Here is a 65,908-nt window from a genome sequence, read left to right on the forward strand (position 1 = left end):
TGTTTCATTTTTACAGTCTGAAAAATGCATTCCTTCCACATGCAAAATTGTTCTTGATGACATTTTGGCATATTAAAGTATCCTACGAAGTATCCTACGAGCAATAACTGAAAAGTAATGACTGCCATCAGCCCGAAGAATAAGTAAACAAACCAGCGTTCGTAAGGCAGCCTTTCAACAAATCCAAGTTTCCAAGTTCCTTGCCATTTTTTTAATGTTTACACATCTGTCAACACTTATATATTGTCGGTTACAATCCTGAAATAAGTTTTTTTTCTTTTCAAAAGGTGTATGACTAACAAATCCAAATGATGTCCCTCTGAATCAAACACAATTATTTTCCTCCCGTGAAATATACAACTTTTAAAAATGGCGGCCGCTTACATTAAACAGAGACAGGTCAAATATAAATTCGCAGTAAGTAAAAGAAATATGGATGGATGGTTGGACTTTTTCTCCTTCTAGAATTGTTTGTTTTTATTATTAAAACAAGCGATCATTCATATTTTTTTAATAAAATGAACAATATCACCGGCATTTAACGTTGATTACGTCAACTTATTTTTTAGCCCAAGACTTCTTGTATTTATGAGAAATTCGACTAATACATTTACATAATAGAATTCTCTCGAGAACTTTAAAAACGGTATTCTCACTCGTGGCTACGCCACTGGTGAGAATAATGTTTTTAAAGCTCACTCGATAAAATAAAATTTCATCTTACACACAAACAAAAAAATATCCTCTATATCATCTGTATGTCAGTTCTTTCAGTGCTTTGATTATCTTTGAGTGTCAGATAGTTTTATACAAAAAAGTACTTTATAATTGGAGACTGTTTTCCGACCATAAAAAGAACGAAAGTCAACATCTACTTGAGTTTATGCTGACACGCAAAAGTTTCTTGTGTGAACCTTAAACTGTCTCAAGTACTTGTACTTCATTTAAGGATTAATGAAAAAATGTTCTTGTGTGATTACTCCAAAATACAAAAAAAACTTTCAGTGATATAATATATTTCATTATGTACCTACGAATATAGAAATCTTCACTTTATATCTGTTTATGCATTGAATACTACATTGTATGATTTATATGATGCATTATGAAACCATCCAATTGGTGACTTGTATTATAATTGTACACATATATGATTGTTATTTGTCACAATAATAAGCAATACACTTACTTACTTACTTTCCTTACTTGTTTGCTTACTGACGTACTTACTTACTAGTTTGCTTGCTTGCATGCGTACGTACATACAAACCTAGATACTTACTTGCTCTTACTTGCTTACTTACTTACTTGCTTGCTTACCTACTTACTTACTTACTTACTTACTTACTTACTTACTTACTTACTTTTACTTACTTTTACTTACTGACTGACTGACTTACTGACTGACCGACCGATCGACCGACCGGTCGACCTACCTACCTACCTACCTACCTACTTACTTACCTACTTACTTATTACTTACTTACTTACTTACTTACTTACTTACTTACTTACTAACTTACTGGCTTACTGACTTACTTACTTACTTACTTCCTTACTTCTTACTTACTTACTTGTATTAAATTACCTATATAATACTCTTTTCCTCAAATCAGGTCAAAATCTTGTTTCACGAGTTACCTAGCACTTTGGTTTTTGTAATACGTTGAAAGGAGATTGCTCTCTGTTGTTAAATCTGCAAAATTGCGCACTTAACACGATTTATGTTTACAATGATATCACAAGGAAACTTTTAATCAACAATCAGAGATACAAGTGTTCATAGAAAAGTGCTATGCGGAAAATAAAAGATGACGCTTAGGCAATAGTTGAAATATGTCTTATTCATTATTTAAGTTACTTAAAACAAGAGGAAAGTTGTGAGAGGCTCCTAGGCAATACTTGAAGTAGGTCATACTGATCATCTGAACCACTAATATTTTTTTCTTGTACAGCAGTAATCAACTATAATATAAATATGTCTGTTGAAAACAATTAAGGAAAATGCATGCCAACGACTTTTTTAAAACTCAATATTTTTCTTTTTTTACCACGCGTACAATACAACTTCAGATTATGCATGATTTCTATCTAACACAAACCGGCAGTCATTGAAATGACCGTTATAATATCTGTGTCACGAATGTGTGGCTTATCAGTTAATCAACTTACCATTTTCCTCATCATCATCATCATCGTCATCATCATCATCATTAGTTATTAAGTTATTTATCTATTGTTATTCTTATTCTTATTATTATTATTATTATTATTATTAATTTTTATTATTATTATCATTATTATTATTATTATCAACATTATCATCATCCCCACCACCATCATCATTATCGTCGTCATCATCATCAGTAGTAGTAGGAGGAGTAGGAGTAAGAGTTTGAATAGTGGTAGTAGTGGTAGTGGTAGTGTTGTAGTGGTACTGGTACTAGTACTGGTAGTGGTAGTGTGGTAGTAGTAGTGGTAGTGTGGGTGGTAGTGGTAGTAGAGGTAGTGGTAGTTGTGGTAGTAGTGGTAGTGGTGGTGATGGTAGTGGTGGTAGTAGTAGTTGTGGTGGTAGTGGTGGTAGCGGTAGTAGTGGTAGTAGTAGTAGTAGTAGTTACTGTAGTATTTGTTTCAAGCATTTTGATGTCGTTAGTTAATTTTTTACATGCCAACGACCATTATTTGCGTGACGTGTAAAAATAAAGTTTACCAGTTTAGTTCATTGGAACAGAACAATTTCTTGAATTTCTTAGAAGTCATCACTTTTGGCTTAATATTATGTAATTTAATTTTTAAAAAGAGTAATTTTGCATGTCATTTCACATAAATTGAAATGATATAAATTCTGCCGTGTAGAATGATAAGATATTCCTTAGAAACTCGACACTAAAGCAAATCACTTGATGGTTAATATTAACCTTAATCGTTTTTTATTGAACACCGCCAATAATATTTAATCGTACAAGGTGAAATCTGACAATCTGACAAGAGGAAGATGCAAATGCATCGCTTAAGATCCTTTTACTGTGGTGTACAAATATTAGGTCAATCAAAGTTCATGTTTACTTCACTTATGTAAATATGTTTTTAAAAAAACAATGCCAGAACATTTTTGGCCTGAACAACAGTCTGGTGCAGTTATAATTAAGAAATATATTTAAGAATCGTTTTCATTTTAATATTATCTAGAATGTAGGGAAAATGTTGTATTTGTCCAATTGCCTTAAATTACAAGCGCGGGTTTAGAGGGGGGAGGGGTTTATGTTTTTAAGTGAAAATCGCGCACAGATTGTAGTCGTGATCTCTCTGGAAAACAAGTCATATGCCAACGCGTCTGCAATATTCCTTACTTCTTGGAGACATTTTGTGTAAAAAGTAAAAAAAAACTCTGGATCCGGGCCTTATCGTTAAACCATTAACGCATTTTACAGTTTAGTATTATTCATATCTGGATGTAATACCTTAAAGATTGGCATACGGTGTTTGTGCTCTCAATTATTAATATCCGTTGTTTTTTGCTCACATCAAAAGTATACAGTCTACACTCGGAAAGTAACAGAAGGAATCGAAAGTTAAATGTACGAGTGAGAGAAACATTCGAAATGATAATCTGTAAAGACAGAGCAATTTTATTATTTTTGTTATTAATAATTTATTTGGACGAAACAAGGGCAGAACAAAATTGGAAGACCAGTGAAACAGGTAGGCTTATGCATATCTTTTAAATTTTGTTAAGCAACAATATCCTCTTTCAATTGTGCTGCTAATATTTTTATTAATATCTTTTGTTACCATCCACATTCTCTCATTGTCAGTTCTTGCAAGCATAATGTTTATGAAGCAATATGATAGTAAGCTAGTACTACTGAAATCTTAAAGCATGTAAACAGGATAATTTGTTGCATAGTTCATATTCGGAATTGAGAAAGCTTTAATGCAAACAAATAAAATCAGTTTTTAGCTCGACTATTTGAAGATTATAAAGAGTTATCCTAATCCCCGAGCGTCGGATGCTGCGTCGGTATAACCGCTTATCTTAAAGTTTGCGTATTACCTCAAATATGTTTAAAGTCCATTTACAAATGGCTTTGAAACTTTGCACACTTGTTCATCATGTCCCAAACTTGTAAACAGGAGGAGGTAACTCTATCAAACGTTTTGACAGATTTATTCCCCATTTCCGACTTAGAATTTATATTTAAGTTTGTACCACATCAAATATTTTCAAAGTCATTTGAAATATGGCTTTAAAACTTTGCACACTTGTTTACGATTATACATCTAGCCTGTACATAGGAAGAAAAAACTCATTTCGACCAAATTATGCCCTTTTTCTAACTAACAATCTATGTAAAAATCTGGTTTCCACATTAAAATATTTTCCAATTCCATTGACATCTGGATTTAAAGCTTTGCACATTTGTTTACCGTCATGCCCAAAATAAGTACACAGGAAGAGGTCATTGTATCAAACCATTTAATATAAATATGCCCAATTTTCGACTGAGTATTTACGTTAAAGTCAACTCCAATATGTTCAAATTCCATTATCATCTGTCTTTGTAACTTTGTACACTTTTATCTTATTTAGCGATGAAGACGCTGTCAGGGATATTTTTTTTTACATTTCTATGTTACACTTACATTCTTGCGTTTCTTGATATACACGGTGGTATAATTTACTAAATCTTTGAGCACAAATAATTGACATATGGAAAATATAAGCGGCAAAAAGAAACAACCATGTCATGATCATTTTTTATTTTTACGTATTGTACACATATTATTTTATCCTTTACATAACAAAGATAAATTGCTATATCTATAGAGATATATGGGGCTTCCTCGGCTGAGTTGTGAATGTGGGTGTATTTCATCCATTTGTCATTTACCACTGTTTGGGCATAACAGGAAGATAACTCGCGATTTTGTTACTACTTAGAAAATGCATGCTCGTACTTGACAAATTATATAAAGAGGAAACTTACAATTAACTTACAGTAGCTTACTATTGTTGGAGCAACTTTGAAGACATCACGGACATCTCATGAATTTTAAATTTGTGAGTACATCGTTTCCTGTTAATTGGTATAACAGCTGATGGGTCCAATCTAAGAGAGACAACTCTTCAATTTTATTTTACAATACTTGATTTGTAGGAGAATCAATTATGTTTTCTCCCTCGTTTATTTAAAGGGAAAGACAAGGTTAGAATAAAAACTTGATTTCAGAAAAAGAATACTATAAATAATAAGTCTGCAAATTTTCTGCCGCCAAATAATAATATTAAACGAATGATAACAAAATTTAAATCGCTAAATCACCGATTTCTACAAATCAGTAAGCGCGGCCATGTTTGTGTATTGGCCGTATAAAAACAGGTGCGCGTGATGTCATTTCCCCACATCTTTAGATTCATGATAAATCTAGTTGAATCGTAAGGAAATATTAATGACCAGACAATTTAATTTTCACAGGAGGTGTAGAGGAGATTTTTTTATGGTTCAAAATACGTAACAATATCAAAAAAATAAATAAAAAATAAAGAAACGTACGGCTAGCCAAAAGTTCTAGCTGTACGTGAGTCACGAACGACTAGCCAGGACGCACTGTACGTATTGTCTAGCCGTACGGCACTTTTCAAAATTATATGGAAGTCGAACGTTATAAAATTGTTGATTTTCATGCTTATCATTTGTTGTTTTATTTGTATAAATTATTAAATCATTTTTGTTAATTTTAAGCACATGGATCGAATAAAAAATGATCGGAGTGGAATAAATAAATAAAAAGAACATTGAATGAAAAAAAAAAAAAAACGGTGAAATGCAAAAATAATTATATAATTTTCAAAACAGTAGATAAATATCGAACATAAAAGCACAGTCAATCAATTAATCAGCCTTAATTAAAACCTATCCAGGGACTGACAATAGAATTTTAGAATGCCTTTCACGGAACATGCAAACTTTCCTTGATGGACAAACTTCTATACAGTACCGTCGGTAATTATCGCAATTATCAAGAGCCTAACAACAATCATTTTCAGTGTTTGTTGTGTTTTTTTTTCATATAAAAGGTGTCGAAAATTAAACTTAATGAAACAAAAAAGGATTATTATCAAAATTTTGTAAACTATTTCAATTGGTGTAAATGCAAGCAAAGGATATTTTTTTTTCTCGACATCTTGCGATGACAAAGATCGATATATATATAGCGATCAAGGCGATTAATCTCTAAAAAGTTAACATCCAAAGACAATTAATGCTGTTTCTTGGTTAAAATCCTCGCTTAAAGTCATAAAATAACATATGCATTTTCGACTTCCATAAAATTTTGAAAAGTGCCGTACGGCTAGCCAATACAGCGTGTCCTTGCTAGTCGTATGTAACTCACGTACGGCTAAAACTTTTGGCTAGCCGTACGGGCCCGTACGCTAGCGACTTCCATTATAAACACCCTACTAAAACGTGTTCTTAATAGTACATATAATTAAATTTTTGCAGTTTGATTCTGACTTTCAAATTTAAAGGTGTGAACATATGTTATAATTGATGTACACATTTCAAAAATATAAGCAACTCTTTTGAAAAGTAAATTGTTAACATGTCTGTCAACGTATGATGCTGCGCATCGTAATCGTAGCCTAATATTAAATGCAGGCAAATCATTTTTATTGGCTGCTCAAAAGTCTAATTTGCATAATTTATTCACACAATTGCTGGTTTTTACTACTTATGTCTAATTCTGCGCATTGTCCATTTTAATTGTTCCTAATTTGCACCAAATGCTCCTGTCACACTGTGTACTGACGATTTTTATTGCTCCTTGTATGCCTCTGTGCCGATAGACCTTTTGATCATGCACAATGTTGCCCTGATTGGTTAATCACCCTTGTCAAATATTCTAATGACGAAATAGACATCTATTTTTTTTACGCTTCATCAGTGAACTGAATGACCTTAGGGGGAATTAGGTTCCACACCTGTCAAATTATACTGTAGTAAATTACAGCACGTCATAAAATAGCAACACATTTTTTTCAGTTACCAATAATCATTTTAAATATTAAGTAGATTTATGATTTTTTTGTTTTATTGGATTAAATTTACGGTAGTAGAAATGCGTATCTGTCGGGGAAAGGAATTTGGTAAGTAGATATATATTGGATTTAGTTGATATTTTACCTGAAAAAAAGATACATGACCGGCGATGCACCCTATTTGGACAGCTTGCCTAGCGAAAATTAAGTACAAAATAAAAGGATATATCGTCAATTTGAAGAAGTTTCTCATAGTACCCAAATTAAATTTATGGTTTATCTTTGAAAATTAAGCAGTCATTGCTTAAATCATGTGGTGGGATCATCAGCAAGCTTGAATATCGGAGAAATAATAAGTAATGTCGCGGCGTCTTCAATTAATTAATTAAAGCAATTCAGTTCCATATGATGTTTTCATAAATAATATATAATGTACGCAATAAAATTAATAAGTTCTTCATCAAGATATATTTCAGTTGTACCAGCGTGTACATCTATACCGGAAGTGGGTATTACACGTCACAATCTCGGTCTCGTCTGTCTAGCGAGAATGACAGAACGCCAAAATGGCGGCGCCCATGAACTTATTTCTCAAGTAAAAAATAGTGTCTTAAAACACGATTTTCTCTCTTATAGGGTTGATGTCAATAGGAAAACTGTCATGGTTCCTCTTTTTAAATGATGAATATTTATATTAGACATACATCAATCCATCCATTCCTATTCCTTTAATGATATGCATCAAGATTTATTCTAATTTTAGTTAACTTATGAATTGTTTAAATGAGTAAATGTATTTTCATGTTCTCTATGTTTTTCCCTATTTTGTTAGCTAATGGTAGTACTTTAGTGATTCTAAGTAGTGATTTCTGTAAACTCTTATATTATACATTCAATACTTGAACATAATTATTCTGATAAGCTATATAAATCAGTTTAAAGTTTGTCGTCAGAATTTGTAGTCCATTACAGATAACAGAAATTACATATTACAATTCAAAATTTGCAGAAATGGCTCTCATTTTTTTGGCAACAGGGTAATATTTTGGTGATTAAATTGTAAATTCTGCTGTATTGCACATACATGTTGATTTTTGTTACCTTTTGTGAAAATTATCTTTGTTATCTTCAGTTTGTATCTTTTTTCGAAATCTATTTTATTCGTAATTTGGGGCGCTTTTAAAGAAAATAGATGTATGATTATTTAGTAAATGTATTAACAGATACATTCAAATTAAAGATTGTCATACTATACTATTTATTCATAACTCAGCTTTATGAATAAATTTTAATCAAATTTCAGCTCTATAAATAAACTAATATTTATGAATAAATTATTATCAAATTTCAGCTCTATAAATAAACTATTATTTAGACTATAATTTAAAGCTCACGGGGTACAGGTTCAAGATAAAATAATTCTGATTTATGTTTGTTTTGGTGTAAGAAATCGTACATGAACGATGGAACTTTTCTGACATTTCTTACCGGGTTCCTTAAACGCGTCAAGTGTTCGAAGCGCAGGCGAAGGGGTAATACGACAGTTTAAAGGTTGACAATATCCACTATCACCCAGACAGTCACGTGCTATTTATTTTTATCTTACTGAAAATCTTATAGCTACAAATAAAGTGCTTATACAGTTAAAGAAAACATTGCAAAGAAATTGCTGTTCTTTTCACACATATTTGGTCCATAAACGTGTAACTAAAATTTCACAATTTCAGCTTCACGAAATCAACTTCGTGAATTCACGTTTTCAACTTCACGAATTAATTCACAATTTCAGGTACATTCATTAAATTGTGAATTGGTGAAGTTAAAATCGCGAACTCATGAAGTTGAAATCGTAAATTCGTGAGGCTGAATTAGTGAAGTTAAATTGGTGAATTCACAACCTTGAATTTGTGAAGTTGATATCGTGAATTCATTAAGTTGAAATCGTAAATTCATGAAGTTTAGATGTTCCCATCGGTTTCTTAGTATACGTTGACAAAGTGTCGAAAGGCGTTAATTTCATTAGTCCATACAGTTTCATCATTTGTAATACCACAGAAAAAACAGGAAAGGAATGCTATGAAACACTATCGATTAAACCCATTCAGTTTTGTTTTGATGCTCTAATACAACGAATTATTTTGTGTAGTGTCCAACTTTAACTTTCAATGTGTCATCACCCGCCAGTCCTTCAGATACACTTTAATAATATGTTGATTTATTTACTAGTTGTTTGTTTAATTCATTGAGTGGTTGATTTGTTGATTACTTTAAATATTGATGTCGAAAATTGTTCACATCTTTTACTTTTCTTTTTTAGCAATTCTATGTCCACCTCTGCCTCAGATACAGCATGGTAGTATATTTCAAGACACAAGTGATGGCCTTGCAAATAACTATGATAGCGTAGCTGAGTACACTTGTGAATTTGGTAAGGACCTTTGCATTTTTTGTCTGTGATTCCTATTAAAAATGATTATAATAATACTTGTGTGAATAATGAAAAATCATTTTTCTCCATTTAATAAAAATGTTGTTAAATATGGTTATGTAACTCATGTTCTCGTTGTTAGCAAATGACGAAAATAATGCGACATACAAAAGTCTGGACAAGTGATATAAGATACGCTACGGATTTTATCATTAATTTGTGAAAATTGTTGTTTTAACAAAACCCTACACATAAATAAGAAATATATGTTGACCCAACTATTTTTATGAAAAACTCCTTTATTGCTTTTATCTAAAATCAAATAAAAATGTAAAGGTTATTCAATTAAAGTGTATAATATCTTATGATAATGTCCGGGAAATCACTTGAAATTTTGTAGGTTGATAGATCTGAATAATTAGAAGTACAGTGCATAAGAACCGTAACCATCCCTTTCCATAATTTTGAAGTTACTGCCCTTTGTTCATTATTTCACTTACAATTTTGTCCGGGACAAAGTAAAAGGTAACTGTAAAGATAACTGTTAAAGGTATCAATTTAAAACTTTGTATGTAGATAGATCTCATTTTGTAGAAGTGCGGTGCAAAAGAACCGTTACAGTGTTTAACCTATTTTTGAAAAAATTGCCATTTGATCATTTTTACACTTTGAACTATGACCGGGACATAAATTAAAAACTATAAAGGGTATCAACTTAAAACATTTTAGGTAAATATATTTTACTGAGTAGAAGTGCAGGGAGTAAAACCGTTACCCTTCCATCCCGACTTATGGAGTTATTGCCCTTTGTTCATTTTTACACTTAGAATTTTGTCCGGGACATTACTTCAGAACCATCAAATGTATAAACTTAAAACTCTGTAGGCAGACAAATCGCACTAAGTAGAAGTGCAATGCATAAGAAGTATAACCTTCCGTTTCCTAATTTTGGAGTTATTGCTCTTTGTTTATTCTTACACTTTGAACATGATCCGGGACATGAAATGAGAACTATAAAAGGTATCAAGTTTAAACATTGTAGGTAGACAGTTATCACTGAGTAGAAGTACAGTGCATAAGAACTATGACCTTCCGTTTCCTAATTTTGGAATTATTGCTCTTTGTTCATTTTACACTATAAATTTTTCACGGGACAAAACACGAGAACCATAGAGGGTGTCAAAATGAATTTTGTAGGTGAATACATCTGGATGAGAAGTGCAGTGCAAAAGAACCGTAACCGTCCCTTCCCTAATTTTGAAGTTATTGCCCTTATTTCATTTTTACACTTTGAACTTTGAGGACAAAACTTGATAACAATAAACGGTAACACTTTGAAACTTTGTAGGTAATAAGATCTCACGGAGTATAAAAGCCATATCCCTCCCTTGAGAGTTATTGCCCTTTGTTCACTTTTACACTTCGAACTTTGTCCGGACATACGGTAACATGAAAATTGTAAAGTGTAACAACTTAAAACTTTGGTAGATAATCTCACTGAGTAGAAGTGCACAAATCTCAAGGAGAAGGAATGCAGTGCTTTTGAAGTGACATGTTATTTTGATAACCTATTTAAATTGAGTCTGCAAGCCATGATACAGTTCTGGAACGGGTAAAATGTGGGACTTCATTAAATTGCATAAACAAACAAAAATAAAATTAAAAAAAAAACAACAACAAAAGTCAATAATAAAAACGCAGAGACAAATGATTTCTTGTTTCATCTTCAAAGGCTATATCCTGAATGGCGATGCACAAATTCGGATAGTTGAAAGAACGTGTCAGTCAGACGGAACATGGAGTGGCCATGAACCAACTTGTCAAGGTAAATGTCCTTTGTTTTAGATAATGATATCATGATACCAATGTATTTATTAGAGCGGTGTTCTGTTTATAAGCTTGATAAGATAAAAAAATATCAGAAGGGATTAACATGAACAAGTTAACTTTATGTTTAAGATTCTTGTGATACTCAACCGGAAGTAATTGCTTCCATTTCCGCCCTTGACTGGAGACCATGGTGTACTAGGTCCAGTTGTACTCAACGTCTGGCTGGTAACTAGCACAAACATTTGTTTAAATTGAAGTAACAATTGTTTTATTGAGTAATGGCTCATTTTGCCCGCAGTATCTATAAACCATTGTAAACAAACATTACTGCTTTATGTTATTATTTGAAAATATATCAGAAAATCTCCATGGAAGAAATTTACATTAGATTTAAATTCATTAAGAATTCATTGACGGTAAATCAAATTCAGTTTTAAAGACAAAACTATACAATTCGTACATGTGGTCTAGTGTTTGGAAAAAAAGCATAAAGTGAATTGAATTTGAGCTTAACAGCTAAAACTGGTGAAAATAACTGGCGAAAATAACTTTTTTCAATCACGGAGGCGTCTTTACTTTACAGTTTATTCATTTTTAAACCTAAAACGAGAAAAAAATAGTGCTAATTATCACGACTAAACCCGTTCCGTTGGATTTAATTGCTCTAAAACAACTAATTTAAAATTTCTGTATCCAAATTCAACTTTTAATGAACCATTATTCGCATTCCTTCTGATGCAATTAAAAATATTAATTGATTGACTAGAAATGTTGTTTGTAATTTAGTCATTCTACATTTTTTTTTTCATTCAGAATTTTTCAAACTCAACTTTCCATTTTAGCAACCCCATGTCCAACATTTTCTCGGACACAACATGGCAGTCTATCCCAAGACACTTATAAGGATCGCTTTGCCAATAACTATGAAAATATAGCTGCGAACACCTACTATAAGGGTAGGTAGATATTTGACTCCGCTTATGAAGGTAAATGCATTTAAGTCTTCTTTTGTGAAAGTACATTACAAGAGCTATGACATTTGACAGGTTACAGACCTAAGTAACTTAGGGGTAAGTTAGTTTATATAACCGTATATTCGAAAATAAATTCATGTCTTCTTCTGTGAATCTACAAAGACCATATCTTTGATATTTTGTACTTGGTCTTGATTTAATTTAGTAGACGTCCACCAAAGGTATGTAATTAATGCTCAAGGGGTAAAAAAGAACCCGCCCTTGATGTCTTGTATTTTACATAGGCTTATCATAATTAATATTTTTATTAAAATATCCTTCTCTTCTTCTTAGATATTTGGTATTAAGCATCGCTTTGTGGTCCTCTTCATCAGTTGAAAAAATCTTGTCCCTGGATAAAATTTGTCATTAAGTTTGTTTAGATCTATATACAAAAATACTCTTTAAGTTTTTCTTCCCCAAAACTACAATGACAAGGGTTTAGATATGTTGTATTATGCTTTTTGCTGTCAATAACTGTTACCTGTTCAACCTCAGGTGAGCGATCCAGGTTCATCGTGTCCCTTTTTTTAAAAATAATGTTAGTCAAACCAATGTTAAGTATTATATTTTTCGTAGGTATGTGTGTTAAACAAGTTGAAAGAGAAATTGTACTGTTAGCAAAGAGTGGAAAGCGTCCTGTGTTTGAATTGCTACACTACGCATGTAACTTAAACAAAGCAAACTATGGTAAGTTATAGGTCAATTAGATTCCAAATGACGCTAATAAATTGCGGTAAAATTGACTCAAAGTACAAGAAACTGAAAGAGCATTAAATGTTTGTATTTCATCAACAGAGAAAGAGTCTTTGATGATAGATTTAAAGATTGTAAAGGTGAATTGTTATGATATTGCTCTAAATGAGTATTTTGTTGTTATATTTTCAAATAGCATAAGGATTAAGCATAAACATGTTTTATCTAACTTGCAAAAATGTCGAACACAATACAGGTTATTTTGCTCTTTTTAGTCACTACCGTTTATATTGGTATGTAAAATGTTTCATATACATGTATAAGATAATTTCAACAATTGATTGGCATGTTTTTCAAATAGTATGAGACGGATATTCGGAGTACTTTGAGGCGAGAAAAAAATATTTAATCCAATGCGTTAGTTCTCATATGTTAATTCCGTTTTTTTTAAAATTTATTTCAACATAAATACAAGTTACTTAGTCATTTTTTATATAAACTACATTTATATTTCATCTGTACGCGTTAGAATATACAATGTATCAAATGATTTCGATGCAAACGTGAAACTTGCAAGAGGCACTGTTATGGCCAGTTTAAATCAAGGTAAGAATAGTCATCATCATCATCATCATTACTATATCACTATAAAAGCAACAACTATCATGACGTTCATCTTCATCAACAACATTTTTTATTTAGTATAATTATAATATTAGGCAAATGAATGACAAGAATATTAAATTGATCTTATTTAAAATGACATTATGCTCATATTTTCATAGTCAAGTTGAGCTGAACTGACTATATATTTCAAAATATTGACTGTTAAAATGTTGGAAACAGTTCATGTTGGAAAATGTGAAGGATCAAATTTAAATCTGCCTAAAATGTAAAAAGACTGCCCCACTCTTTTTATGGACTGACAGTTACAGGTAAATTTTAATGAATATTTACGAAACAATCATTTGGATTCATGCGTTGATTATTGTTTATGTGAAATAATGTTTACATTAAAAGTAATAATGGCAAAATGAAAACCTATATTGACTTTCACCTGTTCACTCATTTATACCCTTGAATGTGCATAATGTCACTTTAATCAAATCATGCTAAAATGACAAAAGTCCTAGCATAAATTTCTGTAAAAATACTTTATATTTTGGGCTTAAGGTAGAACCCGACACTTTGAGAACTTTCGATTTGCCTCTTAAAAATTGAAATGCATAAAGTTGACCATATTGCTGATTAGATTCCATTCATTTTATTCAAATAATTTCAGTCAATTTTTGACCAAACGACGTCAAAAGTGACCATCAAAGCCCGTTTTTTAACATGGCGTCGTTGCGTATCCTTGGCAACTGTTATGGGTATCACAAAGCCATTGGCGGACAAAATATCTTAAATTCTACAGCATTCAACGGAAATTATTTTTTCCTTAAAGCTGTGTAAAATTAGACGGTCAGTTTAGCCGCAATTTTCGACTTTAAAGCGGCTTACTTAAAAATATTGAACGAAATAAGACGCCGATAGAGTCACAGAGTAGTTTTAAACAAGTCATGTAACTAGTAAAAACTCTGTAGCAGACAACACTAAAATTTTAGTACAATTTTTGATAACTTTTAAAGAAATAGTTTTTCATGGCTGCACACATACTTTTCTATTTTGCAAAGATAGTTAGATACAATATGTTAACAAAGTGTTTTAAATTTTACTGTGTTTTGACGGTCGTAAATACCTATTTGATTAAGATACCTATTTGTGTTGCCTATATACAGTTTTGCATGAAAGTCAAATATATATTAACAAACTGAAGGATTTTAAAACATTCATAATCATTTGATAATACACTTATTGTTCTGACCTCTGTTCTCCGATGTCCTTCAAATAGTAGTATGATGTTTTGAATGTGTTATTGAAAAGAATTAAATTTTTATCTAGTCTTGTTAAAAATAGTCATGGACAAACTTCAATTGTTTCGTTTTGATAATTTTTTAAAAGTATAGTATGTTAATACATTACCTAAAGCTAGACTAGATGCAAGAGAGGCTAGGTGCTCCTGTTCCATTTATTTTCATGTAAATATTAAGTAAAATTCAATAAATGAAAGTACATATCATAATTTGTTTTAACTTATAAAAATCCTCTTCTTTTGATTTTAGCCTTTGTTCCTCATGCAGGCCTTATTAATGATCAATAATCACTTGATTGTGATAGACACCCTCATGCTTATTGCATTCGTATTGAGTGGTATTTTTTTTTTGTCTCAATGTTTAAATCCAATACTAACTTTTCTTGTTAAATGGATTTGTGTGATAACAAATTGAACAGCGTTTTGATTTTATACGGCTCTAATCATTAATTAAACGAATTCAACAAACGCTTGATGGCATCAAATAATTACTTACGGTCTTGTTACTGCAAATACTCGTATGTAACGCGGATGCAAAATCGACCAACAATTAATGTAGATTTCTAAGCAAGTGTCGACGATATTTTGAGTGTACCGTCTGCATTACTTTTTTAAAACATAATTCGGAATAGCATCTGCCCATATTTTTACAGCATTGTACTTGTAATGCCATCTTTCAGGGCAAGAGCGTCTTACACAAGGCGACGATATGCGTTTTTTCTCAAAATTTCAAGAATTGGAAGAAGGAAAAACGTACATAATTATAGGCAAAGATGGCTACAGAACCTTTGATGACAGACATTCGTAACTAAAAGATTCTTTAATATACTTTGTTTTGAATGGTTTTGTTTTGAAAGAATAAGGATCATGCCATACTAATAATTTGCGAATTTAAAATATTGTTAAAAGGCAAGATGAATTATGTTATGTATATCAAACAGTATGTCCGTTTAATGTAGAAATCAAATTATATTTGTTTCTTTACTGACGCTGTAATTATCTTTTTTAACAATGTATGGAATTGCGTTCGTACTCTATTTAGTAACAAGAACATTACACTGTATTATGAAATGTTTTACATAATCAAAATTGAATGTTTGAAGGTTGCAAAACACGTACTTAGTGATTATGTTGCAAGCTTGGTTTGATTTAGTCTTTTTATGGACGGCAGTAGAAACCTAGCTACCGTTCATCTCCCGGGCACCGGATAAAGTACACCAAATTGTATAAACAAAGAAACACTATATCATTTAGACCAAATAAAACTCTGAGAAACCATAAAAACATCTTTAAACCAGCAATACGTTAGGAAAACATGTGGTTAAAATTCAGTTAACAATGTTCTTTATTTTCAGGCTCCTGTATCCAATAATGGGAACAACATTAGTCATGGAGTATATAAGTCCTTAGCAGTTTAGGATAAATAGAAGAAAATATAGAACACTTTATACGATCCAGTCCAATTTCGAACGCCTGATGTTAACCCGTGGTTGTCAAAACAAGTAATAATTTTGTCGAATGTTTAATTTAAACTCAAGGGTTTTCGACTAAAGATATAAAAGAAAGACATTCATTTTTGTTGTTTTTCTTCAACTATTTCGCTAAGACATGGTTTTTATTCACGTATGGTGTCTATGATTTTGGTATGAGAAATATTGTTAACGTAAATGTTTTTTCGAGGGAAACATTTTCGTGGGTAAGGCTTTATAACAATGAAACATAATTATCAAGTCGACAGTGCAAGGAGGGGTATGAATTTAAGCTTGTGTTGATCAAACCCACCAATGAAAATAAATCGTAAACAAAAAAGACTAAGTCTGTGACACGTTCTTTCCTGCTTTAATGGACAAGTTTTAAGTGTTCCTCATTCGCTATGATATAATGGTATATACATGTATTTTTTATCAAGAAAAAGAAAAATATAAATTGAATGAGCTTTTCTTTCTGTTTTTCTTCTTTTCTTATCTTCCACGTCTAAGGTATTATTTTAATTGATTATGTAAGCCCTTTAATTAGATGACATGTAAACAAAACAACACAAGGAGGCAATCGTATAAAGTTAGCCATTTATGTCCTCTGATGATGGATAATTTCAAACTACTTCCCCTTAAGTGCTGTCAATTCAAGGTAAACAACAGGGCTACCTCTTTCGTCGAAGGTATACGATAAATCGCTATTTTGCTACTTCCGGCACTAAAATCCGATATTATGCACTAGCTAAAATGGAGCGATAGAGCGTTTTATCGTATACCTCCGAAAGACAAAGTTCTGTTGTCTATTAGTAATCGACAGCATTTTGGGGAGTTTACTTGAATATTGACATTTTTCCAAACTCATCACTTAACTTGTAGACATATACAATGTAATAACCAGTAAAGTAATACCAGGGCAACCTGTACACCAGTTCAGTCTGATCAAAATAGGTGCTGTTGGTAGCTTTATTTTAATATTTAGAAAACTGAGCTAATCTTTAAGCCAGTTTGAGTAAAATACACCAAAGAGTGAAAATAATCCAGCAAAATTGAATATTTTCATTTACATGTACATGTATTTACAAACATATCTGGCAAAATAAAACACATAAAATATAATAAACGGCATGAATAAGTTTAAGACACTCACATATTCACTTTATTTGAAGTGTCAATGATTTAGCTTCTCTACATCAAATTTTGTAGATTTATTAAAACACAAGCCGTCTCGGAACTTTTCTGCAGTCATAAACATTCTTTTACTCTGCACAATGAATACTTTAAAACCCATTTATCAGAGATCATAAACTGTGTGTTTCAATGTATTTGTTAACCTTGATTATCTTCGTTGTCTATCGTGTAATGTATCCAGTCTAGAAGTTCTTCTGTGAGCTTCGTGTAGAATCCATATATGCCCTCTTCCTTGCATGTGAACCCAAATGAAACTATCCCTAAATTGCAGATTGTTTTTTATGTTTACATTTTCAAACAAACAAAAATTGTTTTAGTTGCATAGAAATTTCACTTACATTAGCTACTGTGTTCACTTAATATATTTTACAGGTATATAGACTTTTAAAGTTTTCCTTCTTCCTTTCTCATCAAAAATGAATCAAAATATAAATGTTACCAAGTCATATTTGCTAACCATTTAACACATTAAGATTATCATTGTCGCTAGAATTCGTAAATATGAATGCCTTTATTGATTATTGAAGTAGAAATTTGAATTATGCAAATGAAATAATAAAATACTTACCGATCTGAAGGAATTTGTTTTCATTCAGGGGATGACGAACAACAAAAGGACCACCACTATCTCCTGCGCATGCGTGAATGTATTGGATTTCATCACCGACTTTTTCTAAAACGATTTCGTTCATGCAAATGATTAGTGACAGTAACAAATACAATCTATACTTACATTTACAATGCATGCAGCAAGTTAATCAACGAACTTAGTGACTAACACTAGGAAAGTGCATATATAAACAATTGACGGATATTCGCTTAATTGGATCTTGAGTACATTATCTTTTAACATAATGTAACAACTGGTTGAATTCCTTCCGAATTATAGAAATACTTTGAATAATGTAACTGAGAAACCTTCTCCACCGGCGCAAAACATAAGCTCAGTGTTGACTTCAGCCTTCTCTACGGTCGTCAAGTTTTCCAGACATTCCTTGGATGATTTCACTTCCATTTGCATTTGTTTCAGCGTTCTTGCATAGTTAAAAGATCTCATGTTTCTTTTACCCCAACCAGTGACGACACCGTATGTTTTAGTAAAAAGTTTTTCATAGGTAACATTAGTTTTGCCTGAAATATGTATCACATGCACAGCTTTAATTTAAGTATTTATCACCTTGTCACATATATTTTAGACTTTAAGAATCTGAAAAATCAACACATTTTCTTGAAAAAAATAAATGTTACTTTAAGCAATGTTTCACCCATACATGATGACATAACGACAAAAGATAACATGGAATATCCTCTTTAAACAATATCGTAACATAATAGCCTAAAGGAGCGATATCGTAACTAATAATAGCATAAGAGAAAAAAATCGTTATATATATTAATCTAAAAGAGTGATATTGTTACATATCAAAATTGAAAAGATTGATATCGTCATTTATCAGATCTAATGCGTCGTAATTGTTACATATTTCATCATAAGGGGGCGATATTACAAACAAATATTGACATAACAGAGCGGTTTATTAAGATATTATTACCTTAAAATTCAAACTCGTGGTATATTATAACCGAATAGATCAATATCGTACAATATATTAACAGAGTAATATCATAACATATAACCCATAATCGTAACCTTTAATAACCTATATGAGTGATTTCGTAGGATAATTTAACCTGAAAAGCAACAATGTTAAACATAATCACATAATGAAGCATTAAAGTAACATATAATAAGATAATAGAACGATACCGGTAGACATGATCAAATAATGAAGCGATAACGTAAAATATAACACACTACAAGGGATATATCGTAACACATAATAAGTAGGCTTTACCGTCACTTATTATTTAGTGCCAGGAACATAACCCGACACGTAGAAATTATTAAGCATTTTATATTAAGCACACTTATCCGCGTTCTGTAAACGAAAAGCATTAGTGTTGCAACCATAACGCATGAGTGAAATCTTATTTCGTTTTATTTGAAAACCTTTTTATTTCATGAAAACGAAACATTTTATTTCTTCAAATCTTATTAATTGTTAGCGAAAGAAAATACATTAAAAGCTTGGATGATATTGCATCGTACACGAGCTATGCTAATTTCTGAGTGCACGTTAAAATATTATAATTTTTGTTAAAGATATCTATTATAACTTTGAAATTCTTAACCCAAATTCAACAAAGCCAAACTAACTAAGCCACACTAATCCATATCTGTCTTATCTTTAAAATAAAGATGTGCACAAGCCATTGCTTGTTAGCTAGACATATGTGTTCAGTAAACTAGATTTCATTTATTTAAAAGTTCAAAATTAAGATATACTTTAAATGGTTTTGTCCCATAAGCAAACTGGCAGCAACTCGGGTTTCCGTTCTATCCTTTCATCTAGTTTAACTAATGCAATGTTATACAGTCTTTTAGGTTTGTTCTTTTCGTCGTATCCTGGGTGTACATATATATTCTCCTGTGAGATCTCTTGCTCTTCGATTCCTATTTCTTCATACAATTCAAGTTTTCCTAAAACATTAAATTACATAAATCTACAGCATTACTTTGTACACAATTTATAAGATTTATTTTTTCACGAAACGAAATATAGCAACTACGAGGGGTGTTCGGGAAGTTTAAGGACTTTTGCTGTAGTTTGATAGATAATAGGAATTGAAAAACAAGAAAAACACCATATTTTACAGCCAGCTGTAAAAGTTACATTGAAATACATTAAACAATTAGTAAATTACAAATAAAACAAAACATACACCGAAGCATACCCGAAGCACGCTAACGTCACGTCACGTCAGTGCTTAACATGTTGACGTCAAATTTGCCCGATCGTCATATCGACTCACTTCTCGACGTAATCTCCATTCACAGCGATATATTTTCTATGCCTCTTGACCCATTTGTCGTACGTGTCCTCGTACCAGATGTTGTCGAATGACTATTCTCTGGGTTTCAATTTGTAGTTCCAACCCGGAATCAAAGCGTCGACCACGCAACTGTGCTTTGATTTCCTGAAAAACTCGGAAATCCATCGGCGCGAGGTCCGGGCTATAGGGTGGATGCTCGAGCGTCTCGAATCCCAGGAGGCTGATTTCCAACTGCGTTGACTGTGCACGGTGGCCGGGGGCGTTGTCCTGGTGAAGAATAATCTGGTCGAGGTCGATCCCGGGGCGCTTCTACCGTATAGCCTGGACGAGATCCCGCCTTAGAACCTGAAATCATAAAAATGATTAAGTTTTCTATGAATAGCGTATTAAAAAAATAATTCAATATATTTTTTTCATTTATTTGATTAGTTTTATCTTATATTTAAAATAGAACAAATTATCATTTAAAAGTGTCTATAATTACCTTTGAGTAATAATTGGCGGTCACAGTCTGTCCTTCCGGGATACGGTGCTGTAATAGCATTCCCCGCCTGTCCATGAAAAACACGAACATGTGTTTTCCGCCGCTTTTCTGAACCCGCGCTTTCTTTGGAGGAGGACTTCCGGGAGTTTTCCAGACAGATGATTCCTGTTTCGACTCGGGATCATAGTGGAACAACCAAGTTTCGTCCGTAGTGATGATGCGATTTAAAAATGACAACCCCTCTCCTTCGACGCGTCGCACGAATTCTCGGGAACAGTGTAATCTGCGTTCCCGCTCGTCGTTCTTCAGAAGTCTTGGACCCACCTGGCGCTTACTTTCGACATATTGTCTTCTTTTAGGCAATCGTGGACGGTGGACACAGATACACCAAGTTCACTTGACATTTCTCGCACAGTGCGTCGTCGATCTTCCTTTATCAGTTGCCGAACCTTGTCTTTTACTCCAGTTTTCACCACCGATGGTCGACCACATCGCTTGTCATCCTCTATTGACTCTCTTCCGTTTCGGAACATGTCGTGCCATCTAAATACTAGCGATCTACAGCATTTCTTTGTTGTACTAGATGCCTGAATCATTTTCTCCGTTGGTGTCTTTTCTATTCTTACACAAAATTTGATGATTGCCCTGACTTCAACGTCGCCTATTGACGTCATTTTCTCTTGATTTGTGTAAGCACCAGTGATGTTAAAACCGTTGTTACTCAAACAAATGTAACGATTTATGAGTAGAATTTTCAGGAAATGACGTTGACGTTGTATTTAACGCTCGTGCCTTTTCGTGACTTTATCCATTGTAATTTAGGAAAATTACTATCAATTAAATATATCGGTACCATTAACTTAAATACGATAAAATCGGAGTGCTCAGGGTATGCGTTATGCGGTTCCTATAGAAAGAAATTTCGAACGGTATTTGTCTATTCTTGTTGCGTTTTACTACATATTGAGCACATATCTAAATTACATTTTGTGAGATATGGATAAAAACGCACCATTAAGGAAAAAAATTCAGCAAAAGTCCTTAAACTTCACGAACACCCATCGTACAATAAACATGTATTCTTAAACATGACATAATTCCAATTCTGTGCGCTTATCATTTACACTAAGATGATAGGGATAATGTCACCTTAAGTATCTTTTCAGTTTTTTTATATAACATTTGACACAATATATACAAAATATTCAGAGTATTGTTAAAACTATGCATGTACAAACCATGTCAAGCTTAAACAGTGGTGATCGCTAATGTCGATTTTATTAGCTTTCTCTTTTACAATAATGCAAAATGATTCATGAGATCTTGTTCAATGCTCTTACAAAAACTAAAACGTATATTTCAAAATGCTCTGAAAGCACAAAAGATCTTAAGATGAATCGAAATATTTGTAGTTTAGAGTTTATCAAATCTGAATTTTTTTCCCAAAGCCACTCGTAAGTTTAAATTTTATTTTATCCGTAGATAAAAAGATTCACCTAATATAAATCTTACAATAAGAAACGACCGTGGCAACGTTCATTTAATGTCGATTTACATGCACTATATCTGTCTCCGGTTTTAAATTGTGTGCAAAAGCTGGTAAGTAAGCGTTTGATATATATGCTGAACACAATCATGTATCCCCAACAAATCAAAATACAGTTAGAAGAAATAAATTAATGCAAATGATTCAAATTGATAATGTTTCTACCTGTTCAAAATCAGAATACAAATCTAGGTTATTCAGAAACAAAGTCTATCACGTTATTGTCCTGGTAAATATATGCAATTGACAGTGTGGCCATACAACGCGACTGTTGACATAAGAAATAATATGGAGAGGAAAGGCGGCACACATAAACAATCCAATACCATTTCATATTTTCAAAGCCTGTTCTTTTATTTCAAAACCGATTAAAACATACTAAAGTAGAACAAAGAGTACATTTTCTCTTTCCTCGTTACCACAGACATAACTTCAAACAGACATATTTTGTTCAAACATACGGATAGCGGTCGTGACGCAATACAGAAATGCAACAGAAAATGATGATTCAGCGTGAAGCATTCTCAACTTATGTCAAAACTTAGATTGTTCCTCCTCTGATATTATTTTGTAATTCCAGGGTACACAAAAATTTGCTTAAATTACGAATGAAACAGAATCATAATCTTATTTTTTGGTGGAAGAAACCCTATGGCAGGCCACACTTGAGCACTTGTCTAGCGTTCAGTGATTGTGGTATCTTTATATAAACGACCAATAATTGTCTATTTCCATCCAAATAACTGTTTAATTTAGCTTTTTGTATTGAAACTGTATTCAAAAGGGTAGTTGGATTTGCGAAATTTTCTGATTTGCAAACTTATCCCAGATGCTGTTAAAGGCAGTTGTGAGCAATTTGTATTCTTGATTTAATTCACTTTTATGCCAAGACTTATGCCAGGGCCGTTGGATCTTTTAATTCTTCAGAAATTCTAAATAAAATTGTATCCATACGTTACGTGAGTAGGATTTATACTAAGTCTTAGATCGATAGTTGCTATGGAAGGTAATAATTATTGCCAGTGTAACGGGCTCTTGTTTGAAAAAAAGGAAATGTAATGTTTTCATTTTGTGCAACTTGGCGTTTTTGTATACATGATCCCACATTCCTTGCTATATAACATTTTAGATGATGCTTAACGAGTGGTGGAAAATTGTATAAAGGTCGAAAAGGCTCGCTTTCATAAAAGTAAATATGATTTGCTATTGTATGGCAACGTAAGTAAATTCTTTTTATCACAGTCGTGATTAAACACATTAAATTAAATGAAAATAAATATGCCTTTAAACGATTTAATGACATAAAACATGATTGATACCACTGTTGGTTATGACACGCAAGTTAATCCAGTGCTATGAAATATTTCAGTTCCCGTGAAAGAAATCAAATGAAATTTCAAAGTGGCTGTCTGTATAATTATAATGAATCTTTAACTGATTTACTCACTCAAGTGAACTTTTGTAACTTTCCTTGTAGAGAAGCAATGAGCAGCCGTAAGAATCCATCTATCTCCTATCAATGAGCCCCCGCAAACGTGAGTCCAACTCTGTAAAAACAAATAAAGAAAAAAGGAAAGAAATAAAAAAATAAAAATTAATCAATCAATCAAACAATCAACCAACCAACAAATAAATGATCAACCGAATAAATGGATAAAAATGACAAATAATTAAATAATAAATTACAAATTGACTGATTGACAGAATAAATAAATAACCAAATTCATCAATAAAACGATAAAAAATATAGCCTATTTTATGCTATGTATAGTATGAAATGAGAAAAAAGGAACTGAAAGTCTGTGAAAAATAGTAGCTAATTATTGTACTTGTATTTTAATAACAAACTTATGACGAAAACGTACGAATACGTCACAGTTATTGTAAAATATTTCATTTACCACATTTAGATATTATAAAATAAAAAATATGTACAAAGAAAGATAGTAAACCAAAAACTATCATGCATCAATTAAAACATTTTTAAGATTTTGAATTGACTCTTCACTTTAAGCAATTTGGTGTATATGTGTCTATCACTCCGTGCGTTCGTCTTTATTTGTCCGGTCTATATCTTGTTCATTCTTTGAAGGATTACAAAATAGACTTACACAAATGTTCACCATGAAGGAGTGGTGTGTCACATGCTTAACCCAGGTTTGCCTTTAAGGTCAAGGTCACACTGGGGCGGGGCATCGGCGCAAAACCCGTGTCCGGAGCAAACCTTCTACATGCGTAATTAGATTTTAATATTACTCGGGACAAATCTTCTTCTTAGTGAGGCAAAGTGTCGCACAAAACATTTATATGTCTGTGGTTAAGATTAAGGTCTTACTTAAGGATCAAAGATATAATTACAAATTAAAACATTCATTTTGGAATCAATTGAATATACATCGATGGATTTTAATATAACTTAGAACAGATGCTCTCAATGGTGAGTTGAGTTGTCTTGACCAAGATGAAGATCAGGGTCTCAAGAAGTCAAAAGTCAAATAAGAATGTAAAAATTTGTTTCTCTGCACTGTATCTTGCTAATGCTTTGAAGTATCATGCTTAGTTAATGGTCAGAGGACTTTTGTTAAGCCCGCTTGCGCTGAGCTTGACATAGTTGTCAAAATGACGTGTGTGTGTATGTGTGCGTGTGCGCACGAGTGTGCGTGTGTGTGTGTGTGCGTGCGTGTGCGTGTGTGTGTGTCCAAACTTGTCCATACCATAACGTCTTTGTGTATGGAGGAATTTTCAAGTAATATGAATTGAGTATTTTAGGCACAAATTTTTATCATGAAACTTCATGTCATGCACATGGACCAGGTTACCGGGTAGGGGGTCAAGGTCACCTAAGATGATTCAATGTGAAGAGTTTGGACGATGTTTTGTGCACAGCACATCTTTGTACACATATTTCTCCTTGATCTGAAGCTTATAGTTTCAGGTTTGAATTAAGATAAGCGGACTCGACATTCTGCCCGTGGTAATATCTCACTCCTTACTCTACTTATCATGTTTTATGTTAATTATCAGTTGTCTTGATCTTGATCAAATGGGGCTCAAAAGCAATCCTATGTGAGGTTTCCGATTGCTTAACAAAAGGTTTAATTTAAGTATCTCATTCCAGAATATAAGTACGTACTTGAAACCTATTTTCTATTCAAAAATGTGACCCTGACCCTTGGAAGTAAAAAAATGCAATCCAAAGCGGGGATTTTACATCAGTTTGGTAACCATCAAGTCTCTTCGAAATATCTTACGCTAGTTTTTGACTGGAAACGGTTGTTCAGTTTTTAGTAAAAGTGTCATTGGCCGTGACCCGACTGGTGTCAAAAGCAATCTCAAATACGTTTGCTACAAATACACACTATTGTCATAGAATGTATCATTCTTAACTACTGACCCGAAACTGGTCTTTTTTAATACTAGTGACATTGGCTTTAATCCAAGGGTTCCAAAAACAATCCCATGCTCAATCGTAACATAAGCTTACAATAAACCCTGCTCATAGAATATTTTGGTTTTAAACTTTAATTATTGATTTTTATTTTGTTATAAGCAGGGATTTTGAACTTCATCCTTGGGTGTAGGGGGAAGATGGCAGAAGCTCTCAAAAGCAAGGTCTTGATATAAGCTGTTGGGCGCTAGGTTCCAATGAATAATCTCATTTAAGACTCCAGTAATTAAACTACATTATCCAAAAGCATTCTGAATTGAGATATTCACATAAACTTGTAACAGAGATTAACACGATTTATTGAAAAATCTAATTTCAAACTTTTTTTAAATGACCGGAAACAGAGTATCTATTTTAGTTACAGTGAACTTGACTTTTATTTTAGGAAGTCAAAAAGCAATCCCAATTGAATTCAGTAATTATAAGTAATACTCATTCATTTTTTGTTCATCATACCAATTTACCTGCAGTAAGTCTTATTGGCATACTTCAAAAATAAATACAACAATGGAAAATGCATGGGAATTACAATCAATAAAAAAGATCTTTTTTAAACTATAAACCGTTCTTATTTTAGATATTTGATAAATAAAATAATGTATTTCGCTTAGGTTAAGTAATTAATTCCTTGAATTCGTTGCACAAAATAATATTTTCATCTCGTTTTATGAATACATTAAGTGAATAGCATATATGTAAAATAACGTTGTTCTCTAAAAATGTTAATGTGTCTGTCGTTTTTTTTTTCTCTTACGTTTGTGGCTAGAAAAACAACTTTGAGATAGATAAACAAATGGTAAATGAAAAAGAAAAATAAGAATTCTCTACATTAAGAAATGATGTGAAATTTACTTTGTATATATGATATCTCAAATAATTTTTTAGTTACGTTCCGGACATAATTGATAGACGAGCGGAAAGACGGACAGTGATTATTATTACATAAGAAGGAAGGGGTATTTGTACGTATTGAACGAGTATTGATTATAAAATATCAAAACATGGTTGATTGGAAAGTGTAACCTCTATTATAGGCGAATCTGGAAGGGTTACAGACTGATTGAGGACTTATTTGTACCTAAATAATATCTTAATGTTGAAAAAGTTTTATTTTCAAAAAAGACAGATTGTGCCCTTGCAAATTTAAATGTTGAGTAGTTCCACTCAGATAAAAATGATTGGAAGTTATAAATATCAAACCGTTGATAGAAAGTATTTGTTTATTCTATAATATTGAAACTGGTTCTAATGCTCTTGAGCGTGCGCGAGGTCAATCAAGGGCGCGCTCGCGCATTTATATAATACGACGCTAGAATTGCAGGACCGCTCTGCAGGAATTGTTGGCGACTGTTAGACTGCTGTTCCTCAATTCCTAAATAAAATATTTTATGAGCCAAATTTAAATAATACTTGTATGTACATTACTCAAAGACTATGTCGCCGTATCTAAAACAAATATTTATACATACTTATAGCAAACATAATTAATAATAGATGATAAATAAATGTAATTTATAGCCTGCGTGATGTTTTCCGATTTCCGGAAGGGGCTAATCGTGAATGGAATGTCGTAAACTTTAACAATATTAACCACAATAAAATATCTCTGTGACAGACAGCTTGCATGACGTATTATTCGGATACTGCTTGATTCGGACTTAATAAGAAAAAAGGTTGATGAAAGAGTGGCTATTATATCGTTAGCCCGCAATATGTACATAATCTCAAGAAATTACATCTTTGCCACCACTTAAAACCAGTCCTTTGAAAATGAATGTGTAATGCTGATACACTGTATGTGTAATGCTGATACATTTATATTCGTCAGTACTCATTACAATTCGAGAATGAATATATAAACCTTGTTTGCAATTTTTTTAATTTTTTAGTGTAGTTATAGTTAATGAGCTTTAAATTTATAGTTTATAAAAACATTATTTTTTATATTTCTCTGCTTTATACACATTATCAGGAACTTTGTAGTTATAAATTTTTGACCCTGTTTTTTATGATAGTAAGTAACATAGTAAGTACCATATTAGAACTGAACTGTATTAGGTTTATTCTAATTCCCTTATATATTTAATAAGACATATATATATTTATTCTAATTCTTATCAGGTCCGTTTTTTCTAGTTTCTTGTAACATTTAAGGATAAGAAAATTATATTATTACAATTTATTTTATTTGTAATCCCGGATTAAAGTAACTATACTAAACAAAAAATAAAACTGTTGAAATAACATTGACTAGTGTATCTGTCTGGTGTGTTGCAAAGTTCACTTGACACCCAGAGCCATACATGTCTTGCTATTGTACTATAACTTCACAATGTTAAAATATTAATAACAATATCAACGTTTCAAATATACAATAACCTAAAAAGAATGGAAAAAAAAACAATATGTAATGAACATAAAATTTAAGGTTTTTTTTTCCAAAAAAAAATCTTGTGGTATGAAACTTGATATATTGATTTTCATACAAGTCGATATAAATAAATCCCGAGTTTATATAGAGGATATTTGTTTGTTTTGCATGTAAGATTGAAATATAATTTCACTGAGTGAACACCAGATGCAATATTTCACGAGTGGCGTAGCCACGAGTGAAAATATAATAGCTGGTGTTCACGAATGAAATATATTTCAATCTTATATGTAAAACAAATAAATTTTCTTTTTATTTCATGCTTTTTAAATGATATTAAGTATTTTTTACTGATTTTGCCGCGTAACGTCGCGCATTTTCCTTTGTGACGTCATCACATCATGACGTCACACCATCAATTTTGAAATATAGTTCTGTTAAATTTCTCTTATTTTGTTACATTTTTAACATGACGTATGGGGACATCGACTTTCTTTTCCTAAAGAAGCTAAATTTACATATGATGTAGGTATGGATAATGAAGCTTTGTTTGAAATTGAAGTAAATCAATAGTGAAATAAGAAAATTGTAGAATAAATAAGGAAAATTTAAAGTTTAAGGTGGATAATTCTTGAAATATTGACGCAATGTTTAAAAACTCTGTCATATTATTATCATGTGGTAGTTCGGAGTAAATCCTTTTAAGAAGTGAAGAAGTTAGAATAATTAATTCTAGGAAAGAAGTTCAAGGGGGACATAATTCTGGAATAAGTCAGTCAAGCTTAACAGTACTGCATCTTTTTCGCACATGGTTTGAATGAATATAAAAAGGTCGCCGGCCCTGGATGAATAGATCATAGGAAGAAACATAAAAAGCGCAAATTCTCCGCACTGCAATCTACCCATTTTCATTAAAAACATTTTCAGTACTTTTGCGGTATCACGGGATCCAGTTTTTGAAAACAGATACAAATATTCTTATGTTTGTGTTATGTTAAGTCTATTTGTAGCCATAGCAACTAAATTGTTTAACATTAGATGTAAATGAGACGTGCATAATCTCAAGACTGCCATCTTCCCATATTTCAATTTTCATATATCAAGTTTCACATAAATATAACAAATACTGTTTGATGTGTTACGGATCCAGCTTTTGTGGACGGAATAACGGACATACAGACGGAGAGACGGATGGAGGACAAACCTAACCGAGAGGAAACTTATCAGTTTCACTAATTATTTCATTACCGTAGTATTGTAAAATAACCTTGTCAAATACTCTATATTTATACATTTATAGCAAACGTACCGTTCGAAGCTCTGCCATCCATGGCCAAGCATTTCTTTGGGCATCGACTTCATATGTGTTTTTTGTTGGATTTGAGATCTCTGTTAAATGGGACTGTGTTGATCCACAAGATATGTCATAATTATCTAAATGATAAGAAAAAATGTAATTCATTTAACTAATTTTTAACTAGTGTAATGAATTTCCAAACACAAATATAACAATATGATTAAGTAAACAGTGGGATAAAACACCAAAATCAGCGCTAAACAGTATTGTGTTTATTGTAAAAAAGTGTACATAGGTGTTCACTCTTAAATTAAACTTTTCCATGAAGGTTTGTTTATTTAGAAACCTTCTTTGCTGCGCTACAATTGTACATGTAATGTCAGAGTGTAGCATTTAAACATATATCGGAGATTTAAGTAACTCTACAATCGAAGGGTCACAATCACTAAGCACTGTTAATAAATGTAAGTAATATTAATAAAAAATTATAAATTGATTAAAAATTAGTGATTCGCAGAACATTTCGTTCATCTGCGAACATTTTTTATACGTGCTAATAAGTTATTTAAAAACATAAAATCAGTGTTGTCAGAACCGGATAGTTATATTAACATTTTTACGCCGCACAGTTCCCCCAATGTTTCTACTAGTGTGAAGATAAACACCTGCAGAAATTGTATTTTAAAACAGATGGTTAGGAAACAGACTGTACTTTTAGAACATTCAACAATTGAAAAATAACAAACAATTCAAAGTTTACGCGGAGTGTGTTAAATACCACAAAAAAATAAAGTATTGAAACATATCGGACTTAACTTACATTTACAGCGTTCTAAACAATTCTAAAATGCGCAATTATTTGTTCAATTCAAATGAAGATGTTTGAATTTATTTTGAATAGCAAAATACATTTTTTTTGTAAATCATAGAATAGTAAGAATATGATTAATTAATTAAACACGTCAAAACAATTACGAAATCTTACTGGAATTCACCAGTGACTGAATACGCCCGTTTACAATACGACAAATATGTTTTCTATTTTAGATATATCCTGCAATTTTCTTATCAAGAAAAAGAAAATTACATTAACATATTAAAGGAAATGATATGTACAAAAATAAATTGAATGATTGTTTCTTTTTACTTTTTTTCTACGCTCAGGTATTATTTTGATTGTTTTTGTTAGCCCTTTAATAATTATAAGCAAGACAACGAACGGAGGCATCGTATAAAGTTAGCCGTTTATGTCCTCTGATGATGGATAATTTCAAACTACTTCCCCTTAAGTGCTGTCAACTCCAGGTAAACAACAAGGCTATCCCTTTCTTAGGTATGCGATAAATCGCTAGCTAAAATGGAGCGATAGAGTGTTTTATCGTAAAGCTCTGCTGTTTACTAGTAGCCGACAACATTTGGGGGAGTTTATTTGAATATTGACATTTTTCCAAACTCAACACTTAACCTGCAGAAACATACAATGTACGCTATCATAACCAGTAAAGTAATACCAGGGCAGCCTGTACATCAGTTCAGTCTGATCAAGATAGGTGCTGTTGGTAGCTTTATTTTAATGTTTAGAAAGCTGAGGTAATCTATAAGCCAGTTTAAATTAAATTCAACATAGACCCTAAATAATCCATCAAAAAATTAAATATTGTCATTTACATGTATTTACAAACATACCTGGCAAAGTAGTACACATAGAAACGGAATTATCAATTTAAATAAGACACACACACATTCACTTTTTAAGTGCCAATGATTTAGCTTCTCTACATCAAATATAGTAGATTTATTAAAACACACACCATCTCTGAACTTTTCTACATTAACAGTTTCTGATTATAAACATTCTATAACAATTCTGCAAAATGAATATTTTAAAATCCCATTTATCAGAGATCATAAACTGTGTGTTGCAATGTATTTGTTTACCTTTATTATTTTCTTTCTCTATCGTGATATTTATCCAGCCTAGAAGTTCTTCTGTGAGCTTAGTGTAGAATCCATATCTGCCCTCTTCCTTGCACGTGAACCCAAATGAAACTATCCCTACATTGTAGATTGTTTTTATGTTTACATTTTCGAGCAAACAACAATAGTTTTAAGTTGCATTGAAATTTCACTTACATTAGCTACCGAGTTCACTTAAAGATCCTTTAACACATTTTTTTATGGTTTTATATCATAAATATCAAGCTCAAATGAAGATTTATCAATATTGTAAGTTCCAAAAATGATTTGTAAAAATATTACCGAATTTACACTTCATGTTAATAAAGGGAGGTAATTAGAAATTTATTTTCTATAAAGTCTAAGTAAGAAATGAATGCATATATTTTAACGATTACATCAAATATGGACAAAAATTTGCTGTTCAATTTTTTACATTTCTTCGATGTTTGAAAATTGTTTAAGAAGCATAATTATTTACATATGTAAAATTTCACTTAAGTGTGGTGACAACCTAAATTACAATATACAGGATCTTTAAAAATATTTTGCCGGTATATGGACTCTCAAAGTTTTCCCTATTCTTTTCTCGTCTAACACATTAACATTATTATTTTCGCTAGAATTCGTAAATATTATTGCTTCAATTAATTATTGAAGTAGAAATTTGAATTATGCAAAAGAAATAATAAAATACTTACCGATCTGAAGGAATTTGTTTTCATCCAGTGGATGACGGACAACAAAAGGACCGCCACTATCTCCCGCGCATGCGTGAATGTATTGGATCTCATCCCCGACTTTTTCTAAAACAATTCGTTTATGCAAATGAGTGAAAGTAAAATGCAATCTATACTTACATTTACAATGCATGCAGCAAGTTAATCATCAAACTTAATGAAAAACATTAGGAAAGTGTGTATATGTATATATATATACAATTGACGGATATTCGCTTAATTGGATCTTGAGTACATCATCTTTATACATTATGAAACAACTGGTTGAATTCTTTATGAATTTCAGAAATAGTTAAAATGATGTAACTGACAAACCTTCTCCACCGGCGCAAAACATAAGATCAGTACTGACTTCAGCCTTCTCTTCCGACGTCAAGTTTTCAAGACATTCCTTGGATGATTTCACTTCCATTTGCATTTGTTTCAGCGTTCTTGCATAGTTAAAAGATCTCATGTTTCTTTTACCCCAACCAGTGACGACACCGTATGTTTTAGTAAAAAGTTTTTCATAGATAACATTAGTTTTGCCTGAAATATTTATCATGCACAGCTTAACATATAAAACAATGTTTCAATATCAGGAAAACACATTTTTAAACAATGTATGTTAATCTATATTATGTTCTTGTTTTATCATAAAATCTATGTTTGCTGCTAACTGTATGCATGAGTCTAATGCAAGTTTGCGGTAAATAAATCTTGGAATTTCCCGCCTAAAAACTACACTTTTCATAATCATTTAATTTAAGTATTTATCACCTTGTCACGTATATTCTAGAGTTAAACAATCTGAAAAATCAACAAATTTCCTTGAAGAAAATAAATGTTACATTAAGCAATTTTTTACAGATTTTACCCATACATGATGACATAACGACAAAAATAATATGTAATAACCTATTAGAACAATATCGTAACATTATAGCCTAATAGAGCGATATCGTAACTAATACTAGTATAAGAAGACGAAATCGTCATATATAATAAAATAAAAGAGTGATTTGTGACATATCAAAATTTAAAAGAGCGATATCGTCATTTATCAGATCTAATGCATCGTAATTTTTACATATTTCAACATAAGGGGGCGATGTTACAAACATATATTGACCTAACAGAGCTGTTTATTAAGATATCCTTACTTTAAAATTCAAACACGGGACAAACTATAACAGAATAGAGCGATATCGTACAATATATCAACCTAACAGAGCAATATCATAACATATGATATCCTACCAGAGCAATGTTTTTAAAACAAAATAACCATATTGTGTCGATATGGTGACATATGGGTAGCAATAAAAAGGAATATCGGTAAATTTATATTTTCCTAATATAGCTATATTGTAACATTAAAAACGAAATAGAACGTTTTTGTAACAGTGAATTATCATATACATCGATGTTATAACATATAGTTGCGCAAAAGAGCGACATCGTAACCTTTAATATTATACACCCTTCTATATTTAATATGACGTCATCCGGTCCATAAAATTCTTATATGGACTGAATGACGTCGTATTAAATATAGACGGGCGTATGCTAATGAGGTATAATATTTTATTTGTTGTTAAATGATTCTTTTTACTGAATTTATTGTTTTGTTTCACATAAATTTATAACATGTTGATCAAATGTCATGATTTGTCTTTAAATTGATTATAAGTGTTATTCATACAGTTTACGAAAATCTTAGAGTTCGGGTTTTTTTTGCCTATTTAATTTGATTAACAAAAATTGAATAACAAAATAAGAACATGATCTTTTTACTGTATCACTTGAAAATAAAATATCCTACTAGGGTTTAAGATATTTCACACATTGAACCAATAAATAATTATTTGAAAGCAAATTATAGTAAAAATGACAGGAACAAAAGGGATGAAAAGATTTAGATTTGGTATAATATAACAAATAAAACATGGCCTTTCGGGCATAATGCAGTTTATGAACTAAAGTTTGTCAGAATCTCAGTGTGTAATATTGTTCCGAACTCTTTCAGGAACATTATTTCTTCAGTTCTTGACTAATTCAAGTCATTAAAACATTGCATATTGTCCCCACAGACATGTTTTTATTTGTTCAAATAACAATATAATGTTGTAATTTGTAATAACTAATAAACTCTATAAAGAATTTATCCATTATGTCTACATACAATAACATATGAAACCTTTAAACTTTAGCTAGATCAATTAGTATTGGTTTATAGATACAAATCGTAAACAAATCAAGTATATTTCAATTTTTGACCGATAAGAAATGTAGCAATCGGGTTGTCATTATCGTTAACAAATATAAGTAGGCTTTATCTGCACTTTTTTTAGTGCCAGGAACATAACTCAACACGTAGAAATTATTAAGCATTTTATTTTAAGCACACTTATCCGCGTTATTTAAACTAAAAAGCATTAATGTGACAACCATTAAGCATGTGCTAAATCTTATTTCGTTTATCCGAAAACCTTTTATTTCATGAAAACGAAACATTATTTTCTTCAATTCTTATTAATTGTCAACGAAATAAAATACATTAAAATCATAAATATATTGCATCGTACACGATCTATGTTTAGTTTTGCGTTCAAGTTAAAAATGTTATATTTTTATAAAAAATATCAATTTTAACTTTTTCCAATCTCAACTAAACTAAACTAAACTATACTAAGCTAAATTTATCCATCTTTGTCTTATCTATACAATAAATATGTGCACAACCCTTTAATACTTGTTAGCTAGACAAAGGTGTTCAGTATTTGGTTTTCATTCATTAAAATGTATAAATTCAAAATCAAGGTATACTTTCAATGGTTTTGTCCCATAAGCAAACTGGCAGCAGATCGGGTTTCCGTCCTATCCTTTCATCTAGTTTAACTAATGCAATGTCATACAGTCTTGAAGGTTTATTCTTTTCGTCGTATCTTGGGTGTACATATATATTCTTCTGTGAGATCTCTTGCTCTTCGATTCCTATTTCTTCATGCAATTCAAGTTTTCCTAAAACATAAAATTACATAAATCTACTTTGTACACAATTAATAAGATTTAGTTTTTCACAAAACCAAATATAGCAACTACAATAAACATGTATACTTAAACTTGACATAATTCTCATTCTGTGCGCTTACTCTTTTTTCTATACTATTTCATATTTTCAAAGTCTGTACTCTTATTTCAAAACCATTTTTTTTTCTATCTCCTTGTTTCCACAGACAACTTAAAAAAACATCATAGTTTGTTCAAACATACGGACCGCTGTCTTGACGCAATGCAGAAATGCAACAGAAAATGGTTATTAAGCGTTAAGCATTCTCGACTTAAATTTAACTTTAATTGCTCCTCTTCTGACATTATTTTGTTATTCCGGGAGTACAAAACTTGCACACGAAGCGATTTGAATTTAACTTACAAATGAAACATAATCAAAATCTTATTACTTGATGTAAGACAGTTTTGAGAAATTTTTAATCTGGGCTAAATTCAATTTTATGCCAAGACTTTAATAGGGCTTTTGAATCTTTTAATTTTTAAGAAATTCTATTAAGAGTGTATCCAAACGTTACGTAAGTAAGATATATACCTAGATCGATAGTTGCAATGGAAGGTAAACATTATTGCTAGTGTTACGGGCTCTTGTTTGAAAAACAATATGCCATGTTTCATATTTTGCGCAACTTAGTGTTTTAGTTGGTGACGGATCCTTATGTATACATGATCTCACATACATTATAGATGATGCTTAACAAATGGAAAGAATGGTATAAAGGTCGAAAACGGCTCGCTTTCTAAAAAAATAATATATATGATTTGATATTGTATGGTGACGTAAGTCAAATTCTTTTTATCACAGTCATGACTAAACGCATTGAATATAATGAAAATAAATATGCTTTCACGCTCCTCCAAAGTACACAAAAATGCGAAAAAGAGAACTGATTTAAACGATAAAATGACATAAAACATGATTGCTTCACACTAAATTACAATTTTCACTTGAAATTCTGCATCGCTTCCAAACCGCGGTTCGAATGTTTACACAAAATCGTCATTTGGAGATAAATAGGTACCGGGAAAAGGAAGATTGCGTTTTGCAAGACTTCAGTTCGTTTATAAATTGGTATCGAAATGAGAGAACTGCTTTGAACATTTCAGTATGTATCGGTTTGTTATGCGTGCCGCCACAATTCTATAACAATTTCGATGCCATTGATTACGTGGGATGGCCGCCCTGAGTAAAATATTACTGACAGTAATGTACAAAACATTATTTTCAAAATTCGAAGCCGGCCCAGACCACATAGTCTACTATAGAACTATTTATGCTTTTTTTTAAATGATACAGAGAATGTGAATAAATGTAGTTTTAAGCCTATTTGTGTTTGTTTAGACCTAAAATCGGAAAATCATATTTCATAGAGTGATGAAAATGCAATTTTAAATAATTCTTATGATTACATGCTTTGCACTTGAAAGTGAAATTTTATTTGTTAATTTCCACAGTGAAATTATATTTGATCATTCTTTTTGATATTTTTTACTGTTACAGTAGCCAGATAATATTTGAATGCGGATGAAATTGATATTTCATATCTAAATGGAATAATTTACAGGAATAAATTACGTCGTTTCTTAAGTTTGTTACCTTAGGAGAAGCAAGTAAAAAACTGCATACATTGTGTTCAAAATGTAGCAAAATTGAAGAAACTTTACAGAACTAAATTTCAACATTGGTACGGTGACGCCACTCGTAAAAATGTTGCATCTAGTGTGCACTCAGTGAAATATATTTCGATCTTAAATGCAAATCAAACAAATGTCTATCTAATTTTGTTTTATTTTCAACAAGGTGTTTGCAATTACTGGTATATTTGTCCTTCTGTTTATTTTGCCAATAAGATAAAAGATATGTGTTATTTTACTCATAAATGAAATATTTCACACTTAAGAATGAGAAACACTAATCGTAAAGTTACGAGCCACTTAGTACTCAAGATGTTTTTTAAGATATTTTGTGAAAATGATATTTATTGTAAGTTTTCTCTTATGTTAAAAAATTGACGGAAGAGTTTTCGTGAAAAATAACAAAACAAAAAAAACCCTGCCGGTTCAACCATTTCAAAGATTCTGCGCAAGTGTTTACAAAGATCATGTGCAATTGGCCTTAATCACTTTGACCAAAATGTGATAAGTGGATGGTTTAAAGGCTGGGTAATCACAATAAATTTATATCTACAAAAAAATGTTTAAGGTAATGTTTAGGTAATGATAATTTCTGCTTTCTCCTTGATAATATCATTGTTGATTATAACACGCGAATTAATCCTGTGTTACACAATATTGTTAGTACCCGTGAAATCAAATGAACTGTTAAAGTGCCTGTTTGTATATAAAAGTGTTTCAATGATCAATTTACTCACTCAAGTGAACTTTTGTAACTTTCCTTCTAGAAAAGCAATGAGCAGCCGTTAGGATCCATCTATCTCCTATCAAAGAGCCCCCGCAAACGTGTGTCCTACTCTGTAAAAATTAATAAAGAAATAAATGAATATAGAAAGAAAGAAATAAAGAAAGAAAGAGAAAGAAAGAAAGAAAGAACGAAAGAAAAGAAAGAAAGAAAGAAAGAAAGAAAGAAAGAAAGAAAGAAATGAAATGAATGAATCAATCAATCAATCAATCACTCAACCAACCAATCAATCAATCAATCAATCAATCAATCAATCAATCCATCAATCAAACCATCCATCAATCTATCAATCAATTTATCAATGACCAACCGAATGAATAAATCAATAAATAAAAAACATATAATTAAATAATAAATTACAAATTGACTGATTGACAAAATGAATGAATAACCTAATTTATCAATAAGCATAGAGAAATAAATATAGCCTTTTTCACGCTAATGTATTGTATGAAATGAGGGGAAGAGAACTGAAAGTCTGTGAAAAATAGTAGCTTATTATTGTACTTGTATGTTAACAACAAACTCTGGTCAAAATATAATGGGTTGAAATTTGAAAAAAAAGCCGCCACCGTTTCTATATACAGTACAGTGTCAACTCTCACAAAAGATATTTTAATCAGAAATAGTGTCATAATCTTCCCATGGTCAATAAATTATTTAAAGTACTACAGTAAATTCTGCTTATGCTCAGTCAATCCGAGGCCTCTGAACACAAGTGAAAACGTGCAACTGCTGAAAAATACTTGAAAATTAATGTTATGATGCTCTTCGACTCGTATCATATATTGCAACTACATGAAAGTCCAATAATTTCTATATTCATCTAAATGCTTATTTAACAAAATATAGAATATACAGAAGCTTAGTTCAGAAACGGGTTCAAAGCTGTATCTGATAAATATGTGCAAATATTTTTTCCGCCGGCCTACAAACCAAGCATTCTACAGTTTCATTTACTCTTTTAACAGCATATATGTAAATCTCATCAAATATTATTCATCAAAAAATATAAGTTTAATTGGAAAACCCCAATGTTTACACTTATGTGAACATGGAAACGAAATCTATATTTCCCTTGTGTATATATGCGTTACATCAAATTGTAAGAATTTAAAAATCAAACAATTGTTACTATGTTGAACACAGCAAATATAGAAATGTCTTGTGCAAACAATCTTTTTACCGTTTTATCATTCACTGTGCGTTACAAACAGAACAGAAATGACCTGGCGTTCCCAAAAAGGTAATCAATTCATAAAAAAGATTACATTTGTATGACAAACATTTGTTATATAATGCGAAAATATACCTGTTAATTCGGATTGCTACGGATAGCCATGTTTGTTGATATTCTTTTGATGTACAGATGGACCAAAGGGGGAGTTTCAATTGTATTTCTGATTTCGCTTCAATGAGTTTGCATATTTAAGGATTTTAAAACTCATTTTGTTTGTCTGGACACCAAAACAAGAAAGGTAGTCGATATAAAACCCGTTTTTTAAATGAAAATGTAGCTATTGTTTTTTTTATGAAATGTACAAAACGCAGCTTTAATAATTTATCAAAATATAGTTTACATTTTGACGATTTAAATAGAATGTACATTTTAAACCTTTTGGTAATTAAAGTAATATTTATGTGCATGTCGCAAAGGTCAAGGTCTTACTTCAGGGTCAAAGGTCAAATAACAAATATAAACATTCATTTTTGATTATAACTTGTATATAAATGGATGGATTTAATATAACTATAAGGTGTCACAGGTCAAATAACATATCAAAATGTGTTTTTCCGCACTATATCTTGCTTATGCTTAAAGATATTATGCTTAGTAGTCAGGGGACTTTTGTTGGGCCTGCTTGCGCTTAGTTTGACATAGTTTTTTAGGTTCTAATGAAAATCTCATTTAAGACTCCAGTCATTGACCTACATAATCATAAAGCATTCTGAATTTAGGTATTCACATAAACTTGTAAGAGAAAGTAACTAGGTTCATTAAAAGATTTCATTCTTAACTGTAGTTATCGAACGAAAATCCATTTTCTACTTTAGGAGCAGTGACCTTGTCCTTGACCCTAGGAGGTCCAAAAGCAATTCCATGAAAAGTCATTAAATAACAATAATAATAATAATAACAATAATCAAAATCAGAATTATGATAATTTTGCTTAGCAAATTGACTTATTCCAAATACGATGTTTTGACCGGAAATCGATTCTCATTTTCTATGTACAGTAACCTTGACATTGACCATTGTAGGCAAAACAGACATTCCAAGCCACTTCTGTACACTTTTTTGCTATACACCAAATTTCACTGAATTAATCTCATTCCGAACGAAATCTTGCTATTGACCGAAAATCTTTTATCATTTTTTAGGAACAGTGACCTTTAACTTGACATGAGAGAGCTCAAACAGAATCACAACCAAGGTCTTCTCATAAGCTTGCAATACACCATGTTTAATTGAAACATTTTATTCCAACCTTTAGTATTGATCGAAAATCGATTTTCTTAAGTAACAGTGACCTTGATTTTAACTCCAGGGACCCGATGGCAATCCCAAGGGAGGACAACAGAGAATTTTACTATATACCAACTTTCATTGAAATATCTGATTTTAAACATTTTAATTGACTGGAAACGGAGTATCTATTTTAAGTATCAGTGAACTTGACCCTTATTCTAGAGAGTTCAAACGAAATCCCAATTGAATTCAGTCATAAGTAAAACTCATTTATTTTATTTGTTCATCATACCAATTTACCTGCAGTAAGTTTTATTGTCATGCTTGAAAAATAATTACAGCAATGGAAAAATGCACGATAATTAAAATCAATGAAAAATGACATTTTTAAAACTGTTAACCGTTTTTTTACAGATATGCGATAAATAGAAATAATGTATTCGCTTAGGTTAAATAATTAATTCATTAAATTCGTTGCACAAAATCATCTTTTCATCGCGTTTTATGAATACATTTATTGAATAACCTAGTATGTGTACAATAACGTTGTTCTTTAAAAATGTAAATGTGTCTGTCGATTTTTATCTTACGTTTGTGGCAAGAAAAACAACTTTGAGACAGACCTTTAATCAACGAATGGTAAATGAAAAAGAAAAATAAGAATTGCTCTACATTAAGTAATGATGTGAAATTTATATATGAAGATTTAAGTTGATATCTCAATTAATTTTTCAGTTATGTTCCAGACAGAATTGATAGACGAGCGGAAAGACGGACAGTGATTATTATTACATAATGAGGAAGGGGTATTTGAGCGTTTTGAAGGAGTATTGATTATAAAATGTCAAAACATGGTTGATTTGACAGTGTAGACTCTATCATAGGTAAATCTGGCAGGGTTACAGTCTAATTAAGGACTTGTTGTACCTAAATTTTATCTTAATGTTGAAAAAGTTTTATTTTCAAAAAAAGGATATGTTGAGTAGTTGCAATCAGATAAAAAAAATGGGACGTTATAAATATCAAACCACTGATAGAAGTATTTGTTTATTCTATAATGAAGCTTGTTCTAATGCTATTGAAAACAAATGCATGTTCCCCTTGATTGAATATTGTCTGCACTAAGGAATAACGTCGAATTTTGTTCGAATCTTAGTCGAGGCGACTTAAAAAATGAGACTAGAGTCCCAATACCCTAATCAATTTCATATGACAAATGAGAGACATAAGGGAAGAAGTAAATGACATATCATGTAAGTATCAACAATAAAATTGTAAAGAAATCTTTATAAACATTAGCTTCATACATATTGGCCAAGGTCTTGGGCCTCATTGTTTTGGATAAAATATAAAAGCACATAGATAACCATAATTAATCTAAACTGTGCATACATGAGAGAGTGATGTGTAAAATACTCTTACATCAATGCTCGAACGAAAGCACATGCAAAAGAGAATGAGATGAGATAAATAAATTCATATACCACTGCTCTTACACAAAAAAACAACGCATAGACATACAGAGTGAGAGTGAGATAAGTGAGGAACTACTGCTCACATATTAAAATAGCTTTAAGCAATAACACAGGCATAAAGCTGTATCTTTTTCATTTCAAAATATAACATTCTTCAAGAAGATGTGTTAATAATAGGAAGGACTGAGACATGAGCATAACATATGAATGCGATCCATTCTAAACAGCTTAAAAATGTATGCAGATGAAAATTATCTCTTGTTATTACGTTTTAGAAGTTTCATCAAATTTCCCGTAAAAACGTGAACAGAACCGTAACACTGTCAATAGATTTTTTTACTAAACTGACTTCAAATCCAACTTGGTATTCTCTGCATGCATGTTCATGCTTCTCTTTATCTTCATAAAAATACAACCCGTAAAAAACATGCACAAAAACAGACGTCGTTCGCGCCCTTAACTCTGATTGGCCAGCCGCATAACACAAAAAATCAATAATTGTCATCAAAGCTTCCAAGAAAATATGAAGGTCAATGCCATCTTAAGCGTCCGTCATCGTTTAAAAATAAACAAACAAGAAACAAACTAACTGAACCGTGGAACTTCCAACTGGAGAATTCAAACATAGGACGCCATCCTTACATTCATTTTCGTCTCTGGCTGGTGATCAAACAATCACAAAGGCAACAAAAACAGTCGTGAAAGACAAGTGTTGAGAATTACGTGCCTTAGCATTATTAATTTTTAAACGTGTTTAAGGTCAATCAAGGGCGCGCTGCTCGCGCTTTTATATAATGCGATGCTAAAATTACATGACGGTCCTGCAGGAATTGTTGGAGACTGTTAGGCCGCTGTTTCACAATTCCATAATAAAATCTTAAATGAGCCAAATTTAAGTCAAACTTGCGTGTACATTACTCAAAGACTATGTCGCCGTATCTAAAACAAATATCTATTCATACTTATAGCAAAAATAATGATAGATAATGTAGAAATATAATTTATAGCCAGCATGCTTTGTTTACCGGTTTCCGGAAGGGATTTTCATGAACGGAATGTCGTAAATTTCATCAATATCAACCAAGACAAATTTTACGAAGATCGATTAATATATAATACATAAAACATAATTTCTTAGTGTTGACAGCATACAACTACTCGTCATGTATCTTTCTTGATTAGTAATTGATTGAATTAATCCTGTTTTTTAATTTAGAACCTGGTATTGATAATATAATCTCTGTGACAGACAGCTTGCATCACGCATTGTCGGATAGTGCTGGATTCGTTTAATTTATAGTTTAATATATAAATATTGATTTTCATACATTCAAGCCGATGACAATAAATCCCGAGTTTATAGAAGGAACTTTATAATCCTCTTTGTATCGGGCATACTCGTCAATTGGAATTCATATACGCAGTACCTGATTTATTGTTTTTTATTGATTTGAGTTTAGGTTGGAAACAAACATCTGATTTCATTTCTTTTCATTCCTTTTCCGTAGAATAGCATACCAAAACAAACTATTGTCAAAGTATAACAAGCAATACAAATATCTCCTACCAGTATTAACCCTACAAGAAATATGTCAGCTACATTCACAAAGCCAGGGCCATTCAATTATAATATTGTGGAAAAAAATGAACTTTAGAGTTTCCTAGTTTGTCTGTATCATAGAAATGTGTTACGCTTTCCTGTGTAATGAGGAAATAATGTTGTACAACAGCTTTTTAAATGTCAAACATAAATATGCTTAACTTATGTTACATTTACTATTTCTTTTATTAAAACTAAAAGAAATACCATTTATAGTTACCAACAAGAAAAGTGAGTAAAATAATTACGTCGAAACACATGCGCAACACGTTTATGAATCTTATAAGTATGATTTAGGTCTGGATAATGAATATATGTTTGAAATTTGAAGTAAATCAATGATGAAATAAGAAAATATAGAATAAATAAGTAAAAAGAATAAAGTTTAAGGGGGATAAATATTCTTGAAATATGGACGCTAGGTATAAAAACCCTGTCATATTATTATCATGTGGTAGTTCGGTGTAAATCCTTTAAGAAATGAAGAAGTTAAAACGCTAAAAGATAATTTCTAATAATAATGATAATTTCTGATAACATAGGAGCTACAATTATCAACCTTGCCACATATAATGTGGGTGATGATAAGTAACATATATTTGAAGTTTTAAGTAGATACGTTAAGAAATAAGGTGTTTTACACAAAAACATTTTTTCATGAAAAAAAGTTCAAGGGATAAGTCTGATAATATTGGTGCTAAAGGTGTAAACTTTGTCACATATGATGTGGTTTATGATCAGAAACATACTTTTGAAGCTTTAAGTAAATACCCAATACAATAAAGAAGTTATAGTGTAAAAGATTTTACTGCGTAACATTTTAAATCAGAAATCTGAACGCGATCGCCGGCCCTTGATGAATGGATCAAATTCTCCGAACTGCAATCAAACCAATTTCATTGAAACATTTTCCGTATTTTTGCGGTATCACGGAATCCAGTTTTTGAAAACAGACACAAATATTGTTATGTTTGCATTTTTAAGTCTATTTGTAGCCATAGTAACCAATTATTCAATATAAGAAGTAAATAAGACGTGCATAATATCAAAACTGCCATCTACCTATATTTGAATTTTCATGTATAAATATTGCAATTACTTTTTGTGGTGTCACGGATTCAGCTTTTGTGGACGGAATGACGAACATACAGACGGAGAGACAGATGGAGAGAAACCGAGAGAAATCTTATCAGTTTCACTTATTATTTCATTAATGTAGTATTGTAAAATAACCTTGTCAAATACTCTATATTTATACATTTATAGCAAACGTACCGTTCGGAGCTCTGCCATCCATGGCCAAGCATTTCTTTTGGCATCTACTTCATATCTGTTTTCTGTTAGATTTGAGATCTCTGTTAAATGGGACTTTGTTAATCCACAGGATATGTCATAATTATCTAAATGATAAGAAAAAGTATGATTTAGTAAATACATCATAAAGAATCATATACTTAGCAGTTCTCTCTGCTGTCTTTTTATATCATAGAGGTTATCTAAATGTGGAAATTCGCTTACAACTGATAATAGGTCGGTCTTAATGCCGTCTGTTCGGCTTATAACTTTAAAATGTACATATGCAAATAACGAAAGATGGTTTTAAAACTTGTTTACTTGATTCATAAAGTAAATGTTTACATATTTAGGATTATATGCAAGTAACAAATATTTGTTCTTTAAGTTTTAAGTAGTTCATAAACGAAAGGTTTTTATTTCTTAGAGCAACAAAGTGGGTAGAAATATTGAAAAACAGAATCCCTAAAGAAAGCCCAACACGGCAAAATTGTAAAATGTTGCAGGCTCGGTTTGATTGAGCCTGTTCATGGACGGTACTGGAAAGTGCAAGTTACCGTCCACGCCCCCTAGCACCGGCTTAAGCAGAATTTAACATTTTAACAAAAAATTGATGAATTTTGAATTAAGAAACATCCGCAGATGTGTTCATACGGCGGTTATCATGGAACATTCAATGTGACACAGTAGTGTCATCTTATAGACATGGAAGTACAGTAACCTAGAATTATGATTATACGGTCTGTACATAGAACAGTTTTTTGTGCTAAACACAGCCGTTATAAATTTCCAAAAATTCAAGGTATGATTTTGCTATAAATGCAAAATGAATGACGACAATGGATAAAATATTGAGTGAACATGAAATGTAATAAAATTTGTGAATCATATCAATAGCTTAAAGAAAGACATTTCAAGCAGCGATCCTCTCATGAAATGTTGTCAGTACATAAATACATGAATTTTAGTAACGAATGTACATGTACATCCTTCGAGAAGTATCGACAAATGCATGAAATGCGGGTCCGACATATATGTGCGATCTATTCAATTGGAAGTTGGATAATGTTGTGCTTATTGTATTGCTTTTTATATCCCCTATCCCCCCCCCCCCTCCCCTCATTTCTATAATAACAAATACAAACAAAGTGGCTGCGCTTTTGTTTGCGAGTTTTACAGTGACAATATATGTTAATTTATTTGACAGTTATTTGATCATTTTATCTTATTGTGACCACGGGATACTACTTCTACGTAAACTTGAGAATATGTACATTTTTTGACCAAAAACAACTAGAAAATGAAACTCATTTTCTTGTAGAATGCACACACGATGATAAGATTTGACAGCATGTGTTTGAAAATTTATTGACAGATCCATCCTATATCAAAAGAAATAAGGATAGACTGACCTTTTTAATAAATAAAAATGCTAGAAATACAGCAAAATACATTGTGAAAGCTTTTATGTATGGGCGAAGCCTTATATTCTCATAGCAATTTGCACAGACGCATATATATGTGTATCACTAATATTTAAATCCATCAATTACTCATATATTTGATAGCTTAATTTGAATATGTTACTTTATAAAGATAATAGTTGAAAAATACTATTCTACGTCAACGTCCATATATTTGAAATTGAACTTGTACTACTTTTATATTCAATATTTGAAACGTTTACATAGATACTGTATCTAATTCGACATTGACTAATAGGCCCCATGAGGCCGGGTGTTTTTATACCTTTATTAAAATATTTGTATATGATTATATTGTAAATAACACATGTCACTCACTCACTCACTCACCAACTCACTCACTCACTCACTACTACTACTATTACAAGTAGTAGTAGTAGTAGTTGTTGTACACTTAAAGGGATATTCAGGCAAAATAATGACAAAAATATTAAAGTGATCTTATGTACTCAAATCACGCTTAAATGACATTTCTTAAAGTTCGAGCATGAATTTCTGTTTAAATAAATTCTAATCTTTTGTGTTTGAAGTCATGTGTAACTATATATATATATTGAACAAAATTTAGACGCCAACAGAATCATCGAATAGTTTTAAAACTGAACAAACCCTTGAAGTTAAAATAACAGATATTGTGAATATTGTATGATTGAAACAAGTCTAAGTCATTCATTTGACATGTTCTTTAACGTTTCCAGAGTTCACTGTGACAACTATTGTGAAATCCTAGCGCTCTAACCTGACCCACGCGGGTCAAGTTAGGAAACCACCATTTTATTCTTATATGGAGAAAAGTTTTGTTCCTTTGACTGTCTAATGTATTCATTTTCAGTGCATTTACAGAATAATGAATGAAAAATCAAAACAAAGAAATGAAAATTTTGCCTGTGTCTCCCTTTAAATGACCTGATAAATATAATTGTTATAACGTTTTTCATAATTTGGTAATTGTTTAATGTCTTTTTCAAATAACCTAAAATTTTTGTAGGCAAGACTGCTTTAGAACGTTCTTCACCAATCAAAATGCTACGGTTCTCTCTATTCTTCCCAGTTGTCATCGCTTTGTTTCAGTATTTGTTCATTCTGATCATCCCGTAGCTTTCCCTTCTGTGATTCTATAGTTAATCCTTCTGTTTCCCTGTAGTTGTACACTTTTTCCTTCTGTTATTCCGTAGGATTTTTTCTTTGTGTGTTTCCATAGGAAGTATTTTGTGGTCCTCTCTTGTTGTCCGTTCTGTGTTACCGTAGTTATGACATTTGTTCCTTTGAAGTTGATCCTTTGTAATTCATTAGTTGTTGCTATTGTGCTTGATTAGTTGTTGTATTGTGCTTCTCTAGTTGCCTCCTCTCCGTTTCCAATGTCGTTCATTCCGATTTTCAGAGAAGTTGTCCCCTTTGTGTGTCCGAAGTTGTTTATTTTGTTTCTCAGGAGTTGTCCCCACTTTACCTCTCAGTTATATTTTGTACCTCCGTTGTTGTTACCTTTTTTCTTCCGTAGTTGTCCCTCGTAGGTATTATTTAAAGAAATACGGACTATTATCAGCATGTATGAGAGCTACGTACTACTAGAATTTTGATATATTTGAAAAAAAAATAAAGTGGAAATTCTTTGAAAAGTGACAAAATGTACTAATAATTGACCAAGCTGTATAAAATGACTTTAGGTTTGTAACACTTTAACCCAAATGAAGCGCGGTATTTAACAATTCATACAAGTTTGTGATTTTTCAGCTACTGTAACAATTATATTGAAGTATCAGATTAAAGGACATTAAAAAAGGTTTACCTTTCCTTATTAACCTTTTTAAAAAACAGACAAAATCAGTCACACACAACATTTAAATATTACTCGAATCTTGAATCATTTTTAATTTTTCTTAAAATCTTAATACATGTATACTTTTCCCAAAATCGATTTTCTTAGAATATTTAAGCTTATCTATAGGCATGCTGCTTTAAGCCCGGGATCGTTTACATATAATGTTATATAATTATTTACAGGTATTGAAAAAGGACAGTTGTAATTGCTTCTTAATAATATCATTTTATAGAACCATTGGAAGATTAAAAGGACAATTGCTTTTAGAAATAAAGATAAACATATCACCTCTTACCTTTGTTGATCATATTTTTTATAACCATATTTAAGTCAGCTTCATCATTACTTATTTGAAAGAAATGTTGTTCATTTTCAATGTGTGAAGCCAGGTTGCTCATCGTATTAAAGCCGGCGGTATCTGTATGGTCCCCAATTGCAATTGAATATATTTCCACCCCATAATCCACTTTAAGTCTTGAAGCGACAATAGTTGGATCACCCATTGTTGTAAATAGTCCTGTTATATAGTAAAATTTCATAGAACGTCAATCTTAAATCTGTTAGAAAAGACAAAACTGAAAAGGAAGATGTCTAAATTGTTAATGAAACAGTTTTAGAACATTGGTCTGAACTATGTCTTTCTATCCTTTTAATTCTCTTTCAAATGCTTAAGCCATATCTAATTAAATATCTTATAAGAAAAGTAGAAACAGTAAAGTTCTTAAATCTGTATTGTCCTTTCTTGCTAGATATGTAACAAAAATGGCTATTCATTTAATTCTACACATGGAACATGGTAGTATATCAGTTAAATATGTATCATATTTGTAAAAAAAAACAAATAATAAATATAAACAATAAATATGAAAATGGGCGGTGTCAAAACTCATTTTAATTTTTGGGACTACTTTTTCAGACACTCGGCCAAGACAGTTTAAGATGGCTGTGATAAATTGTGTATTGAACTGCATCCCGCATCTTCAAATAGGCAATGTATTACTGCGTGCTGTACAATTGCAACTGAGTAACAAATGGAAGTTTTCGTGACCCTTTTTTATCTTTTTTTTTTTTTTCATTTTTTTTTTCTTGAAGGTAAAATTGAATTAAAAGGTTGTATTTTTTTCACTTTTCTTGAAATATGGTATATATATTTACCTAACGGCTCGTGAAAATATATGGAATTTTATCATATTTCTTGAAAAAACATTCCATATTTTACTCAAACGAAAAAATATCGTCTTAGTATTTTAATAAACATTTAAATTATACTTTACCAAATTAAAATGTTCTGGGAGACAAATACTCTCGTGTTCTTTTCAGTAGTTTTTATAATTATTTAATGTATGTTTCACGGGCTTTCAATACAATAAAGTGTTTTCATACAAATTATTTTGTTATCACTTTAATCAGAATTTAAACAATAATTTGGCATTCCACATACAGCAAATACGAAGCTGTTTACACTTTATACCATTATCATTGCAAAATGCCCACTACAATTGCAAGTTTTTCAATAGTGGCTATATTGTTTTAATGCGTTAGGTTGTTTGTTATGCCATGTGTGAAATAAGAAATATTCATGGATTGACATCACATACAGACCATAAAAAATGTTGCAAAGCTATCCACTGTTTTTTCCTCTTACATTATTTAATCATTCGCAAAATTAATTGTATGCAATTGTAAATTTATTAATTGTAAAAGTATCTTATACTATAATGTAAATATTATTTAGGACCTGAATCCAAAAATATGCGAACATGAAATTAGATAAAAAATATATTATATATATAGTTCAAAACGGAAAACAGAAAGTATTAAGGTGTCTGCCGCAGTATACTGGAGTTTAAATTGCAAAGTCATCGCATGACCAGTATAATATTGTTGTGAACTCAAAATTTAACATACTATAAATTGAATTAAAAAAAACACCCACTTTAATCTGTATATTTTAAATAAAAATTATGTTTAGCAATAGTCACTTACCGTCACTTATAATAATCAAAACTTGCTTGGATATCCTGCCACCATTTCTTTTAAACATAACCGATTTAGTTCCAAGTTGGACAAGTACGTCATCCAATGCCGCTGCTATTGCAGTCCCGTGATCTGCGTATACATTACATATTTTACAGTTCAATATGTAATGAAAATCCTTTTTATTTCAAATCTCTATATTTTTTTATTAATTTATTTATCTATGTTTTTTTATGTTATTTCTTTTGTAAAAATTCAAGTATTAGATTTACAAATTATGAATAGTACAATATGTAAAAAACTCAATGATTTACATACATTATTTAATAAACCTAATTAAATTTACAGAAAAAATGTAGGTATTGTTTTAGCACAACACAAAGCTTGGATTATTTGAATTAATAATTCAAATATGTTTGTATGTGTCAACTTTTTTAGTTTTACAGTAATAGAAATGTCATCTTTTTGAGTATGTCATTGGAACATATGAAATATAAAACCTTTAAAAGAGTAATTTCATCATATGGTATTTTTATTGGTGTACTTATTGTTATAGGCAAAGTCCGCCGCATCCCCCAATGAAGTCATAAAAGGCCGGCAACTTGAATCCGATCCTAATTAAAACTTTTATTACACATTATAAAGCTCTATGATTGAAAGGTCTATATGATACACTCTGAAACGTTTTAAATTGCACGCACTGGCAATTTTCCTCTTTGAATAGAGAAATACGGAATCTCTGTAGAACACCGACACGACAAAATTGAAAATGTTGCATGCTCGGTTGGATTGAGCCTGTTCATGGACTCTACTTTAAAGAGAAAGATACCGTTCACGCCCCTTAGTAACGGCTTAACGAGAATTTCACACTTAAACATTGTAATGATTTAACTTTGAATTTAAAAACATCCGCAGATGTGTTCATACTGTGGTCATCATAGAACCTTCGGTACGATACTCCATTTAAAGCGGCTTATGGCTTCTGTCAGGAGAATGACTGGCTCTGATGTTGTTTAATCAAAGAAAGGGGTTTATAATAAAACTATAACCAATTTTATCATTTAAATATTGTCAGATAGATAACTAGCAAAGGAATTGTTTAGTTAAGACTATTTTTTAAGTATTTTTATCTTTTTCTATCTAAAATCTAGATAAACATTAAAACAACAAACTTTGATCATTATTCACACCAAAAACAAACACACCCCATTCATTACCTACTTATACACAATATCTAATAATACTAACAAATACTAAACACATGACAAGCCAAAGCTCTAAATCACTTATGTTCAAACAAAATAAAGAACACAAAATGAATTATTTTACAAATCTAAGATATACTATAAACCACAACTATTCAAACAAAATATTAACTTAACAAAATGTAATCAGTATCAGAAAACAACTTAAACCAGAACAACCAATATTTACAGATATCTTCAAAACCAACGCATAAACTTTGAGAATTTTGACAAGACGAAATCACTCAATACAACTTAACCAATGTAAGCCAAATATATCTTACTTAACCAATATTTCTCGACAACCAAATGTAATGCAGCAACTTATTACAACCATTGAACCGTGGTCAATTAAGATCACCACAATTAAGTTCAACCAAATTCAACAACATCTTTCAAAACAACAATTTCCCACAACAATATTCTCTTCTCCCCCAAAAAGTAAGAGCTACACAGAGTGCCTTCCCTAAACATATTCACTTAAACCTCGCTTGATCATGAAATAGTTGCTATCTTAACGATTTGAATGTACACTATACCTCAGTGTAAAGATTTAGAAAACAAGATCAACAGATACCATTGTATAGTTATTTTGACAGTCCAAAAGTAAAAGATTTGTGTGTGTGTATAAATCTATGCCGTTCAGCGGAGTTGTACATGTTTGCATGTAAGTGAAAAAAAAACAACTTACTGGTTTCTTGACTTATTCTAAGTAGTTCCTCGTTATTCATATACGTTCTAATTTCCTTTATTGCTTCGCTGTATGACCTAAATGGTGTTGGTTCAAAATCTGAATGTTGGTCAAACATCCTTTTTGGTTTAGAGGCAAAGAAAGTTAGTGCTAGCCTTGTACCAGTCTCTTCATCACTTATATTGAGCTATGAAAAAGAACATCATGTTAATTGAAGTAAACCAACGGAAGAAGTAGTATCTAATTGCGATTTATTTCTTAACATAATAGGAAGAAAAACAGTTTTTGTATCAGCTGCGTAATGACAAGACCCCACGTTTAACAGTTTATCAGTCTCCGTATTAAGCCGTCTCCGCACTAACCAGTATTGACAATTTCACGTTTTAACAATCCCAATAAAGAATCATCCTCCGTATTTGCCAAAATAATGTATGATAAGAGTAAGTTTTTACGTATCGGTTGTAATTTCGTGTTGTTTTTTTTTTTATAGTTTTTTGGATTTTTTCAGTTTTTTGTATGTGTTGTTATTTCAAAGATAATTTGAGCTCGTCATAATACAACATAACAACATATTGATTTGATGTAACTAAGGGATAAAGTGCCAAGTTTTAGATTGCCTGTCTTTCTCAGTGACGTTCTTTAAGTGATTTGTTTAAAAATTAAGTTTACTTTTTGAGTTGAATAAGTGAAATCAATACCTCTGTGATTAAAGCTAATAGAAAAGTTAAAGTTGTGTTTAACTTTTCCCGTGTAATACTTTTAGATATGTCAACAAGCAGGTAAACGTCTACGCTGTCCATGTTCATACCAATGGTAGTATCTTTTTTAACCGAATCCTCCGTTCTGTTTTCTGAAATCTGTTTCATAGCTGATAACAGTTCTATCCCCACAAAAGAATCAAACAAAGACGCCCCTGTGAATCATAAACATACATTCGTTCTTATCATAATGACTTATATTGAAATCAAATATGCAACATGGTCGGAGTGGGGAGGAGGCATCTTATCAATAATTTCGAATAAGTGTGTTCTTGGTTAAATGGGAGGTATTTTGTGTAAGTAAGGACCATGTCTCACAAAACATATCATCCTGTTAAAATTTTTGTACGTGAAAATATTCAAAGTATCTTAACAATTTGTGCTTCCTCACATCTGTAACTTAATACATTCGGTATGTCGGGCAATCGAGCGAATATATGTTAAGCTATTTAAACGAATTGAAAATTACTAGTTATATGATATCATTTACGGATTGCATGCAGTGTATTACGTAACTTACCTGTACAATCTATAGGGGTGCCACTCCAGTATCTATTCTTCATGCAGGTCCGATTAGTAGATCCTCCATATATTTTGCCGGATTTACATGTAAAATGTAGCACGCCACCCATCTGAAAACTCCCTGAAGAATTTGTAATCATAGCTCCAGGTGGCAAACACGGCGGAGAACAGTATGCATCTGAAGACAATCATGATCAAACGTACTTTTACCACACAAAGTACCATAACATGGCTTGCCAATGTTTTAATCTAGACAAAACTATTGATCATTTCGAGGAAAATTTCAAATTCATTTACCGACTCAAATAGTGCAGACCATATTTTCGAAACATAGAAACTCATATAATATGAACATCTCTTTGAAAGCAATTAAATGAAATTTTTATCCGCAGACATTGTTTTAAATAAATGTGTTAAATTTGTTCAATAGCTAAGAACATATTATGTGTAAGCATATATGACACCTATCTGGAAAATTCAAACACCATCTGTTGACGATGTGTGATAATTATGAGTTACCTTCACTGGCACATTTTACACAATCGTGGTCCCATTTTCCGTTTGATTGGCATCTCCACTCCGGATATCCAATTATGTCATAACCGGATTCGCATTCGTAAATAACTGTTCCATTAACATAGTTATGGTCCATTCTTAGAAAGCCGTTGCTTGGGCTCTCCGGTTCAATACAATAGATTCCTGAAATAATGAGACATCCATGAATGTTCACCTTACGTTTTCAAATAATTTCTGTTTTCTTAATTAATTTGTAAGTACCATTTAAAATCAAGCCAATAAAAAGTTCTAAACTAATAATAAAAAAATACATTCATATAGAAGACTTTATCGTAACCAAATAGTGTAAATGTCATCCGTTCCTTTTTTGAAAATTAAAAAGAAAAAAATACAAATAAGAAGTAAGATAAAACAAATGCAAACAGTTCCGAATAACACTCACGTTCGCAGCCAAAATTACTCAAATAAAATAATTCGCTGAAGCTTGATGGTGTCGAGCAAATAGCAGAATTAACGCCGCCGATATGCCGATATCCGTCATCGCATTCTAATGTCATCTCTTCAAGAAATTCGTAAGTTGCTTTAAAGTTGGTAATATTACCATTACTTATTTCAGCAAAAGGAGTTGCATCACATTCTATTGCTGAAACACAAAATATTAAAATTTTGCTTTAATGTAACAACACCTGATGTTTTTGTCAATGATTTCTGATGTATGTAATCCATAAGTCCTGCCGTCATTTAGACATTACAACCTGCTTTTGTGTAAACTTAAATACAAAAAGTTTATCATTCCTTTAACAGCATTATATAGAAATATGTTGTTATTATAAAATTGTTTCTTTATAGCAAGAGGGCAACGATAAATTTAAATCAATCATTCCAGGTCTACTGCTTGTAAAGATCGTGATTCTTTAATGCAGAAATCGTTTTGTTTTTTTTTTTTGGGGGGGGGGGGGGGTTGTAGAGTAGAGCCATGTCGTCAAATGGGCTTTATTTATATGTTTTAAGAAGAGATTTACTAAGCACACTTCATGTTATATACAAATGCTTTCGGCATAAGAAAGTTTAAATATATTTTCCTGTAATAGACTCTATAGGCTAACTGACTCCCAGGGTGGACATACATTGACTCGAGAGAAATGCTGTAAAGTAATTCTATATGCAAAAGGTCTATATAATCATAGATAAATATAAATATTTCAACTTAATGCTTAGTTCTATTTTAGTTATTAGTCCTTCATAATTTTATACAATTTTAAAAGACGGTAATACAATTCCTGTGAAGTTGAAAAATCAATCGTGTGGTTTAACATGATATGTTAATTTGATAGAAAAAAATTGTTGATAACGACTGTCGATGTACGTCAGACGACGGAAAAATAATCACATAAGCTTACCTCTTAGCACTTTTGCTCAGTTACGCTTACAAAATATAAGTTATCGTACATTTTATATCAGAATGCCCTTTGCAATTCAATGTTACAATTTAAGAGAAGCTATGATTAGGTCAAGATCAAAATGAATAGAAGTTTAGAGAAATCACATTGCTCAGAAAAAGTGATACCTTTAATAGACATGGGCGATGGAACATTAATTTATTACCAAAAGGATATATTAGAAAAAAAAACTTGTTGTTAATATGAAAATGTGCATTATGAGGTTAATTTGACTGTAGAGTCAAAGATTGATTATAGAGATGTGAGAAATTGTTGCTAAGTTAAGTAATGATGAATGTCAAAGCTTAAAAGTTTACTCTCATATTATGAAGTTTCTTTAAAATTAATAAATATGAAAAATGATTAAAGTCCAGGTTGTGATGGGTTAACAAAAAAATGTTTCAAAACGTTTTGGAGCAGAATTTGACAATTTGACAGAATTATGCTAATAATGAAGATACTTTTTCAAGAAGTCAAAAACTATGAACAATTACATGTCTTCCAAACAAAAACGACCGAAAGAAATTAGAAAATATACTATACTACAGCTATACTAAATTGTATTTTATCTACATTCCTCAAAATTAGAATTAGATGAGGCTGTAAGCAAGGTGATCTATTAACATCTTATGCTCAGAAATATTGACTATTAAAATAAAAAAAAAATGTAAGAGGTATACTTATCGATGGTGAAGAATATATAATTACAAAATTGCAGATGAAACATCACTATTAAAAAATCTTCAAAATGAAAAAAAAATGTATTGGAAAATAAACGTTATCACCAATAGGTAAAGCACTGTTATTTAGTCTACTTTACTTATTTTATTTACACATTATAAGTTTGCCAACTCCTAGTGCAGCTTTTTTTTAAAGACAATGGTTTATTTCATGAATTTACATGGGGAGACAAGGCAAACTTATGAAATCAGTTATAACAATGACATTGAAAGAAAGTGTCTAATATGATTGAATTTATGGTATTGTGATATGATTATTAATACGATTAAAGAGTTTCTGCACTGGTGTATTGAAAGTCTATTTTGTACTGATTAATAAGCTTTACATAGATGATATTAAACATGTGCTGCATATGCGACTATTAAATGACCATAAATTGATAAAAGGAACTGATGCTTTTCTTTTTTCTTTAAAACTTATATATGATCATGGGTTTAGATTTGTAAATGACATTTCCAATCAAGATACGTTACGTAGAACAAATTACATGTAAGCCAATTATTTTTATGCATTGTCATAGTTTGAAACTGGCAATAACAAAAAACACACAGAACCTTAATATCTGATTCAAACATGACTTACTGTATGTTCAATATCCTATTATAAGTTGTTAAATCACACCAATCAAAGTTGTCTGTAACACTAGAAATACTGACTATTAAAATAAAAAAAAAATGTAAGAGGTATACTTATCGATGGTGAGGAATATATAATTACAAAATTGCAGATGAAACATCACTATTAAAACATCTTCAAAATTGGAAAATGAACGTTAACACCAATAGGTTAAAGCACTGTTGTTTAGTCTACTTTACTTATTTTATTTACACATTATAAGTTTGCCAACTCCTAGTGCAGCTTTTTTTTTAAAGACAATGATTTATTTCATGAATTTACATGGGGAGACAAGGCAAACTTATGAAATCAGTTATAACAATGACATTGAAAGAAAGTGTCTAATATGATTGAATTTATGGTTTGTGATATGATTATAAATACGATTAAAGAGTTTCTGCACTGGTGTATTGAAAGTCTATATTGTACTGATTAATAAGCTTTACATAGATGATATTAAACATGTGCTGCATATGCGACTATTAAATGACCATAAATTGATAAAAGGAACTGATGCTTTTCTTTTTCTTTAAAACTTTATCTGATCATAGTTTTAGATTTGTAAAAGACATTTCCAATCAAGATCCGTTACTTAGAACAAATTACATGTAAGCCAATTATTTTTATGCATTGTCATAGTTTGAAACTGGCAATAACAAAAACACACAGAACCTTAATATCTGATTCAACATGACTTACTGTATGTTGAATATCCTATTATAAGTTGTTAAATCACACCAATCAAAGTTGTCTGTAACACTCCTGAACAGGTTTATGAAAAAATGGTAAAAACTACAGAGGTGCCAACATGTCAAGAAACATGGAGATCATACTGGACAATATTGGAAATAAAGTCTCTTTTGTTTGAAAAAATAAAAGAAGCTTATTTCGGAATGTGCACTTTTTTGTGAATGTCAAGAAGGAACACTTATTCTTGTACTGGTTTTAAAAATAGATTTGAATTAGTTTGGAATGTTTATTAAAATACAAATGTGACATTATAAAAAAATAATAGATGGGCAGATGTAAATTATCTTATTGTATAATTATATTAAGTTGCATAACTACATCATAACTAAATCATCCACTAATACAAAAGAAAACATCGTCAACTCATACATGATTTTTATTTTCAGGTATTATCTTCTCTTTTCGTTCTATATCTTTCTAAATTCAATAAATAATAAAAATATTAATCTTATTACTGTCTTGTATATATACATACATGTATGATGTGGATGCCCCCGGGGTAACACAGTACGGGCATCTAAAATGTGTTATGATTAAATCGGCGAGGCGAAGCACGCGTGGATCAAAATAAACAAAAATTAAACAATTACGATTTGTATCATTTTTTCTACAAATAACCCCCTACCCCCTCGAACAGGCTATTACAGGCAATGGGTTGTTTTAACAATAGGTCAACATTTACCTTGACATTCACCGAAGAACAATTCAGAATCGGGAAAGCCGTTCCAAAATCCATTCCCATTGCAAGTGATTTGCTTTAACACTGTGACAGGTGCTGCAGTTGTCGTTGTTGTTGTTGTTGTTGATTCGTCATAGTCAAAGTAGTTAACATCAGAAAGGAATAATGTATCCAATTCATTCGATAGTATATAACTGCAAAAATGTTGTACATGTTTAATACTTCTTCGCTTTGGTAGATCATGTTCTACAGCAAAAACAAAATCATGTCAATTAATTTGCTTGAATACTTGAAGATTATGACTTTTAACAATTAGAATATACAAATTAAATATCCTTTCACTTATTTCATGTAGAACAGAAAGACATTCAAAACAAATGTGAGGTCACAAGCGAATATCCTTAGTAGACGTTTAAGTATCTTAACGGAAGTTTTGAAATGTTAACAAAAAGATAGAAACAAACTAGTCCTCTATTTTTTGGCTTGTTGCTCATTATTTTAGACATCTTTTTTCTATATCAAAGTCATATTTTTTTACTATGCCTCAATTCATCCTTCACTGTAAGATTTCCCATCTCCCATTCTCCTGGTTATATCATTCTTTGGCTCATATCCGTAACAAAGTCGTATTTAGAGTTGTATTTGTGAACTCCCTTGCACTGATTGATTATATTCTACTTTAAGTGAATATTAAGCTTTGTATGGTAACGATCGTAGCAAAGAAAAACTCATTGTTAGATAAGAGAACCATTAAATAAGAGTCTCGTCATGTGATATAATACAAAACAAATACATTGAGACAGTATTTACCCGGGTTTACATCCGTACTTTATTGTATCACCAGTGTAGAAATCGTGTATGCCTCTCTTATCGTTATTGATGGTGACCGGGATTAGGTACCTAGTCGTTATTTCTCTAGTCATGTTCTTTGGCAATGGTGGGTCTGAACATGTTTTCATTGCTAGTAATATTGAAAAGTCAATGTAACACGCATATGTATGTATTCAAATATGTAATAACATCGATATGGTAATGTTTCATTTTAAATCTCTAAATTGTATTCGGTAGGTATGTAGATCATATAGAATGAAAAATTTAAGTTATATATCAATTTCAGCTTTACTTTCCCTAAATAGCCATGGCAATGCCAGAATTGTCAGCATAAATAAAATAAAGGTACCACATGGGGAAATCTTAAAAAAAAGTAGTTTTGTCATTGAAAAGTGTGAAATCATATTTTGATAATTTTCACTGTGAAATTATCAAATATAATTTTCACGGATAAATCAGTAATCCACTCAAAAGCATATTAACATAAAATGGTGTATACATTAATACATAGAATTACTCATCTAAACACACGGAAGAGAGAGAGGAAAGACATTCACTAAAATTAATACTTTGAATAGTAATAAGAAACGACCGGGTCAAAATACTGAAACGATATGCATACGCATATATATACGTATCTATTTATTATTAAATGTTTCTATTGTGTTGGATAACAGATGTATTACAAACACAACTCTATGTTAAAAATGATTCTGACTACTGATGTTTTATTACTACGATTAGAAATACATAAAATACATACTTTTGCATGTCACATTTCGTAGATATAAATAACCGCCTTCAGTTATTGAAGCTGTAGTGGCTCTCCATTCATATGATCCTAACATCGGAATGAAAATGCACTTAAACTCAATATCCCCCAAGTCTGGAATATTACTGATATAATCTGTCCGACACTGATATTTTCGATACATTGTCGTGTTTATTTGCCACTCTTCTATCAGCTTGCCATTATCGAAACTATTACCTGCATAATTGCAATACTTTTCTGGAAGAAATACAATATTTATAATAGAAAAATAGTTGGCTAATCGTATTTGGTATAAAAGAAACGAGTATCTAGTGCAAAAAAGAAGAAACAAGTGCAAACGTAGGAACAAGATAAGTGCATGGCATATATTAAAGAAGTGATAAGTGAAATGTCGATAACAGAATAGAAAACTTAAGTTGAAATATGGTCAACAGTATAAAAGTGAAATAATTGAAAATATGGATAAAAGTTGACAAAAGTAAATAGATGAAATGAATTAACATATCGACAAAAGTTGATGGAGGAAATAAGCTAGAATATTGACAATATCGACTGCATCAAAGACGAAATAAATGAAAATATCGACGAAATTAACGAAAACACAAGCAAAAATATCGACTAAAGTATTTTGAAGAAATTAATGAAAATATGAACAGTAGTATAGAGAAGAAACAAGTTTAAATATCGGCCATTGTATGTAGAAAAAAATAAGTCAAAATACCCACAAAATAAAATCAGAAAACACATGCAAAAATATCAACAGGAGTAATCTCGATATCAAAGAAGTATTTAGACGAAACAAGTAAACATATAAAAAAACTTAAATCATAAAAAAGTGAAAATATCTACAAAAGTGTAAACCAGAATCAAGTGAAAAACATCGAAAAATAAAAAATACAGCATGTAGTAAAGAAGAAATAAGTGAAAAGTGACTCCAGTATGATAAAGATAAGTGATAACATAGCTAAAAGTAAAAAGGAACATATCGATTATAGAATTAAAAAAAAACCCTAAAGATATCGACAATAGTATAAAGTGGTGAAGAAATCGACTTTGGTTTAGAATCAGTTAGTAACAATGACAAAATTGTCACAAAATACGCTCGTCATAAAAGCTTTTGGCCTTTAAACTGTATCATGTATGAAGCCGTACATTTAGTGGTGTTGAACATTTCTATAAAGTATTATAAAAACTTCTTCCATGCAAGTAGTTGTTATTCTCCAGACAAAATCACCTTTAGTGACAGTGCATAAATTGACCTAAAATACAAGTGCCATGACGGTTTTCATGACAATGACCATTTGTAATACATTTCCTAAAAAATGATAACTAAATGGTGCCTATACACATCTTTATTTTTACCTGAACTTTGACCCCTATATGTAACATTAACCTTAGCTGCAGTGACCTGAATTTGCGCCTGACACCCTGCCTAACAGTTGTTAACATTTGTACTAACTTAAATTAAATTCCGTCTTTGCATGCAGAAATTTTGCTCATGACAAACATTTTTCATTGACCCATTTGTTTGACCCTGACCTTTGACCTACAGCCCTAGTGTATGCTTTTGACACGGCATCTTCTTGTGGTGGAAATTTCTATGAAGTTTCATAAATACTGTTAATAAGGTTAATAAAACAGTAGAATGCTTGGTTATTAGGCCGACGGCAAAATATTTTTACATATTTATTTAATGTAACTTTAAGAGTATTTGTATTTAGGTGAGAGATATAACGGCCATCGTAACCGTTTTGTACATGCTTACATGTTATGTTTTCTGTATATCTAACAAAAATAATCAATAGCTGTGAGTTTGTCTAAAGGTCATTACTTAGCAGTTCAGAAAATCTTATGAATTTATTCGAGGTCATGACTTCTAGCAAGAGAACATTTAAATGTTATTATTATTCACACCATTTATATAAATAATGATGACATACAGTAAATAATCAAGTAGAAATACTTTTATTTGAATCAATTATTTTACTATGAGGAATAGGCCTGCATAGTATTTATAGACCCGGGTTGCGATTTGGAGACCGAGAGAGCGTAGCGATTGAGGTTTTTAAAAGGCCACTGGGGTCTGTAAATACTATGCAGACCTATTTCGAGTGCAGTAACTATCTAACCTGTATGCTCATTTGTTTTCAATCCAAGCATTTGTTTTTAACTCAGTATTTATCAATATTATTGAAAAGAAACCTATTATTTATGTACTTGAACGTTTAAGGAAGCATGTCAATGCCATTCAAAGATACCAACCGCTACGCTCTTGTAATTCATTAGTCAACAAATCAGGTGTTTTTTTTTTAAATCTCGTGTTTTTCATGGTAGGCCAGTTAAGTTACAAAAAAAATGATAACAGAACTTGTTGAGATTCTGTTGCAAATCGTGATATATAGAGGGCAAAGGTAAGATCATTATTTTGTAGTATGTATCATTAATATAATGATTATAAATAAAAATAAATATAAAGGCTGACATGTGTTGACAAATAAAAAAGTTTTCTTGTCCTAAAAATGTAAAAAATTGTAAATAAATAATTCCATGGTAAATGGATTATCATGCTATTTTTTATATAAAATATACGGTTATTTTCAAAAGAAACTAAAGAAACTAAGTGATACGTTTCTATGAATAAATACTAGTAGAAAAACATGTCTTTAATCTCGTAAGGTTGTTTTTTGTTTGATTTTTGTTCTTTTTTTTATTGTTATTTTTTTTTTGTTTCTTTTGTTTTGTTCTTTTTTGTTGTAAATATATTATATTGGCGTTTGAAAGATTTTAAATACACTTACGTACTAAAAGTATGCTTAGACTTTCATTTTTTATTAGCATCATCCCTTTAAACACGCGGACATGGGTCGTGAGCTGAGCGCAAACCATATATTTCCGGAGAACGGGCGAGTACTGGATGATAAAATCCAAATTTTTATGCAATTAATTAGAACAATTTTAATGGACAAAAAAATAATAATTATTATACTCAAAACAAACTATACTCTCACATAAAGTAATATTTTTGGTAAGAGATATGCAGAAGTTGACTTTGACACGGAATACAGCAATAATACATGCAGACTTGTTACAATAACTCAGGATTGTTAAAAAAAAATCACAAAAAAATTGTGGAAATAACGTCGAAAACTAGTATTATATGAAGTTATATACTTCGGCAAATGTGTTAGTATTACTGAAAAACAACCTATAAAGAAAGCCTAAATGTGCGTTAATTTACTCATTAATAGCGGTGAAACAAACGCTTCCACACAAGAATGGTAACCAGTTCGTTTTCGAAATCAAAACCAATCCTGGAAACATATGTTATGAAAGCTAGAATATAATGTCCTAGCAGCCGTGTGCGCTAATTCATTTCCACATGTACTTCAAAAATTTATATATACGGTCATTTTACCTATTCGAAGTGGCCATCCCACCCCCATAGATCAGCAAAATTCAGCGTTATTTTATCAATTATTCGTACATTATTTGAGCCACGTCATGACAAAACCAACATAATCTGATCAGGATCCATGCTGTTCGCTTACAAACCCTATTACAAAAAGAGAAGCTGATAGCGAACAGCATGGATCCTGATCAGACTGCGCAGGCTGGTCTGGATCCATGCTGGTCGCAAACCCATTATGTTGGTTTTGTCATGACACGGCTCATATCAACATTCCAGCGTAACGGGGGTGACGATTATGTAATGCTTAATTTTGAAAAGCACGACAACAACTCGACTTCACACATTCTTTTGTATAGAAAACAATAGAAGGTATCTGTTAAGCGCTCGGTAAGTGATTTACTAGACCGCTCGGTAGTTTAATCTCAATATTAGACACATCTGAACACTGTCCTTCATTTGAAATGCTGACAGATGACCTTGATTCCCAAGTTCACCAGGCACTTTTACTATGGCATCTCGCAATTGTATAGAAACAAAACAAATCTACCTCGATTCATACTAATAAGTGTATTTAGAATAAATGCTGTGGCATAGCATTCTTTTCAAAAGTTATTGTTTAAAGACTTGGCCATGGAATATACAATCAAATTATGAAAACAATACTTATTGCTCTTGCTTTTAATTGGCTAACTGGTTCAAAGAAATTGAAAGAATTTCAAGAGATGTTGAAGTCAACCATTTCGCTTATTGATTTTTATGTGTGTTTTTTCTTCTTCTTCTTTTAAGTATAAACTATTATTTAAGTGACCAATTCCTTTTTAATTTAAGCTTTTATCACCGAAAATTGCCAAACAATAATTCTTTTTTATCTGAAGTGGCAGATTGATTGACACAGAGAGCACTTGATGATTTGAGACTGTTTTTCCGACCATACACTTCTCTCGTATGTAGTTCACAGACACAAAAAAGAGGTCACAAAAAAAACGAAAGTCAATTTCCACTTTATGCTGACACACCAAGGTCTCTTGTGAAAGCCTAAAATGTCAAGTACTTAGATTTTATCTAAGGCCAAATGGAAAAGGTTCATTGTTTTACAATAGAATACAAAACTGTTTCAGTAAATACCAAATTAAATCAAGTATCTACGAATATTGTCTGAAATGAATACTGCCGCTTTCAACCGTTTATAGATATTCAATCAATTCGATTTTATTTTGAACTTCACACTGTTCTTGCATAAGTCACTTAAAACAATATGTCCGCATCATCAACGAACAAGTTTTACGAAACAATGATAAAAGAACAAAACAAAATGTATTACATTTTCTATTTTCTAGATTTAAATAATGACTTGAGTGATACATCCTATCAGAATACCAAGACATGGATGAAATATAAGAAGACAAGCCAATGCTAGAGAATTACGAAGACGTTCAAATTACCAAACTGTATTTCAGTTTTAATAAACACTTAATTCAGAATTTCATGGTTTAAACCTTGGAAATCACTCTATATAGAAACAGTTTTTTCTTCTTCACCAAGGTAGCTGTAGGGATTTTTTTCTTTTCCCGAGAAGCATCCATTGATATGTGTAAATACCAATAATTGTTAAGCTTTGAAATGGGTATCATGTTTCAGTCTAAGCCTTATCGATTAATCTTGGTTAAGTTTTTAGTACCAGTCCACTTTTTTGACTGAACTGTTTGAGATATTAATTTGAAAGTTGGGAATACTTGTTTACAATCATGATTCCCAAACATGTCCAGGCAGAATGGTAATTCTGTCAAAGATTTGATTTATTTGAATTATGGCCCTTAACTGTCAATGTTTTGTTTTGTTATATTATAGGAAGCACTAAAAAACTTAAAAAATCTAAAAAATTCATTCCTATCCACTTGTTCACTTTACCATAAAAATTATGTCATATAAACATTGCTGTAATATTTCAAGGGTATCAAACAACTAGTTCACTTTAAAATACAGAGATTCCCTTGTATTTGACCCTTTTACTGCAAAAAAAACTTTTTTATTGGCAAGCAATAAAAAAGCGTGTCGAGCGCGCTGTCTTCGGACAGCTCTTTGTTAATTTAAGCTTTATCATCGAAAATTGCCAAACAATAATTCTTTTTTATCTGAAGTCGGCAGATTGAATTGACACAGAGAGAGCACTTGATGATTTGAGACTGTTTTCCGACCATACACTTCTCTCGTATTGTAGTTCACAGACACAAAAAAAAAAGAGGTCACAAAAAAACGAAAGTCAATTTCCACTTTATGCTGACACACCAAGGTCTCTGCTGTGAAAGCCTAAAATGTCAAGTACTTAGATTTATCTAAGGCCAAATTGGAAAAGGTTCATTTGTTTTACAATAGAATACAAAACTGTTCAGTAAATACCAAATTAAATCAAGTATCTACGAATATTGTCTGAAATGAATACTGCCGCTTTCAACCGTTTATAGATATTCAATCAATTCGGATTTTATTTTTGAACTTCACACTGTTCTTGCATAAGTCACTTAAAACAATATGTCCGCATCATCAACGAACAAGTTTTACGAAACAATGATAAAAGAACAAAACAAAATGTATTACATTTTCTATTTTCTAGATTTAAATAATGACTTGAGTGATACATCCTATCAGAATACCAAGACATGGATGAAATATATAAGAAAGACAAGCCCAAATGCTAGAGAATTACGAAGACGTTCAATTACCAAACTGTATATTTCAGTTTTAATAAACACTTAATTCAGAATTTCATGGTTTAAACCTTGGAAATGACTTCTATATAGAAACAGTTTTTTCCTTCTTTCACCAAAGGTAGCTGTAGGGATTTTTTTCTTTCTCCGAGAATCATCCATTGATATGTGTAAATACCAATAATTGTTAAGCTTTGAAATGGGTATCATGTTTCAGTCTAAAGCTGGTCCTAAGACAAAAATGAGACAATTTTTTGCGTTTCAAAGAAAATCATAAAAAACAATCCCTTACTTATGACTACTATATTCATTCTGATATTATTAAAA

General features: G+C 31.3%; 3 protein-coding genes and 1 long non-coding RNA gene across 4 annotated transcripts; 2 read left to right on the top strand and 2 right to left on the bottom strand.

The window, feature by feature from the left end:
• Positions 1-9,314: 9,314 nt before the first annotated feature.
• On the top strand, positions 9,315-13,516 carry LOC132731318 (P-selectin-like). Its single transcript, XM_060717486.1, has 4 exons — positions 9,315-9,470; positions 11,203-11,295; positions 12,143-12,256; positions 12,893-13,516. The coding sequence occupies exons 1-4, from the start codon at positions 9,320-9,322 to the stop codon at positions 13,012-13,014; spliced, it is 480 nt and encodes a 159-aa protein (XP_060573469.1). The 5' UTR covers positions 9,315-9,319; the 3' UTR covers positions 13,015-13,516.
• Positions 13,517-13,525: 9 nt separating this feature from the next.
• LOC132731320 (uncharacterized) lies at positions 13,526-17,433 on the top strand. The gene is made up of 3 exons (XR_009625864.1): positions 13,526-13,615; positions 15,602-15,725; positions 16,277-17,433. It is a non-coding gene; the product is annotated as an uncharacterized LOC132731320 (long non-coding RNA).
• A 16-nt stretch (positions 17,434-17,449) lies between these two features.
• On the bottom strand, positions 17,450-18,641 carry LOC132731319 (prothrombin-like). Its single transcript, XM_060717487.1, has 3 exons — positions 18,503-18,641; positions 18,153-18,257; positions 17,450-17,844 (listed from the first exon to the last, which is right to left on the bottom strand). Exons 1-3 carry the CDS (start codon positions 18,639-18,641, stop codon positions 17,723-17,725), a joined length of 366 nt encoding a protein of 121 aa, XP_060573470.1. The 3' UTR covers positions 17,450-17,722.
• LOC132731317 (complement C2-like) lies at positions 18,503-59,700 on the bottom strand. Its single transcript, XM_060717485.1, has 20 exons — positions 59,459-59,700; positions 58,675-58,825; positions 57,868-58,058; positions 54,083-54,283; positions 53,644-53,823; positions 53,123-53,302; positions 52,543-52,757; positions 51,845-52,031; positions 49,919-50,041; positions 48,228-48,449; positions 44,612-44,736; positions 37,745-37,844; positions 35,130-35,324; positions 32,637-32,849; positions 32,283-32,387; positions 31,564-31,680; positions 29,638-29,762; positions 23,957-24,056; positions 19,932-20,126; positions 18,503-18,715 (listed from the first exon to the last, which is right to left on the bottom strand). Exons 1-19 carry the CDS (start codon positions 59,628-59,630, stop codon positions 19,933-19,935), a joined length of 3,096 nt encoding a protein of 1,031 aa, XP_060573468.1. The 5' UTR covers positions 59,631-59,700; the 3' UTR covers positions 18,503-18,715; position 19,932.
• Between the last annotated feature and the right edge of the window lie 6,208 nt (positions 59,701-65,908).

Source organism: Ruditapes philippinarum, unplaced genomic scaffold (assembly GCF_026571515.1).
Source record: "Ruditapes philippinarum isolate M1 unplaced genomic scaffold, ASM2657151v2 ctg4774_1_1_1_1, whole genome shotgun sequence".
NCBI classification, from domain to species: domain Eukaryota; kingdom Metazoa; phylum Mollusca; class Bivalvia; order Venerida; family Veneridae; genus Ruditapes; species Ruditapes philippinarum.

What these genes read in the sequence shown, in the direction of transcription:
- LOC132731318 (XM_060717486.1), top strand. Translation starts at nt 9,320, where the DNA reads ATGTCGAAAATTGTTCACATCTTTTACTTTTCTTTTTTAGCAATTCTA. An exon ending in TGAGTACACTTGTGAATTTG is followed by an intron (nt 9,471 to 11,202) that starts GTAAGGACCTTT and finishes TCATCTTCAAAG; the next exon opens with GCTATATCCTGAATGGCGAT. An exon ending in CCATGAACCAACTTGTCAAG is followed by an intron (nt 11,296 to 12,142) that starts GTAAATGTCCTT and finishes TTTCCATTTTAG; the next exon opens with CAACCCCATGTCCAACATTT.
- LOC132731319 (XM_060717487.1), bottom strand. Translation starts at nt 18,641, where the DNA reads ATGAGATCTTTTAACTATGCAAGAACGCTGAAACAAATGCAAATGGAA. An exon ending in GTTTTGCGCCGGTGGAGAAG is followed by an intron (nt 18,258 to 18,502) that starts GTTTCTCAGTTA and finishes AAATCGTTTTAG; the next exon opens with AAAAAGTCGGTGATGAAATC. An exon ending in AAACAAATTCCTTCAGATCG is followed by an intron (nt 17,845 to 18,152) that starts GTAAGTATTTTA and finishes TCTGCAATTTAG; the next exon opens with GGATAGTTTCATTTGGGTTC.
- LOC132731317 (XM_060717485.1), bottom strand. Translation starts at nt 59,630, where the DNA reads ATGTATCGAAAATATCAGTGTCGGACAGATTATATCAGTAATATTCCA. An exon ending in GAGTAATTTTGGCTGCGAAC is followed by an intron (nt 53,824 to 54,082) that starts GTGAGTGTTATT and finishes TCATTATTTCAG; the next exon opens with GAATCTATTGTATTGAACCG. An exon ending in AGAGAAAGAAAATAATAAAG is followed by an intron (nt 29,763 to 31,563) that starts GTAAACAAATAC and finishes CTTATCATTTAG; the next exon opens with ATAATTATGACATATCTTGT.